The sequence below is a fragment of the Molothrus ater genome, chromosome 10 (genome assembly GCF_012460135.2).
Source record: "Molothrus ater isolate BHLD 08-10-18 breed brown headed cowbird chromosome 10, BPBGC_Mater_1.1, whole genome shotgun sequence".
NCBI classification, from domain to species: Eukaryota; Metazoa; Chordata; class Aves; order Passeriformes; family Icteridae; genus Molothrus; species Molothrus ater.
Genome location: NC_050487.2, coordinates 3079191 through 3150258, shown reverse-complemented (window position 1 = coordinate 3150258; position 71068 = coordinate 3079191). Strand labels below are relative to the sequence as shown.

General features: G+C 42.7%; 3 protein-coding genes across 5 annotated transcripts in view; 2 read left to right on the top strand and 1 right to left on the bottom strand.

Annotated features, from left to right (window-relative positions):
• RBP2 (retinol binding protein 2) overlaps window positions 1-2765 on the top strand; it is an 8340-nt gene extending 5575 nt beyond the window's left edge. The window contains exons 3-4 of the mRNA XM_036389015.1: window positions 893-994; window positions 2712-2765. Coding sequence (XP_036244908.1) covers window positions 893-994; window positions 2712-2765 — 156 coding nt within the window. The remainder of the gene's footprint in view (window positions 1-892; window positions 995-2711) is intronic.
• A 17804-nt stretch (window positions 2766-20569) lies between these two features.
• COPB2 (COPI coat complex subunit beta 2) lies at window positions 20570-34366 on the top strand. Of its 3 annotated transcripts, none has more exons than XM_036388504.2 (22): window positions 20570-20701; window positions 21995-22132; window positions 22342-22428; window positions 23282-23408; window positions 23936-24084; window positions 25187-25333; window positions 26370-26469; window positions 26599-26741; window positions 26952-27151; window positions 27442-27552; window positions 27806-27894; window positions 27971-28077; window positions 28366-28509; window positions 29153-29283; window positions 29574-29781; window positions 30006-30116; window positions 30906-31120; window positions 31398-31490; window positions 31570-31750; window positions 31864-31932; window positions 33551-33640; window positions 34009-34366. In XM_036388504.2, the coding sequence occupies exons 1-22, from the start codon at window positions 20699-20701 to the stop codon at window positions 34102-34104; spliced, it is 2739 nt and encodes a 912-aa protein (XP_036244397.1). In that variant the 5' UTR covers window positions 20570-20698; the 3' UTR covers window positions 34105-34366. The 3 variants fall into 3 exon arrangements, with proteins under 3 accessions (XP_036244397.1, XP_036244396.1, XP_036244398.1); XM_036388503.2 differs by having other exon boundaries at window positions 33548-33640; XM_036388505.2 differs by lacking the exon at window positions 33551-33640.
• A 533-nt stretch (window positions 34367-34899) lies between these two features.
• On the bottom strand, window positions 34900-42524 carry MRPS22 (mitochondrial ribosomal protein S22). The gene is made up of 8 exons (XM_036388506.2): window positions 42425-42524; window positions 42033-42193; window positions 41124-41288; window positions 38419-38562; window positions 37867-37950; window positions 36715-36860; window positions 35304-35412; window positions 34900-35075 (listed from the first exon to the last, which is right to left on the bottom strand). The coding sequence occupies exons 1-8, from the start codon at window positions 42522-42524 to the stop codon at window positions 34983-34985; spliced, it is 1002 nt and encodes a 333-aa protein (XP_036244399.1). The 3' UTR covers window positions 34900-34982.
• Between the last annotated feature and the right edge of the window lie 28544 nt (window positions 42525-71068).

Genomic DNA, 71068 nt, shown 5'->3' with positions numbered 1-71068 from the left:
CAGGTCCAACCTGGAGATAGCTGAGCATGGAAGGAATCTCCTGATGGCACCAGGTCCAACCTGGAGATAGCTGAATATGGAAGGGATCTCCTGATGGCACCAGGTCCAACCTGGAGATAGCTGAATATGGAAGGGATCTCCTGATGGCACCAGGTCCAACCTGGAGATAGCTGAATATGGAAGGGATCTCCTGATGGCACCTGGTCCAGCCTGGAGATAGTTGAGTATGGAAGGGATCTCCTGATGGCACCAGGTCCAACCTGTCTGCTCAGGCAGGGTCAGCTACAGCCCATTGTCTGGCTTATGATCACATGTCTTTAAATTTCTTACTAATTGTTTTAATACTGTAGGAACTGACATGTGAAGACCAGGTGTGCCGTCAGACATTTCAGAAAGTACATTAAAATAAACAAACAAATTTAGTGGATGAGATGATAGTAACATACTGTTCCTCTTGTTACTTTATGCAGAGCTAGAAAATGTGTTAGCACTGCACTTTGCAGTACAAGCCTTCAAGTCTTCTCTCGTGAAACCCAATAACTTTTTTCATTAATGGCTTTAAATAGCTAGAAAAAAATGCATTTTTTATATATTGCACCAGTAGCTGTAAACACACTCAACAATTCACCAGTTAGTGTGAACACTTGTTACTCATGTGTGTGAATAAACACATGGAAATGACAAGAAAGCACTGCAAAAGCTTCCCTCTGTCACACTGCTGTCATCCTGAATGCATCTGGGTTTTGTTTAAATGCTTTGGGGTTTTTTTAATGAGGAAATTGGAGAATGATAGGAAGCAACTGTAATTGCGTATTCACATTGTTTGAACTTATTTTTATATGTTCATAAACTTCTGGTGAATGTAACTGAGTTAATGATCTGATTCATGCAGTCCCTGGTGACCTGGGATGGTGACAAACTGGTCTGTGTTCAGAAAGGTGAAAAGAACAACAGGGGCTGGAAGCACTGGATTGAAGGAGACATATTGCATCTGGTAAGGGCTGCTCCACACACCCACAGCACATCACTGAGGCTGCAGCATAGGCTCCGGTTTTCCATTTCAAAGGATTTGTTGTTTTTTTTTTTCTAGTTAGAAAGGTCTTTAGACAGTTCTGATCTCTGAACTCTAAGGAAATTTCTCCTCTGTTTCAACTCAGGAATGCTCCATTTCTGTCCACCTGCTCCCAATTAAGTCAGTGGTTTTTTGCTCCAGTCCACTTCCCTCCAGCCCTCAACCCTTCCTGTTACATTGCACCTCTAACATAATCTTATTCTTATACAATCACTGGTAAAGGAGAATAAAAAAACAAACCCAATCAGATGGCAAGATAAATGGTTGGGGTTTTTTTTCTGAGCCAAGCAATATGAAATTTTAGCACACTGCACTGTAATATAGATCAGAAACCCCTGAATATTCAAGAGGATCCCACAAAGAACCTATACTGCAATTTTTTTTTCTTAGTTCAATAATAAATTCAAACACCTAAAGTAGCAAGCTGTAGCCCAAAGATAGAGGTGGTGAGTCCAAGAGAAGCCAGAAAAGCCTGTGCAGGAACTCAGCAATCAGTGATGTGCAGAAGGATTTCAAAATGACAGTATTGTAGAATCACAGAATCATTAAAGTTGGAAAAGACCTCCAAGATCACAGAAGTCCCAACTTTGACAGAACACCACCATGTCCATTAACCCCTATCACAAAATGCCACATCTACTTATTTTTTGGAACATTTTTCATAATGATAATGATTACAGAGTTTCCTGGGAAAGCAATCAGGAAATGGGCATGACAATACTGGGTGGCACAGCAGGTGGATGGAGAGAGATTCTTGAGAGGAGCCCATTGTTCTGTCCTAAGCTTTGCTGCAAGCAATCTGCCCCTTCACAGGTTTGCTTTACACATGCTTGGTGTGGGCAGTCACAGTGGCTCCCATCTCTGTGCCTGAAAGGGCAAAGACAGGAATTCAAAACCACAAAGTGCCACCCAACTAAAATCTCCTGTCCAGTGCACTTCTGCAGCTCTGCCTGAGCACACATCCAAAAGCTGAACTGGAAAGTTCTGCATGCTGGCACCAAGGTTTAGGCTGAGGCTGGTGGAAACAAAACCAAGCAGATCCTTACAGCAGTCCCCAGAAATTGTCCTGCAGGTTTGGCCCTGCATTGCTGGCCACCTTTCCAGTCCCTGTTTGGCTCAGGAATGGTGCCTGATGGCACCAGCCAAACTGGCTGCAATGTGCCAGCCTTTAAGGGGTCCCTGCAGCCCTGGGCAGCAATGGTGCACTGCTCTGGCCCCTGAGAAATAGCTGGGCACACCTCTGAAGCAAATCAGCTTTTGAAAGCATTCCTGGTTTTTTATTTATTTCCTTGTTTCAGTGCATCTCATGAATTTTGAGGTAACATGAATTATAAACTATTACGGTATATTGTTTTAATAACAGAACATGAAAAAGCCTTGAATTGAAGCAAAATTTTAATGCATTGTTCGTGTTTATTCTTCTTAGAGTTCAATTCATGTATCAAAAACTAATTACTGCAACATGACGTGCATACCTGCTGTTTGGTTACATATAATGCACTTTTCTTACTGTTCTCTGTTTCATAAGCATAAGTTTTTAATGCAGTGGCTCAGTTGTAGCAATTTCTGGTGGGATCTGATATCTATGCAAAATAAAACTTCTACCATTATATACTTACTAATTGTTTTAATACTGTAGGAACTGACATGTGAAGACCAGGTGTGCCATCAGACATTTAAGAAGAAGAACTAAAATGGAGCAGAAAACCTCCCAGATTTTCATTACAATGTTATGCTGTTATGTTTTGTCTAAAGAGAAGAATGAAGCCAGATTTTCATTCCTTTGACACTTCTATGTGAAGATATTATGTGCCTGTTTATGGAAACAAACACATTTTATAGAAATAACATCAAAGAGTTACATACCTCATAAATTCCTTTACCTTTCAGTCCAAGTTAAATAAAAGTAATTGTCTTTCAAATTATGTTTCCCTGCATCTCTATAATGACTTCCAGAGGAATGTCCATTAGCAACAAGGCTGAAAATTAACAGTCACAATTATTTCAGTCACAGCCTGTGTCTCCATAGTGCTGTATTATCACAATGTCTCTGGGTGACTGATTAACACTGGATATTCACTGGACTGTTTCTATTTAATTTAGTCCTGGATCACTAAGTCCACAGTTTCAGGCAACAGAATGCCTCACTGAGCACAGTACATGTCCTTTCACACCAGGACTGTTCCCTTGGATTTGGCCCAGCCAAAAGCTGCTGCTGATTATCACCTGATCAATATCTCACGGCCTTTGTGAAGTGCTGCAGCTCCTCAGTACCATCCTAACATGGATCAATGACAATGCTGTAACTTCCAGTTAGAACTGGCAGCCTAATAACCATCCCCGTGGGGAAATCTGCTGTTTGAAGCAAACCCTGCATTGAAGAGTTGTTCCATGGTGTGAAAAGTAAGGCACACTTAGGACTGTGAGAGGAAAACTGCAGAGTATACACAGTCTGCATGTACCCTGTGCAGAAAGAGTGCCCAGCATGCTGCAATCTTCACCTTGTACCCCCTTTCAGACACTGTAAAAAGAAAAATCTTTTCCATGCAATTCTTCCCAGTTTTATTCAGGGTTTTTCAAAAGAATTCATGTTCTTTGCTAAAGGCAAGTTTAAGTTAACCATGGATGATGAACACTACTTCAGTAGATAGAAACTTTTATTATTCAACAAAATGTGTGCACACCTTCCCCAGAAGAGCTTGTATGCCCAAAAGCTCATCTGCTTTTTCCAATGGCATGAATTATTCTAATAAAATACACTGTCTTTCCTACAACCTTGCCTTTCAGATATAAAAACTTCCACATCAGCTTTAGCACTGTTAAGTTCCCTCTTGTCCATAGGCTCCCATCTCTGTTTAGTATGGGAGGAGTGAAAATCCACTGAACAGATCAGTGGCTCAGTGGAAGTACAGAAAATATGTGAAAAAGCTTTGGCAGAAATGGAGGAGCATATGCTTTCTCCTCATCTCCACCTGCTCCTCAGCCCACTCACTGTCAATAGCTCAGGGTAGGAAAGGAGGGAGTCTCCCAGCTGAACTAGGTCACATCTGCAAAAATCTGATTAATGTACCACCAATACTTCTATGGCCACGGCCACTATCCTGGTTCCAGTTGGGACTGAGATAAATTTCATTTTAGTAGCTAGTACAGAGCTGTGTTTTGGATTTAGTATGAGAATAATGTTGATATCACACTGATGGTTTAGTTGTTGTTAACCAGTGCTTCCTCTAAGCCAAGGACTCCGCGTTCCCTGTTCTGCCTGTGAGGAGGAGCACAGCAGGCTGGGAGGGAGCAGAACCAGGACAGCTGACCCAAACTGGCCAGAGTGATATTCCACACCACAGAACATCATGCTGAGCACACAAATCTGCAAGAAGGAAGGGGAAAACTGTTGTGTTTGGGATGGCATTCCCCAATAATTCCTTGGTCTTCCCAAGGAGCTGTTACACGAGATGGACCCCACAGTCCTGGACATGGCTGAACACCCACCTGGGAAGTGGAGAATGAACTCCTTGTTCTGCTTTGCTTGTGCAAGCAGCTTTTTCTTCACCCATTAAACTGTCATTAGCTCAGCCCTGGAGTTTTCTCAGGGATTGGCTCTGTGGTGCTGAGTTGCCAGCTGGAATTAAATCACGACAGGCATAGAAGTGCATATGTCAGGATATTTTTATGAATTGGACTTTGCTTCTCCTGATAAAAGTTGACTTGGTATCAAACTTCCTGTGTCCGTTGCCTGGGCAATGCTTTCATGTTAGATTGCACAGAAGAAACTGCACTTGGAGTTAGTAAACTCCTTATTTTGTCTTATTCAGCCCTGACCTGGACTTTTCAGTAGAAATGCTTTCAATTCATAGTTCTCAGTCTCTGCTAGTTACAAGGATAAAAAAGTACCACAGCTCATTAAGCTTTCAAGTTATTATCAGAATGTAGTCACTAGGAAACAAAATGTGCACGTTATAACCAGTGACATTTCTCCTGGCTGGTTCTTGCCAGGAGTAACCCTGTTTGTAAATTCACACCAAATCATAAATCCAAAGAAAACCTTTCATATATCACAAGGAACTATCATCAATGATGAGTCTGAAGAGGGAAAGCAAACATTCTTCAACTAGTTTCTTACTATGCTCACTAGTTCTGTCTAATGGTTATGGTTCAGAAGTAAAGGAAGCAGGCAATTGAGCACAAGTAGACTTTGACTGGGAGGAAACTGGATCTGACCCTATTTTTTTTGCCTAGCTCCAAAATGAAAATTTATGACTTTTTAACAGGAAGTGAGGAAATATGCAAGCTTTTTTACTCTCCAAAACAACATTTTCTTTTTGCACAGACTGATACACAAGAACTTGCAGCCTCCTTCACAACTGCACGCACAGTGCTGGAGACAGAGATATTCTGTTGCATTCTAATTCCTTCCAAAGTTATCCTTGTTTGCATCATATTTGTGATGTTAGGCTGGTCTCTAAGCTGTTCAAAGTCCCTTATCTCCTTGTCAGCAGATTAAATACTTGTGCTGGAGGAACAGACCTTGCTGGTAAATCAAAGAATGTTCATTCACATTCTTTCAGCCCTCTGGCACACAGTGCTGTCTCAGGTGTTTTGAAGGATTACCATTTGCATGGCTTCTTTATTCTTTTCCTCACAGAGAATATTGCTCAAATACAGCCCCAGGAAGGGAATTTATCAGCAACCTTCTGATCCAGTGTAGTGGGATGACCCTGGATGGATTCTTGGAACCCATCAGAGCCTCTCTCTCTGCCTCCTCTCTGCAGCTGCACAGGGGAGACCAAAAACAACAAAGGGTTCATGGGCTGAGATAAGGACTGGGAGAGAGATCCCTCACCAGATACCATCACATGCAAAATGGGCTCTAATTAGAGATATTAATTGACTTTATCACTAACAAAACAGAGCAGGATAACAAGAAGCAAAATAAGATCTTGAAAACACCTTCCCCCCACCCCTCCCTCCTTCCCAGCTCTACCTCCTGCCCCAGTGGTGCAAGGAGACAGGGATGGGGGTTATGGGCAGTTCCTCACCCGTGGCTTCTCCTGCTGCTCAGGGAGGGGAGTCCTTCCCCTGCTGCACGTGGGGTCCCTCCCACAGGACACAGTTCTCCAGGAACTTGAACTTCTCCAGTGTGAGTCCCTCCCACAGGAGACAGTTCTCCAGGAACTTGAACTTCTCCAGTGTGAGTCCATCCCACAGGACACAGTTCCCCAGGAACTTCTCCAGTGTGAGTCCATCCCACAGGACACAGTTCCCCAGGAACTTGAACTTCTCCAGTGTGAGTCCATCCCACAGGAGACAGTTCCCAGGAACTTCTCCAGTGTGAGTCCATCCCACAGGAGACAGTTCTCCAGGAACTTCAGCTTCTCCAGTGTGAGTCCATCACAGCCTCCTCCAGGATTCCCCTGCTCCAGCCTGGGCTCCTACATGGGCTGCAGGTGGATCTCTGCATCCCTGTGGATCCCCATGGGCTGTAGGAGGATCTCTGCATCCCTGTGGATCTTCTTCCATGAGCTGTGGGTGGATCTCTGCCTTCCCCATGTCCTCCATGGGCTGCAGGTGGATCCCCACAGACTGTGGATGGATCTCTGGCTCCTCCATGCCTCCATGAGCTGCAGATGGATCTCCATGGGCTGCAGGTGGATCCCCATAGGCTGTGGGTGCATCTCTGGCTCCTCCATGGGCTGCAGGTGGATCCCCACGGGCTGTGGGTGCATCTCTGGCCCCTCCATGGGCTGCAGGTGGATCTCCACGGGCTGTGGGTGCATCTCTGGCCCCTCCATGGGCTGCAGGGCACAGCTGCCTCGCCTCAGGCTGCAGGGGGATCCCAGCTCTGGTGCCTGGAGCACTCCTGCCCCCTTTCCTCCCTGCCCTTGCTGAGCTGCTCCTCTCCCACGTTCTCACCCCACTCTTCTCTGGCCACAGCTGTGCAGTTCCCTGTTTCTCCCTTCCCAGATCTGTTGTCCCAGAGGTGCTCCCACCATTTCTGAGTGACCAGCCCTGGCCAGCAGCACGTCCTTCTCTGGAGCTGCCCGGGCTGGCTCTGCTGGACACAGAGGAACCTCCCAGCAGCTGCTCACAGGAGCCACCCTGGAGCTCCACCCTGCCAAAGCTTGGCCATGCAAACCCAGTAAATCCTGAACAGAAAAGCCTGAGCAACTCAAGACCAATTCCTCATGAATGTAGTACTGGGGAAACAACCAGTACCATTACCTGTCACTGGGCTTTTCAAATGACAATGACAAAGCTGTGTGGAACAAATTTTTAAGGTGGAATTTCTAAAAACCTCTGCATTGAGCCAGCTGGCTCTGCATTGAGGCAATTTTTCTTCCATAAAGTTAAGCATTTTATTGCCAACTGCTAAAAGAAGAGAGCAACACTGCAGGCAGAGGCTGTAGAATAATGTTGTTAAAGCTGCTACCAGGTGTGTTCTGTGGCAAAGCCCCACAGTGCTGCCTTCCTCTGCAGCTCTGGAGGGTCACAAACATGCACAGAATGCCTTCTGAATTTGCCATGGATATCCTGGATGCTCTGCTTCTTGTCAGAGATACTCCACTGCCATCTGGCAAGAAGTCTGAGGTTTTTAAATCAGCATTTACTTCAAGATCTGATGGAGACAAAATTAAACAAAAAAATGTTGCTTAGTAAGATTTATTTGTATTCTTCTAAGCAAGGGGATATATTTTCCTTTAGTGGGGAGAGATTGATAGAAAGGATTTCTTTAGCAAGTTTTTTTTTCCCACTAGAAGAGATTATTTTCCTTAATTTGTGACTGACTTAAAGGGCAGAGGTTGCAGATACCTTAATTTCAGCTTGCTGATTACTTCTTTCTTATGCAGATTGTGAGGATTAGAAGAAATCATTTTGTGAAAATTAGATTTCAAATAATACTAATGAGACAAGCTTTTTAATAGCTGCAAAAATTTTGTCAGTTATTCTCTAAATAGCACATTTGCTTTAATTATATCTCACACTGCAGTGCTTCAGTCACTATTAAATAGAAATGGGAATGCAATAGATGACAGTAGATATTCCAGAGTTCTTCAAGGTAGAGGAATCCATGGAAAGATGAGGAGCTTTGTCTCACATGAGAGCAAACATGGCTTCACTTGGAGAAAGAAAATAAACATGGAAGGAATAGGGGCACACTCTCCTCCAGGCTCCAGGAGAGGAAAAGATGGACAGGACAAGAAGGAGCAGCCTGGAACTGCAGCATGGGAACTGCAGGTGGCCATCAGACAGTGCCTCTGCTCTGCAAAGAGCTGCAGGGCTGCAGGAGACTGGCAGATGAGACTGGAGAGTCTCTGTGCTCCCACCACAGAATCCACTTTCTTCAAACCTACCAGTGTGCCTGCAGCAACAGCTGGCAAAAAGACTGGCAAGAAGACCCCACAGATATCACAATTCTGACTGCTTTTATGGGGGAAAAGGGTCCAACAGAGTCCCTGCAGTAAGAGAAAAGCTACTGATGTATGGCAAGACCCAGAGACAGGAAGATTGGAAATTCTCCTCACCTGTTCTCATGCTACTGTACTTTGGATTTCTGCAGGGTTTGGTTTGGGTTACAGTCTTTCAAAGAAAGGCTTCCTGAATGTCTGATAAACCCTTCACAAAGGTTTTTCCTGTAAACTTAGTTATGACTTCAGAATTAAATCATGGCATGGAAGTTAAATAGGATGGCTCCCTGTGAAAGCTGCAACAGGCACACTTTTAATGTGCAGTTCCCTTGCAGCCTTTGTCACTGCAAACAATTAATTGTTTTCCTGTAATTTCTGAATTGTCTTCCCCTGTCACCTCTATTTCATTCACTTTTGGGTACACACATGTACCATATCCATGGGTATGTATATATATTTATGCATCTTTACACACATGTATTTACATCCAGGGGTAGCAGGGTTCATAGGTGCCCATGATATTTGTTTGCCTACACCCCCACATCTTTTGAACCAGCTGCCCAGGGCAGACTGGTCAAGCAACCTGACTGTAAAGTATAAAGTCTCTAAATGTAATATTTCTGTAATATTAAGTGAAAATTAATAGCCTGATAGAACACCTCCAGTAAAGGAAAGGCTACAGGGTGAGCTCATGTTTACCAAGTCCCAGAAAATAATTTAGGATAAATGCCTGTAACCATGGAAAACCTTCAGCTGGAAGCCAATGAACTCAACCATGAGATAAAATCCCCTAGAAACCAAGCTTTGGTGGTTCTGCTGCTCACTGTAGCACTTGCTTCATTGTCTACTTTACAATATTTAATATTTTTTCTACTTACTAAATGATATGATTTGTCTTTTTCTGGCTGTCTCTCTAGGACCTGACTTGTTTTTTCAAAATTTGCTCATCTTTCCTACACATGCGTAGGGGAAAAGAACTTTAATAAGGAAAGGATATGTTTTCTCTTGAGTGCCATAAAGCCAAAGATTGCTTAAATTTCCTGATGATCAGACTAAAGCAGTGCTCTTCCAAGAGGGCAGCAGTCCTAAGGGCCAGCTGAAGACTTTAGAGTGCCTTTTCTACACAATGCCTGAACATCCCCCACTCCACAGTCATGCTTTCCAGCTTGAGCAGAGAAAGGTTATTGAGCTTTGGCACAAAAGTGAGTCTTGTAATAAATAAAAGTTTAAATAAATCCATTTGTGTAACAAGTGAGACAACAGTAGGTTCTCAAAATACACAATTTTACCTTTTCTTGATATGGTTTTAGTTAATTTTCAGCTTTTGAAATAATTATAAGGGCGTCAAACTAGATATTGGAGCTTATTTTGCAAGTAGTTCTACTGAAGTCAGGGCACTTGCAGGGAATAATTTATTCAGTTCAGCCAGATCAGATCCTGATCAGGCCTCTACTGAAAACAGACTGTAGACTCTGAAGCTGCTGAATTTCATGCATTCAAAGTATCAGGGTCAGAAAAGTGTGCATTGTTATTCACTGTTGTTGATACAATAAGTGAATGCAGTGAAGTTCATGAAAGTTTAGACAGGGTATTTTAAGTTAAACATTTTTCTTTTTGCTTAGATATTGAAAAGAAGCAGCTAAAAAAAAAGGCATGTGACATATGGCATTTTTTTTCTGTCATTTAAAAAAAAGTGAGAATTTACATTTATTTGCATACATATGTATCATATTGTATTTCTTTAATAATCATATACAACTTAATTTATTTTCTAAACACTTTTGAGAAGCCAAAAGCAGTCAAATAGTCAGGAAAAACACCTGGAGGATGAGCTTTACTAGTTGGAGGATTAAGGCAGAGTTGAATTGCTCCCTTTGTGAAATAACAGCCTTGGTTCTCTGAAAACACAGATTGCTGTTTGCTGCTAATGGGTGCCTTGTGTAGCATTACAGCAAATTGCTTTCCTTGATGGCATAAACTGAATACACAGCAAACATGAGCACTTAGTTAAAATGTTAGCACAGCCAGAGTTGCTAAATGAAAATAACTGTTTCCCACAGCAAGGCCCTGGATGATCAGAAGTGACGGATTTCTGGTTTAGGGGACTTGTGTCATCCAAACCAAGAAAAGCAGCCCCAGGTTTTCTCTGGTCCTGCTGATTGCACAGGGGTTCTGCAGCAGAGCAAAGGACAGAGGCTGGGGCTAAGGGACAGTGGCAGGAGGAGCTGAACCTTTGGCCACATCAGGGTGGTCCCAGTGGAAGCCCAGGCAGCTCCCAGCTTTGCCTGAGCTTGGCTTTCCAGGTTTTTATAACTGGCTTCTTCACAAGGATAAATCTCTAGATGCTGTTAATACAGTTTTTGTCATCTTTTTCAAATGAAAAAGTCCTGAGGTCACCAAAAAAACCCAAAAACCCCTGTTTTGCTCACTGTGTCTCTCAAAATAAACAAATATAAGCAAGGCCTTGCATGAAAACCACATAACAGCTTCTCAGATCTCAGATTTTATTTACAAAGCGTGGGACGGAACTTGGTACCTGTCCTACTGCAAATAATTTAAATAAAAAGAGACTCAGAACATATTTGGAATCTTCCAGTGAAGAATTGAACACATTTTGGCACCTTGGGATGGGTTCAATAAGACCCAAATATCTCACCTCACCCTGCAAATTTGTTTCCTAATGGAATTGACACAGATCACAATTATTTCATAGAATAAATCAGTATCACAACAGGGCAACAATTTATCTAATAATCTGGGCTTGCAATTTATTCCAAATATTTGCAGTCCTCTGCCTTGATGGCCAGCAATAGAACAACCAAGAGTTCTCAGTCCATCCACTCTGGATTGAATTCTACAGCCAAGTGGGTTCACAGCCTCACACCCAGCAGCCAGTTTCCCCTTAAATAAGTCATTTTCTCAAATATTAGGTCAAGGCTAAAGCATTTGAGGGACATGTCTTGTTTACTTTTCTGGATTCCACTTGGACTTGAGGACCAAAATATGAAAATATTTCTTTCAATTGATCTCACTTTGTTAAAAGGTTAGAATTTATCCTTCTTCCCTGACCACTCCATAGGTTTTGGTAATGAAACCATTAAACCATTACTATCCTATCCTTCCCTGCCAGCTACCTCAGCAGTAATTAATCTCCACTGAATGAGGAGCATAAAGGTGATTTTATCACTATTTCCCCACTGCATTATAATGATTATATAGCAAAAAAAAAAAAAAAAAAAAAGTACCAGAGAACATCTTTTGGTAGGAGAAGATTTCATGTGAGAATTTCTATATCCAGTTCAATGTCAGGTCTCCTTATCTGGCAGTATTTAGAGAGCAAAAGAAATTAATCTTGGCTCCTGTAGTTCCCTGTAAAGTGTGAGGTTGTAACTTTTAGAAGTTACTTGGAGCCACAGAAGAATTTGCAGCATCTACTCTGGAGATAAATGCTTTAACTTAGTGATATTTGGTTTTTTAAGAGCACTTATATGTGTAGTGCAATAAGCACATTTTTTCTATACTATGACCTTCAGCATAGAAAAATTTCCTCAAAGTCTTTCAGCATAGAAAACTTTCCTCAAAAGTTCCTCAAACTGCAAAGGCTTATTGCCAAAAAACTCCTTTTGTCACAAATCTATGAACACAAACATGATGACAGCCAGCAAAGCCCCGTTTTTGTCTTGTGCAAATCAAATCTACTTTCCCAAACAGCAGAATGCTCTCAGCCAACACACAATCACTAATGATCCTGCTGGCAGAATGACATTGTCTCCAGTGTTATTTTATAAACCTTTCCAGCTTCTATTTGCAGCCAGAGTCAATCTTCTGAATCCCATCCCAGTGGAGCTTTCAAACAACTCCAGCACTAATTTCTAATACATTGAATGGTACAATATTCACCAGTTGTAATTGAATAGTTCACATCGAAAATCAGACAGCATTTTCATTCAATAACTAATTTTAAAAAGTTTCAAACAGTGGATGGCACCTCCTCCAGTTACAAACCCATTCAGCAAGCCTTCATTTTGTCAGCAAAACAGACAAGTGTGCACAGAACAGAGCAAAATCCTAAAATCTGTTATATTTGGGGTTTTTGTCATGGGTGTAGTGCAGCCCCTGGACACAGTAAAAGGTATCACAAAGGAAAAAAGCCTTGTTGGCCAATTTGATGCCAGGAACTGTTCCCATGCCATTGTCTGCCCACATATATTTACACTGAAGAACTGCTGAACCAAAACTTTTTTCATTGAAAGATTGGAGTTAAAAGGTATCAGTGAAAAATTAAATATTTTTATTTACTTCTGCAGAAGACATTAAAAACTATCTCTTAGAGATATGTGATAAATACTTTTTCCCAGACAGATGTACTACAAAACCAGTTTTGGCATTTTGTGTCCAGACATCAGAGAGGAAAACGAAATGGAGATGCACAGAATCAAGGCGCCATCGAGTGGTGAATCTTGAACTCACACTGCCCTCTTCCCTCTAACCAAAAATAGTCATTTGTCATACCTCTGTGGAAAATTGAATAACATCCTTGTAAATTATTTTCAAGAATAGAACTGTTAAGATAATTGTTTTACTCATAACCCATCACAACTTTCCAAGTACTTTTACTTTGGGGAGATGAAATTCCAACAACACACTGGCTACATGTTGTTAAAACTCCTCAATTTTAATTAGGAAAGCCATATAAGAAATAATCCATCTCCATTTTCGATAGAAGAATTGCTAAAGAATATAAAAGTGTGTGTAGGTGATGGTTATTATCACTGCTTGGAGGGAGGGGGAAGCTGACTGTATTACAGAATGGCAAGAACTGCAGCATAAGAGTTGAACCAGAAACCTCTAGCATTAAAAGTCTAAATTGTTTTAGTCTAAACTGAGATTCTGTACCGATCCTCACTCATCAACAGATTTTATACTTCATCTTTAGGAATGAATTTGTCCAGATCTGAATGCTGCAAATCCTGTGTCAGGTTCTATGAATGTAATATACTGAGCAAGGATTGAAAAAGAGGTATTCAAAGCTAAAAGAATTCATTGCTATAGTCTGAGTTTAGAAAACCAAACAATGGGCAGAGATTGTTGAGATAACTTGCAGTCTTCAGACTGCACAAAGAAGGTACACACCACACACTAATATTGTTGAATTTTTAAAGTATGACTGTATTTGTGAAAAAAATTAATGATTCAGGTTCTACTAGAAATGGAAAAACAAAAAAAAAGCAGTGCTTGTATAAGACTTGTACATATAAATATATTGTTACATTTGCCTCTGGCAGTGTGTTATTTATGTGTGATTATTGTAAAAGAGCAAGGATAAAATTTAATATAGCTTTCATCACAGCCTGCTCTCCTACATAAACAATTTGTTACTGGGTTATTGTGAAGAAAAATCTTCCGATACAAAGACACACATTCAGTGCTGCAGAAATGCCACAGAATCCTGTGTGCTGCTGGTTTTCTGAACACAATGCAAACTCATAAACCATGCAACTATGCAGCTCCAATCATAAATACAGAGGGCTTTGACCTTTCCTAGAAAAACACCTTCCATATTACACTGCTGTAAACTAATTTAAAAATAAGAATAGATTCTAAAAAAAGTTCCAAACCTGCTGACAAAGCCACCTTCCATTTGACAGGCATATCTCGAGAGAATAGTGTTGGATTATGGTCACATTTGGGGTTTCTAGAAGGTTCTTCTGACCCCCTGTGTAAATTCCCAAGGGTTTCGATTTCTGTGCCTAGCACACCACAAGGCTGAGCTGCATTTGAGCCCATGGGGAAACAACTGCTATCAAATGATAAAGAGAAAAGACTTTGTGCCTTGGGATCTTGGTGACAACAGTGACATCTGTGCTCTAAACCCTTTCCTGTGTTTGCTGATGAAATGCACACGTGGAAGGCATTGTCTGATATCACTGCACTGCCACAAAAGCTGTTTTCCCATCATTGCTGTTCCTTTGAGGCAGTCACTGTGTAGGCTGTTGGACAGAATATTGAGATCCTCAGACTCTGGATTGTTCTGGACATCGTACAGATGTTGCAGTAGGAGCTGAAGCTTCACCTCTGCATCTGGAAAATGCAAACCTGCCAGATCAAGAAAGAACAACCTAATTCCTTCCTTCACAAGCTACAGTCAATTATCAAAGTCTGGCCATGAACCTTTCACGCTGACTCAGTGTCCATAGTGCTGCTCTTAAATTTCCTTTTATTACCACTTTGTATCTAGATAAAAAATAACTCTATGTCAATTTTGTGTAACTTTAATAGAAAACAAACACAGTGTTCTCAGTTTTCCAGGGTGCTGGCAACCCATGCAATTCAATAAACAATTTTTGCAAGCTTATGGAAAATCTGATGCTGAATCATTTCCCAAGAATGCTCCAACTCTGTAGTCAGCAGCAATAAGTTAAAAATATATAATAGCAAATAAATATGGAAATCACAGAATCTCTCTGTCCTGAAATCAATGTCATTGCAGAAATTTTTAAGTAGCTACTGGACTGATACTCCTCAGACAAGAAGAAATCATTTTAGGATTTCTAGTTCATGTTATCTCAAGACTATATTCAGGGCAAACTAAACTGCTCACTGAATCAGATCTTAGGAACAGTTTGGCAGGTTTGAAGATGAGCAGAGAAAATGGAATAAGTTTATCTGAATCCTCAAAACTCAGTAAAAGAACATTAGCACCAACATTCGACTATAGTGGAAGGCATTGAAAATCTGATAAAGAAAGAAATTACAAGCTCCAAACTTGGAATACCTGGGAGGATATAAACTGCTGCCTTCCAAAGCACTTCTGTGGTTTAAGGCTTGCCCTATTGCCACCAATCTTAATGGAAATGGAATCATGCCAGGATTGGAACTGTGGCCTCCAGGAAATAAAACAAGAAGCAAGTGTTAATAAATCAGGAGCACTAACAGGTCAATCAGGGTGGTTCTTGCTAAGTGATTACATGAATGACATAAAGATAGCACTTATCTAATGAATCAAATGGGCCCAAAGAAGCTGTAGCACAAGAGGTCAAGAACTGGAGTCTTTATATTATGTACAACACTTTGGTCTCTCTCACTGACAACCTTTTTTTTCTCAGAGTTATCTGTTTAAAGACATCTCTCCTTGTTATTAGCATTATCACATACTCCAGTGCTACCACAATTAATACTTTAGATTTTCTCTTTAAATTAAATCCATATCAGATGTTGCTGAAAGTATGCTGACTATCCTGTCACTGATTTTAAAGAAGGTATTTGTGCTCACTTAAAAACCCTTAAAAATAGTAAACCTTTCTACTGAAATTTGAAAACAGTCTGAAATAGTTCTCTTGTTGAGATGAAGACACCCAGTACAAAAAATCCAAACCCATGTGGGTGAGGTTTGGCAGAATTGTGAGTTGAAAAGGCAGGTCTGTAATGAAAGTGTCAGGCAATACTATTTTAGATGACACAAAATACAAAACTTCCAGTCTCTCCTTTACTGATTGCAGTAGCTCATTCCTCTGCACGTGCCACATACATGATTGCATTGGAAGGAACAACCATTTTTGGAAACAATCATTTTATGCACCATCAGGCTGCTACAGGCAGGCTGCAGGTTTTGGGGGGGATGGGGTTATGCTTTTTCTAATCTGAGCTCTAGCCTTTTGACAGTTTTTATTTCTTTACTGGCATTTAAATTCCTCATTATTCTAGTCAGGTGAATGTTCGGTGTGTGGGTCAGGATTGTATCCAAGGCTGTGATGTTTCCTAGAGAGTTAGAGACAGGCTGGGCAGCTCAGACTAAAGGAGACAAAGTGCATTCCACACCACTGGCTGTCCCTGAGCCACCACAGAGTGAAATGCTGTCCTAACAAGGGAGGCTTTAATTCAGATTTACAGCAGGGTTTGTCTCCCAGCTCTGCCTCCTACACGTTAATAACACCTTTCCTCTAAACCCACCACGTTCCATCAATCTTCACTGGCTGCCAAGTTAAGGCTGCAACGAGTTTGCTTCAGTTCACTGCACTGCAAGTATTAACTCCTGGCAATCAGCAGCACAGCACATTAATTCCACATGAAAGAAACACTTCACAATCCTGGAGAGCTGACCTGAAGAGGTGAGTCCTCTGTTTCTCCTAAAAGCAAGGACCTTATGAGAACAGTAGAGCCCGTCAGGTTCCAGGGTAGCTCACTTAGGGAATTGGTAATCTCCAACAGCAGCTCAGTCAGCCAAGCCCGAGGCCCTGGGGAGCTGAGCTCCAGGGGAAATGCAGAGATCCCAGGAGGTGCCACAGAACCCTGTGAGGACAACCAGCAGTGCCTGCAGAAAGAATTTGTGTCCTGGGTACATCAATCAGGGCAAAGAAACTCGGGACCCCAGCTCTGAGCTGCCTACTGCAGCAAGCAGCAGCACACATATTTATTGCATATAAATATTACATCTAATACATATGCATTACATTCTATTTATTACATCTATTATTATATTAATAATAAATTACATTTATTATTTATTTTTAGGTATGGCTCTACCTGACAGCGCTGCAGAGGTGAATAGGAATTTTCACACATATGGGATGTGCCACATAGATATGACTCTTTTTTTTTTTTGCAGATCTCTAGTCTTTACTTGAGAGAAAAAGAAAGTGGACTGGTCTGGTATTTTATTGTTAAAACAGCAGTTAAAATTCATTTGGTACACTAAAAATAAACAATCAGTGCTTGTGATTGGTATCCCAAACTGTTTTCATCTTTTTCTCTGAAATAATGATACTGTACCTTTTTTATAAACCTTAAAATGCTATATCCTACTTCCAAAAAAACCTTTTTATTGCCAAAAACCCACCAATAATATTATAGCCAAAACAATTAGGCTGAAATCTCAGAGAAGTAAGGTTGAGTGGATTGGCTTTCCTGAGAGACAATTATTTGGGTAATAAAAAATGCTTTTTAATGCTTTGCACTGAGAACTTTCAAGAGATTTAAAAGTAGCTTTGCACCTACAGGAAATGTGTGCTGCAACACCCTATTAGCAGTTCCTCTGTTATACCCTTGTAGACAGACCTATATCCACACTTACACAATGTGTTCCTAACAAAAAGGCAGTTGTGGAATGGCCAGTCCCACTGCTCTGAAAATGTCCTGTACAGCTTTATTCTGGTTTTTGAAGGAAGCCAGGCCTGTGGCTGCATTCTTCTCATCTGCAGCCATCTCATCATTTCCCTGCATTTCCTCTCCTCTCCCCTTTCCCTGTGGCCTGTAAGATATCTGATAGCTACAGGAGATAGGCAAACTCAGGTTTGTGCCCTTCCTCCAGAGTAAAGAAAATATCAGATTTCTTCCAAGCCTGGGAGGAAAGAGCCCAGCCCAGCCCAGGTGTGCTGCTCCAGGTAAGCTGCAGCAGGTGCCACTGCAGAGCCAGGCAGGCAGAGGTGAGGCAGGGGCACTGGGGAACTTCAGGGCCAAGCCCACAAGGAACAGAGCTCTGCAATAAAACACTGTGTTGCGGTTTTTTACCTGAAAATATCTTCCAGTAAACAAGCATAGGAATAGCTGCTGAGTTACACAAAAAACCTGAAGCAGAGATTGTGTTCTCATGTAATCCCTGCACTGAAAGGCTTCTCAGGGACACAGCACAGTTCCAGCTGTTTTGTAGCAGCCCCTGGTGAAACAGTGGTCAGCACAGCATACAGGGGAAAGCACAGGAAAGGCAAACCAATACAAAGTATATTCCCTCTGTAAACCTATTTAATTTCCACAATGGATCATGGTTTGGACTCAGAACTCGTACCCAGCTGGTAAACTTGCCTCTTACAGCTTGTGAGGGATATTTCTTATTTCGAATTTAATTGCTTTTTTTCATTTCTTCTTTCCTCCTGTAAGGTCAGTCTTGGCTTATACCCTATGCTGTTTCTCTCCTCCTTAGCTTTTCTATTACTACAAGTTTCCAGGAGAAGCTAATAGCAAAATAATTTCTTCCTTTCTCTGCTGTTATTTTCTTGACTAACAAGCTCTACTCCTTCATCTTTCACTTACCTTGCTGACCATCTCTAATTGCCCTGTAATAGTCTCATCTCTCTCTGGACAGGACTTCATTGAATTTTTCAAGGAAAAACACACAGTGTGTGCTGTATATCCCCCACCACCTACATTCTCTATTATGGTCACTTTCCTCTACATTCTCTATTATGGTCACTTTCCTCTACATCTCTTCTTTCAGTGCTCCACCTCAGCCTAAAAATCCTGAACTACACTCAAAATGTATACATTTTACTCTAATTGTTCATTTTAGGCAGGGTTATCCAGATTCTGTACTTAAACATTTTATGTCATTCATTACATTGTAGAATCATCACTGTGATGAATTCAAAGGGGAAAGCAAGACTTAAAGGAAGCTGAAAGTCTAAATTCATCCATAGCAGTTGACAATATTGTGCCCCTTTTCTTGATTATTTTCTCACTTTTCATCAGACTTGTGGGGTTTTTTAAAGATTTAATTATCTGTCTTTTCTCCCTCGAAGTGAAAATGACAAGAATTGCAGTAACTGTTCTGTCTCTCTGGCTTTTGTTTGTTTATATCCTTCAGACTGTAAACACTCCAGGCCAGTGTAATCCTTCTTGCAGTGTTGTGGGATGGAGTACACAGGGCTCCTAATCCCCAGCTGAACACTTGTATCAAAAAGAGAATTTTCTTTAACTGGATCCCAAGAAATATAAAGATCCTCTGTGTTATTCCTCTCCTTTATACAACAAAATGTGGGAGATGCAATTTTTAGAGATACAGCTTCAGTCTGGGAGGGGGGGTAGGAGAAATTCCCTCAGGAGTGGTTCCTCATGCTCTGGTGCTTCCCAAACCCTCACATTCCCTATGTTTCTGCGAGATGCTGTTTGGAGTTGCAGCAATTTTAGCTGGCACAATGATTGAGAAAAGTGTCCCATTGCCTGTCTCGGGGTGTGCTTGCCTTTAGGGGCGATGGGCATGCCGGGCTCCCTGGCAGTGGCCCCGGAGCGCTGTCACCAGCTCCTGTCCCCTGGCAGTGCCACCATGGCCGCGCTGAGGGGACAGCGCTGGGAGGACAGCACCGGGCACAGCCAGACCGCGCTGAGGGGACAGCGCCGGGCACAGCCAGACTGCACTGAGGGGACAGCGCCGGGCACAGCCAGACTGCACTGAGGGGACAGCGCTGAGGGGACAGCACCGGGCACAGCCAGACTGCACTGAGGGGACAGCGCTGAGGGGACAGCACCGGGCACAGCCAGACCGCGCTGAGGGGACAGCGCCGGGCACAGCCCGACCGCACTGAGGGGACAGCGCCGGGCACAGCCAGACCGTGCTGAGGGGACAGCACCGGGCACAGCCCGACTGCACTGAGGGGACAGCGCCGGGCACAGCCAGACTGCACTGAGGGGACAGCACCGGGCAGAGCCAGACTGCACTGAGGGGACAGCGCCGGGGGGACAGCACCGGGAACTCCTGGAGATCGTCACCACCCCTCCTCACTGAGGGGTCCAGGGTCACAGCGGGGACACTGAGGGGACACAGTTTGGGGCATCACAGTACAGAAAAAGACATTCAGCTACTTGGGAGTGTCCAAAGGAGGCCACGAGCAGGTGAAGGCGGGGATGCCTATGAGCGGTTTGGGACACTTGGTCTGTTCAGCCTGCAGGAGACTCGGGGAGAGCTCACAGCAATCTCCAGCATCCTCGTGAGGGGAAGCGAGGGGCCGGTAGGGACCTCTGCTCTGTGGTGACAACGACAGGACCTGGGGGAACGGCAGAGACACTGAGCCTGTTCTCAGGGAGGTTGGGCACTGAACAGGCTCCGCAGGGCGGTGAGCACAGCACCGAGCCTGACAGGGTTCAGGGGTTTGGTAAGCGCTCTCAGACACACGGAGCGCCGCTCGGGGTGCGGTACCAGGGCCTGGGGCTGGGTTCCACGGTCCCGGCGGGTCCCATCCCAGCCGGTGCCTCCCCAGCCCCGAGCTGGCCCCGCGCCTGAGGCAGCGCGCGCCGACTACAACTCCCACCCTGCCCCGCGCCGCCGACTACACGTCCCGGCATCCCGCGGGAGCGCCTCGCTCTCGCGAGACTGAGGGGCGCCCCGCGGGGCTGTCGCGAGAGCGGCGGGCCCGGAAGCTCCACGTCGGAGATCGGAGCGAGCCCGGGCGGAGCGGGGCCGGGGACAGCGGGCGGCACCTGGGGACACCGGGCGGCACCTCGGCACAGCGGCGCCATGGTGAGCGACACGCAGGGTCCCAGGGAGCGCCTCGCCCCCGCTGCAGGAGGGTGACCATCGCAGCCGGCCCCGGCGAGGCAGCGCAGCCCCGCAGTCGGGGGACGGGGCGCATGAGGGGCCGGGACCGGGGCCGGGGCCGCAGCGCGGTGCTGCCCGTGCTGTTCTCAGTCCCAGCGAGCGGCTGTCCCGGGGCTCGGGGTGCGTGTCGCACTCAGCCCTCGGAGCGGCCCTTCCCGGCCCTCGGGAGCTGCAGCTCCCGGCGTTTCCCGGGATAAGCGCGGAGCCGAGCGTAGCTGTGCTTGCCTTCCTGGTGTTTGTAGCAGGAGAAGAGAACATAAACTCATCTGCACATCCCATGTCATAGCCATGGTTCAGATACTACCTGATAACCAGGTGGTTTTTGTTCCTTGCAGCGTCTAACATAGGTAACTGCTGGTTTTATTAATGCATGTAGTGTTCTTTGGTCAGCCATTATCCACTGAGTTCTCTGAGATAAAAGCAGCGTTAAATGATCTCCAGTGAGTGTCCAAAGGAATCCACAATGCCTCGAATATATTACAAAATCACTTTGCTAGACTTCATGCCTTTTAAATACCGTGTGAGCGGTTTGGGACACTTGGTCTGTTCAGCCTGCGGGAGATTCGGAGAGAGCTCACAGCAATCTCCAGCATCCTCGTGAGGGGAAGCGAGGGGCCAGGAGCGACCCCTGCTCTGTGGCGACAGCTTTACATTGCCAGTGATTAAAGTGGAAGGTCAGAGCCTTCTTTGTAAGGGAAAGACTTAAACTTTTCCCTGCTCTCAGTTTTTACCAGACAGTGTTCCATTCTAAACCATAATTTTGGAATTGTGAATGGAAGTAGATCTACAATGGGCAAATGTTGTGCTCTGTTGTGGTAACTGACTTTTCTTCCTGGTTTGTCAGGTGAAGTAGCAGGAAGATTTATTTTCTAGATTTGTATTAGGAGCAAATTCTCCTTGCTTTGCTTTCATAGTTCAGGGACACCAGGAGGATGTGCAGTGCATCTTTTTTTGGGGTTTTTTTTTGACTCTACCGGAGTTACAAATCTGAATTTTCCAGAATTAAATTCAGCAGAGCCACTGCCATTGGTGGGGATGTGATGCCTTCCTACAAAAACAGATACACAGACAGATAGAAAAGAGCAGTAACCTTCTGCCTGCAGGGGCAGCAGGGTTGGATCCTTTCATTCTAGGAGTGAAGTGCAGCTTTCCCTGTCCCTTCCTGAGGCAGTTTGCTGCTCAGTCACCTGGTGCTCCCGTTGGTTGTTCCCCCAGCCTCTGCGCCTGGACATCAAGCGGAAGCTGACGGCGCGCTCTGACCGCGTCAAGAGCGTGGACCTGCATCCCACGGAGCCATGGATGCTGGCCAGCCTCTACAACGGCAGTGTCTGTGTCTGGAACCACGAGACACAGGTGAGGGCCTCGCTGGGAAATGTGCACAACTGTGGAGCTGGTGCTGGAAAGGGAATTTGTACAGACTCTTCAGTCGCTGCTGCTAACTGACTGCTCTCAATGTATCAGTAGACAAGGAAGTGACATATTGGACACTGTTAAGAAAATAGAGCTCATTTCAAAGTTGGTATTTTTTCCAGTGCTATAAACTTAACTGGTTTTATTTTCAGACTCTGGTGAAGAATTTTGAAGTGTGTGACCTGCCTGTGAGAGCTGCCAAGTTCGTGGCAAGGAAGAACTGGGTTGTTACTGGAGCTGTAAGCTGTTTCCTCTTGTGATTTCCTGTTCAGCTGCACTTTCTCTGATCAATTTTCATGCCATTACTTTCTGCATCGTGTAATAATCTGATCTGATCTGAATTTGTAGAGGAGAGGGGAACACTTCACTACAGTTTCCCAGAAGTTTTCTCCTTTAAGGAAGCTTAGAAGCTTAAATTTTCATTTCAAAAAAGAGCAACCTCTAAGGTGACTGACTGTGCAGGTAATGCCAGGTAGATGGAGTTCAGCTGGAACATACTCAGCACAGAGTTCTGACTCAGTGCCATAGGTGCTTCTTTTACTAAGATGAAACTATTGACAGTCCTAGGTAAGATGAATTAGAAATCGCTTTCTACTTTTTTCTTGGTTATATTAAAAATAATTTTTAGTTTTGCTCATCACTAGAAAAAAAAAGTGCCTGCTTTTATTCAGTGAATTACCTTGAGAGGAATAATTGTATTCTGATTTTGGTAACACATTTTTCTTTATGGAGTGAATATTTTTTGGCTAAATTAAGGTAATGCCTAAATGGTTTTTTTTCTCAACTTTCATTTCCTAGTCTTCTGCCCTGTACCCAGAGTAAAAATGTGTTTCCATTTCATTACCATATGCTGCCATGACTCAGTTACTTGTAAAAATGAAAATTTGCTTTTTCAATTTCATAAATGACTTGAAACAGCAGTAATTTATAACCTTCTGAATCCAAGTATAATTTGTATCATTAGCAAGCAAAATTCCTTAAACATTTTGTTGTCTTCAGGGGTGGAATGTTTTCTCCTAGCTCCCCTGCATTGCACAGAAGATGCACTGCCCAAGAGACTTCTTTTCACGTGGCTTTTCCCCCCTTTTCCAGGATGACATGCAGATCAGAGTTTTTAATTACAACACCCTGGAAAGAGTTCACATGTTTGAGGCCCATTCCGACTACATCCGGTGCATTGCAGTGCACCCCACGCAGCCCTTCATCCTCACAAGCAGTGGTGAGAGTCCTTTGGCATCTTTTCACTTTCAGCTCTTCTCAGGCTCCTCTTTGCTGTGGGGTGAGGGCCTGCACCCTCTGGGAAGACTCAGGAGTCCTTGAGCAAGGAGCCAATGTGACAGTTGTCATTTTGTTGTTTCTTGGTAGATGTGTTCATGGTTTTTTAATGGAATATCGTTTGCACTTCGAATTTAAAATAGAATGGCTTGTGTTCTTGTCAGAGAAAAGAGCTTTTTCTCTTAATATCTGCCAGAGGAGACACTTGTGTGTGTGCCTATTAGTGTGGCAAACTCTCAAATAACAGCTCAGGTTGTGTTTTTAAAAAGATTTCATTGTGGTTTAGAGTAAGTTTTCAGCTGGGAATCTGACTTGAAAGCAACAGACAGCTTTCATCTCCCTTTGGTCCTTCTGAAGGACTGGTAATGCTATAGATGCAAATAGATGATTAGCAGTGCCTCCTTTCCAGCCTGTAGCATGAACTTGTGGAGGATTATGCACTTGAAGGAGGTTGTTTGTGTTTTTTTCCAGATGACATGCTGATCAAACTCTGGGATTGGGATAAGAAATGGTCCTGTTCTCAGGTGTTTGAAGGACACACCCACTACGTCATGCAGATTGTCATAAACCCAAAAGACAATAACCAGTTTGCCAGTGCCTCTTTGGATAGGACAATTAAGGTAGAGAAGCTGTATTTGGGGTTTTTAGTCATTAAGTGATTATTAGTGCACACAAAGCAATAATCCTGTTATGGATGATGGCTCAGTGTTCTTAAAAGCAGGTGCAGTAATAGAATTTTGACTGAACAAAGACCTGGACATTGCTCCAGGCACCTGCTAAGTAATTCAGTAAATTTACCCCTGTTGTCTCTAACAATTGGAAAGTTGTTCTTTCAACTCTTCTAAGTGCTGTATCTCCATTTGGACTGCACAGAAATATGGGATAGGAGTAATGGGAGAGGAGTGATGGTTTTACTGTCAGTGAGTGATTTGGGAGCATTAAAGCCACAGAGCAGAGAAAGACTTTAACTGTGCACTAAAAAGAAAAAACAACCCTGCTAAAGGTGTCTCTCCCATTACTTGCATGTCCTTGGCTGTCTGTGCATGGAATTGTTTCCAGTGATGCCTTCAGCCTTCTCATGGCTGTTACTAAACAGCACCTGTTACTAAATGTCTGTGACTCCAGATTTTCAGCCACTGAGCAGGGACACTTCCTCACATTTCCTGTACATCATCAGTAAATTGGCTGTAAAAAGCCAGCACTGATTTCATATGGCCACAGATGTTGAGGTCAGGTGCATGGAAATGTTGATTTGATGTGATAAACATGAGAAAACACTACTATATCTACACTTGACTTGCTTCATTGTGTATCCTCATTTAACATGAGATTTGATATTCTTGAGTCTAGTGGGAAAATTAAAATTCAGGACACAGAGGAAACTCATGTATAATAACAATCAGTTACTAGTTCATTTTATAAACATGTGGTACTTCTTAAAAACAGTGCTTTATATGATTTCATGTCCTTAAAAAAAGTTTAAAGCAACCAATTTCAATGTTTAGAGGTATGAGCAGAGAGCATGGGCAATTCAGCACATTATTTGTGTTTATTGGGGGAAGGACTGTAGTTTGCTGAGCAGTTGTTGAGGTTTTTCACCTCAGAAAACAACAGTGTCTTTGGAATTCTGTGTTATTTCTCACTGGACACCTGTTGTGTGTGCCAAGGGTGACCTGGACACAGCAGGTGGCTGGGTACAAGTGTTTGTGTTTTATTGGTCAGGTGTGGCAGCTTGGATCATCCTCTCCCAACTTCACCTTGGAAGGCCATGAGAAAGGAGTGAACTGCATTGACTATTACAGTGGTGGGGACAAGCCATACCTCATTTCTGGGGCAGATGACCGCCTGGTGAAGATCTGGGACTACCAGGTGTGTGCTCAGCTCTTCAGGAGCCTTTGTGCAGGCTGCCATTTATACATTTTTTTTATACATTTGGTATAAACTTTCTGTCGTTAGATTTTTTTCCTGTGACAAATCGATTCCCTGCCTTTTAGACCTCATGTTTGTGGATTAAGCTGTTCCTCTTTTTTTTTTTCTTCAATCTTTACAGCTTCCCCTCCTCCTGTTTCATCCTTTCTAGCTTCCCCCTCTCCTGTTCCATCCTGTGCACATTGTCACAGTCCCATGTGTTGCATGCACACCCATGCAGTGTTTGTACCCCCAAACAGGGCAGGAGTGCTGAGGTGCCCTGCTTGAATGCTCCTCAGGAAAGAGAGATCTAATCCAGGGATTCACTTCTGTTGCTGGAGCCTAGAGCTCCTGAGCTCTCCCTGTCTACAAGTGTCTGAATGGCCAGAAGGGTGAGACAGAAATTGTTAGGTGATACTTTCTGGTCACTAAAACTTATTGCCCTGGAGTAAATCCAAGCCCACAAGCTGAAGCTGGCACTGCTCATTTAAGCATTCAATGCAGTCATGAATATTACACAGCAGTGCTTGGGATTTTGCCCCCATGTGCAGCTGGAGACACTGAACAGGCTCCAGTCTTAGTTACCTCAAGCAGAGCAGCCTGACTTTCACAACTGTGTGAATGAACATTCTTACCAAAGGCCTAAATTAGATCTGTTTTCACCTGGAATGCAAGATTTGGTTATGATTTTTTTTTCACAGTGAACTCAGCTTTCTATCATGCTTTAATGTGCTATGCAGCTCTGAGTAAGCATATTTTCTAGCCATAAACACATCTGAAACTAGAGGAAAACACTTCTGTCAGGGGAAACACTTTCTTCTGGGCAGGAGGTACAGCTCAATACAATCAGCTTTTAATAGCTTAGTGCTGTTGTTTGAACACCTTGCAAATGTAAGAAATCTAGAGAATTTTCAGATCTATTTTGGATTTGGAGGAGATTTTTTTTTTTTAAGAAGTAGGGGTTAAAATGTGGCATTGTGTTCTCTCTTGCTTTTAGAATAAAACTTGTGTCCAGACACTGGAAGGGCACGCTCAGAACGTGTCGTGTGTCAGCTTCCACCCGGAGCTGCCCATCATCATCACCGGCTCTGAAGACGGTAACTTGGGATTTTCTGGTGTAGAAAGGACAGGAAAAGCACTGAGGGCAGAGCTCTTGTGGTGGTGTGGCTGCACCCCTGCTGCCCTCAGACTGAGCTGAAGGGATCCATGGCTGTGTTTTTCCCCAGGCACGGTGCGCATCTGGCACTCCAGCACGTACCGCCTGGAGAGCACCCTGAACTATGGCATGGAGAGGGTGTGGTGTGTGGCCAGCCTCAGGGGCTCCAACAACGTGGCTCTGGGCTATGATGAGGGCAGCATCATTGTTAAGGTACAGTTAATGGTTTGGAGTGAGAAATTGTGATTCATCCTGTCCTGTGTGCACAACAACTGGTTTCTGATTCTGGAATCATACGTAAAATACTGACATTTTGGCATTTAATTTTTTCATAGAGATTGGCTATTTCACTTGATATTTACAACTGAAAAGAAAATCAACAATATATTTTTTCCATAGCCTCACTTATTTCTTACTTTCTAGCTTGGTCGTGAGGAACCTGCCATGTCCATGGATGCAAATGGAAAAATTATTTGGGCTAAACATTCTGAAGTCCAACAGGCTAACTTGAAAGCAATGGGAGATGCTGAAATCAAAGATGGAGAGAGGTTGCCACTGGCTGTGAAGGATATGGGCAGCTGTGAAATCTATCCTCAGACAATCCAGCACAACCCTAATGGACGGTAACACATTCCTTCATCGCTTCTCTTGAACTGGTTGGGGTTTTTTTGTTAACAGGCTCAAATAAAAGGGATCCAGAGTCCAAGAGGTGCTCAGTGGAGACCAGAAGGAGCATGACTCAGGAAGGAAGTGGAGTTCCATGACATTTTAGGCATATATAAAGCTCATGCTCTGTGTTTCAGTGATTACCTTGGGCATGGGAGCCTTTACCTTTACAGATAATCTGCCTTCTTGCTGCTGCCTGTTGACCTGGACACAGATATCTGACAAGTGCCTCTCTCTCCTGCCCCAGGTTTGTGGTGGTGTGTGGTGATGGGGAATACATCATCTACACAGCCATGGCGCTGAGGAACAAGAGTTTTGGTTCTGCACAGGAGTTTGTGTGGGCACACGACTCTTCAGAGTAAGTCTTGCAAGTTTTTTCCTTTGTATTACATTTGCAGCTGCTACTTTACTTTAGTTTTCAGGCCATGAAACATGCATGTAAAATGAACTTTCAGTAGTTTTCCTGCTTGAAAATTTTGGATTTTTAGGACTCTGCTGGTTTTAGAAGATAAGTCAAATGCAGTTGCTTTGTAGCAGCTTATAGTTTAATAATTGACTACTTTGGAAACGAAATAATTGTTTTGTTTATTTACAATTTAATCTCTATTTAGGTATGCAATCAGGGAGAGCAACAGTGTTGTAAAGATATTTAAAAATTTCAAAGAGAAGAAGTCGTTCAAGCCTGATTTTGGAGCAGAAGGTAAATACTTTAAAAATAGATCTGTTGGTATGGTTTTTGTACAATGTGGATTTCTTCCACCTTTATTTTCTTGTAGGCATCTATGGTGGCTTTCTGTTGGGAGTCAGATCTGTTAATGGCCTGGCATTCTATGACTGGGAGAACACAGAGCTGATTCGCAGGATTGAAATCCAGCCCAAACACGTGAGTTTCTGCATGGGACTGAAGATATTTACCTGTCTGATTTACTGATTTATATTATTTTTTTTTTACTAAACTGGTTTTCTTGCATGAAGCAAAGCTGTCATTAATAAAGTAATAATTTAAGTTTATCTCAGTCATGTAGCAGAAAGGGCAGAAAAATCCCTGTATGTGTTGACTTCTCAGTCCTAAAGCTTCTAGACTTGGGGTGTTTAACCCTTAATTCCCCCATCATCCCCCATTCTTAGCCTGGGGTGTGTAACACTGCCACTGTTGATTCTGCTCTCACAGATTTTCTGGTCTGACTCGGGTGAGCTCGTGTGCATTGCTACAGAGGAGTCATTCTTCATTCTCAAGTACCTGTCAGAAAAAGTGGCAGCAGCCCAAGAAACACATGAAGGTGTCACTGAAGATGGCATTGAAGATGCCTTTGAGGTACCTTCTGTTTAAAAAGTGGAATGAGATTAGAGATGGTAGAAGCAAGAGAGTGCAGCAAGCTTAGTCCTTAACATAGTCCAATTTAAATGTTAGTTTCCAGCCCATTTTTAGTATCACACATTGTGCCCCTGCCTGAGGAACACTTAATCATTTTTTTGGGATTCATGAGGAGTGTATCCCTGTCTGAATCCCAGCATAACAGACCTTGGTGCCAACATTTCTCTTCATCTGTTCACTATTGTCTGAGTTATAAAGATACTTTTTTAAACACACTGTTGGGTCATTGATTAATTTTTTTTTCTACAATTTTCAAGTTTTGAAATGTTATTCAAGTTTGAGAAGTGAAAAAACCTCAGTGGTGAATCAAAATTTCAGAAGGAAAGTGACCTTTGATTGTCTTGCTTAATGCTTAGTTTGGTGCTTGTTCCCTAGATTTATAATTGGCTTAGTTAACAATTAGGGTAGCATGCATGTAGAATGAAATTATCATTTCTGTACTTCTAATCTATATCTAAACTTACTTTGCAACTTGCCCAACGATTAAAGTATAGAATATGGAATTATATTTTAAATTGCAGTAGTCTTTCTGCTACCTAGAAATACCATTTATGTATCTAATTCCCCCAAATTTGCTTTGCAGGTTCTTGGTGAGATCCAGGAGATTGTGAAAACAGGTCTGTGGGTCGGTGACTGCTTTATTTACACCAGTTCTGTGAATAGACTCAACTACTACGTTGGAGGAGAGATTGTCACCATTGCCCACCTGGACAGGTGAGTTGCTGCTTCACTGAAAGTGTTCAAGGTTCTCTCAGTGAGGGGGGTTCAAGGTGCACCCTGGCAGCTGCTGCTGTGCCCTGCTGGAGCAGCAGGGGGGGAACAAGTGGGGTATTGTGAGGCAGCAGTGCAGTTGTGAGGGATGAACAGTGCTGGGTGCCAGAGTACATCCAGGAAAAGCAGTGTTTGAGGGGAGTATCCTTGCTACCATAAGAGCTACTGGAATGGTTTTGTACAGACTCTTTGTGTGGATCTCTTGAAGCTGAGTGCTCTCTGTTTTGTTCCAGAACAATGTATCTCCTGGGCTATATCCCCAAGGACAACAGGCTCTATCTGGGTGATAAAGAGCTAAACATTGTTAGTTACTCTCTGCTGGTCTCAGTGCTGGAATATCAAACTGCAGTCATGAGGAGGGATTTCGGCATGGCTGACAAAGTTCTTCCCACAATCCCAAAAGAACAGAGAACCAGGGTCGCACATTTTCTTGAAAAACAGGCAAGAAAACTTCTTCTTAGTTATCCAACTAAATAAATCACTTTATTCACGTTCTTAATGTGCTAAGCAAAACCCAGTGATAGTATCTGTGAGCATTAACTCTTGTTAATTATCCTGTTTGTTTGAGGACACTGCAACCTTCTGTTCAGAGTGCTTTTGTTAAAGTATTTCGGATTATGTTTGACCTGACAGGTCCCAGCTTCACTGTCAGATTTTTATTTTAGGGCTTCAAACAACAAGCTCTTGCAGTATCTACAGATCCAGAGCATCGTTTTGAACTTGCTCTTCAACTTGGAGAATTAAAAATAGCCTATCAGCTTGCAGTGGAAGCAGAGGTAATGATGTAAATTTGGGTGATTTATCCTGGATTCTGAGAGCCCTGTAAGAAAAGGCAGTGGTATGTGGGGGTGCAATACCACTGCCTAAACACAACTGAAATGCCTCCAACTCCTTTGGTGAAGTTCTGCTGCCTGTAATTCAAAGGAATCTAAGCTGTGGGATAGGGACAAAGAATGATGTCTGCTCAGAAAGCCACAGGAACTCCTGGAGAGTACAAAACCTGAGCCCAGAACCAAGCCTTAATCTCCAGTACTTAACAGTGAGAGGAGGAAAGACAGGGCTGAAGCCTTCAGACCTTTGTTCCAGCCTTGGCAAACTTAGACTGCTGCACTAAAAAATCTGATTTGTCCCATCATTATTATGCAGAGAGTTGATCTCCTTGTTCCTGCTGTAAAATAATCCAGTTATATAGAAGGAATGTTAACCTAGTTACAGACACAGATGCTTTCAGCATTCTGAGAGTTAACTTGGGAGCTTTAAGAGATTGTTATAGTTAAATTCCCAGAGTTATGCCTGCTTCTCCCCTCCATGTTTACTGAGAAGCTGTTTATTTTATGTAGTGTTACAGCTAGGTAGGGACCTCTTGGCACTCACTGTGCCATGCTGGGAAGCTGCAGTAATTGCAGTACCTCCACAGGAAGACAAGTGTAGTCATGGGATACAGCACCTTCACAAGTCAACTTGTATTTTCATACTGAGTGCTCTGAAAACCTTGAAATGCTGTTCAGAAATGTGAGTGGTTTGGTTTTTTTCTTTCCCTCCCTCTCCCCTTTTTGTGCAATCAGTCAGAACAGAAGTGGAAGCAGCTTGCAGAGCTTGCCATCAGTAAATGCCAGTTTGGCTTAGCCCAGGAGTGTCTCCACCATGCCCAGGACTATGGAGGGCTGCTGCTCCTGGCCACAGCTTCAGGGAACGCCAGCATGGTGAACAAGTTGGCAGAAGGTGCTGAGAAGGATGGCAAGAATAATGTGGCATTTATGAGCTACTTCCTGCAGGGAAAGTAAGTAGCAAATGAGCTTCTGATTGTTCTGTTCTGCTGTCTCAGGTGCAGAGACCCTCAGGTTCTTCAAGTGGTTCATTTCAGCTAACTGAAAACTCCATGGAGAAAGATGAGCATAGGTCCTTCTCAGAAAAGCTCATTCTGATGGACATGGCTGCTAGATCTGAAGTCTGAAATGAAAGCACCTTAAATGAATGGAATACAATAAACAGCTGTTCTAATACAAACATTTGTCTTTAAGTTTACTGGTTCAAATCATATTTTGAAATCTTTTTAGGCTTGATTCATGTTTGGAACTGCTGATCAGAACTGGGCGTCTCCCTGAAGCTGCTTTCCTTGCACGGACGTATTTGCCAAGCCAAGTCTCAAGGTAATTCCTAAGCATGTGCAGAGCATGAGTTGTGTTTTCTGAATGAGCTATCTCTAACAAATGTGGTTTGCATCCCCAGGGTTGTTAAACTCTGGAGGGAGAACCTCTCTAAAGTCAACCAGAAGGCTGCTGAGTCCCTTGCTGATCCCACAGAATACGAAAATCTTTTCCCTGGATTAAAGGAAGCTTTTGTTGCTGAAGAGTATGTTAAGCAAAGTCTTGCTGACTTGAGGCCAGCCAGGGAATACCCCCTTGTCACTGTAAGTAGAAGGTTTTACTGTCTCTAGAAGAGTAACATTTGGTGCTGGGTAAAATCAGCTCTAAGCAACTGAGTGCAACACTTCAATGTGTCTGGGGTTCTTTTTACTTTTAGCCAAATGAAGAAAGAAACTTACTTGAAGAAGCAAAAGGATTTGAGCCCTCTGGAATAATGCCATCTCAGGTCAGTCAGTGATGAATCTAAGGGAGAATTTTGCTATCTTACAGTAACTTCTACCCTGGAGAATATTTCACCAGTAATGGACAAATGGTTGCTTTTATTACCTTGACTGTAGTGCTGCAGTTGGCTTCATGTTCTTTTGCCTCAGATTCTTTTTCATCTACATCTGTACTTACTAACAGCTTCTTGACTGTGAAATTATTTGTGTGCTTCCTCCTTACCTTGGGTCACCCTGTGTAGTGTGAGTAGTTCTAGAATCTTTCCATTGAATTCATCCCCCAGAAAAGGAACTCCAGTTGCATTTACAAACACTGCAGCTGGAAATGGAAACTTGCCTGTTACAGCAATGCCAAATGCTCTGTTCTTTGTTGTGTGCTCCATGGTTGTGGAATAACACAACTAACTGGCCAGGAATCCTACTTGGGTACTTGAACATAGATCCTAGTCAATGTCTGAAGTAACAAACTAATTTTTTTACCACCTCAGTTATCCAATACTTATGCAGAAAATAGGACAAGTATAAGGTATAAGCATAGAGATTGAAACAAACTTAAAGCTTTTCAGAGCCTTAGCAGAAGATGACAACTTCTAATTTTGCTCAAGTCAAATACACTTTACATTTGTATGTGAAAATCATAATGTGAGGGTTTCTTAAAGGCAGTGATACTGGCACAACTCTTTGAGGCTCTAAACATCTAAAATCAAAACTGCACTGGAAACTGAAGGAGAAACAGAAAAGCTACAGCTCTCCATTGCCTGTATGTTTTCCTCATAGGAGGTTTTTCCTCTGCACTACAGAGCATAGTTTGGGACATCCCTGACAGAGCAGAGAGCTTAGGTTACTCTCAAGCCTCTCTAGTGACTCTTTGCCTCTTGTGCATCAAAGGAAATACTATTAAAGCAAAATCAAACTTGTCTGCTTGTTTGTTAAAGATGATAAACAAACTGTCTGGGCTACCTATGGAAACAAATGGAAAGAACTGAGAACTAGCTTGCCATAGAAGCTGAAAACAAGACCTCAGTGCATCTTTGCATTCAGCTCATGTTCTCATAGAAGCCCTAAACCCCAGTTGTCTCCTACAGCTGAGGCTGAATATGGAACATTTTGTAAGAGATAGATTAATTCTATAATTAAGTACAGTTAATTGAATAGTACCATTGCTTCAATAATAGTACTGACTAATTAATATAAAATTTATGCAGCAGTGAAGCAAGAAGAAAGTGTTAAACCATTATAGGATCTGGGACACTAAGCCCAGTATTTTGGAATCCTAAAATTTGCTGTCAGTCTCAACTAACTTAGTCTCTCCTGCTGAGGATGTTAAAAATCACTAACAGCACTCCAGTGTTTAAGATGAACTGATAATTTCTGAAGGTTCTCATTTTATCAGTTCCATTATCAACTGCTTCAAATATACTGGGAAGGGCAATAGTCTCCAGTGGAGTGAGGAGTAGAATCTTTTCTGACAGTGAAGATCTGGCTCAAGACTAACTGAGGGAAGCTGAAAGAGAGCCACTGGACAAGGGGCATTAGAGGTCTGCTGTTGTTTACCTGCTTTTGTTGAAAGAATTTAAATTGAAAAAAAAAAAAAAACTAAAGGAATTTCTTTGCCATTAGAAGAAGGCTGAAGAACCAGTTCCCTCTCCTAAACAAGAAGTGATGAAGACAGTTGTGCAGAATTCTGATAACCTTCCAGCAAGAGATCAAAAGGTACCCAAACAGTTTTATGAGGTGAAGTATAAGCACCCAATTCATTTTACACTAAGACTTCAGTGAGTGTGATTCAAGCAGCTGCACTCATGACTCTGGCAGTCCCAGAGCAGTGTCCAGTGCCTGCACACTGTAACAGCCCAGTTCAGCAGGCAGGCCTCACAAAGGGACTTCAAACCCAGCTGCTCACATGGTAAAAAGCTGCACTGGTGGAAGAGGCTTCCTCACCAAGCAGGCAGCTGCTCTCCAGCCTCCTTTAGCATTTGTTCCTCATGAGGCCTTGGTTTGCAGAGTGCAGATCCATCCCACAAGCTGCAGCACGTGTAACCATAGTGGTATCCTCCTCATCCAGTCTTTTCTCTCCCTAGACACTGCTGGACTTGGAAGATGACTTAGATAACTTGGATCTGGAGGATATTGATACCACAGATATCAATCTGGATGAAGAGATCTTAGATGAGTGAACATCCTTTTTTAGATGACCAAATCAGGAAATAATTTGGTCAAAACCCAGAGGAATGATGTTCAGTGGACTGTGTGCTCCAAGTTATTTTGATTTTTGTACCACAAGTGGACCATGTACATGTAGAAGGAAGTATACAGCTAGCAACTGTACAAAGAGAATCAGCTTCCAGTATGTTGAAATTCAAGATGTAAGCCTGCTCCAGAACATACTAAAAAATGTTTTCATTTATCAAGCGATTCAATAAATCCTTTTCAACATTCTGCTCCTCAGTTCTCAATTTACTAGTAATATTTACTAAGAATACTAAAATTCTTCAGAATAACCCGGCTTCCATAGTGTATATTCCAAATCTGTGAAACAGGAGCATAATAGCTGAAAACTAGTATTTTAACCTGACTTTCCTCAGCACCTCCAGTGAGGTATGTGGTTATGTTGTCACTGTGCTGCCACCTAGCACTGGTAACCATCAGTATCAGCTCAGTTACTCTTTCAGACACCACTTCTAGCTAAAAGCTCAACAGAGCAGTGATACAGCTTAAGCTTTAGAAGTGGTGTTTGTAACACCCTTTCCTAAATGAAGCTGTCCAGACCCTGCACTTGCCTCAATAACTAAAATGAACTGTGGGCAATTCCTTAGATTCAAGATGCAACAATAAAGAAATTGAACTCAGGGTACAGTGTCAGTGAAAACAAGTCATGAGGACTGCTCCAAGTTCACTTACAGAACTTTGCAAAATAAACTGCTGGAGTGATTCACATGTATTTCAGTAAAGAAAAATACATTCTATAGCAGTCATTTTCAAGTATTTATTGTGGAATCCTGTACAGAAAATGTTTATAAACAGACTTAAAACTTCTGCTGAGCTGAGGTTTACTTCATGAAGCTGAAGAAGTAGCCATTGCTTCTTCATAAGCCTGCAGGGCCAGCTGGATGTAACCTTCTCTCTGGGATTCAGTTTTCACAAATACCTGCAGCCATGGCAGGAGAGAGGTTAATGTAACAGCAGAATCAGCATGCCAGTGGCAGATCAGCCAGACACAACTGCAGGTGTAGAGTTTAACAAAAACCCCAGCGTGGCACGTACAAGTTCTGGTTAAGTATCTGCTTCCTAAGGTAAGGAGAAATGTCACTACTCACTGGGGTTCTGCTGCTTAAAAGCTCTCTTCTGCAGGTTATGTAGAAGCAGCAAAGCTTACCTTGATCAGATCAACTCCTTGAAGTTTCTGTTCTTTAGCTTCCTTTGCTGACTGACATTCAGGGTGAAGCATGTGATACAGGGTAATTAAACTTGTAGCATCGTCCAGCCTGAACAAAAAAAGGCTCATTTTAGCAATTCCTCTCTCAGAGTACTTACACAAGTGTATTTTGTGATGGACTTTGCCAGCACAGGCTGTCAAACTGCTGGTTCCACTCAGTATCCAGTTCATGGAATACACAATACCTACATCTATCCCTCCTGGCCTGCTTAGCAGTAATACAGCTGACATCCCTCTGAAAATACAATTAATTACCAATAATGAGTGTTTGGTGGAACTTCCTAACACAGACTGCAATGACCAGTATGTTTTACAGAAGTAGCATTAGAAATCCTGTGACACAGTAATACAGCTGACATCCCTCTGAAAATACAATTAATTACCAATAATGAGTGTTTGGTGGAACTTCCTAACACAGACTGCAATGACCAGTATGTTTTACAGAAGTAGCATTAGAAATCCTGTGACACAGAGCTCTCAGCTGAGTTTAAAACTACTGAAGTGTGTGGCAGGAAAAGAGATTCCAAACTCTGCCTGTTTAAATGGGCCAGATACATGAATTTGCCTTGTACCAATCTGATTCTAAACCAGGAACCTTCCTGATTTCTCCATATGCTCAGGTTAAAAAGCAAGATCTGACCACCTGTTCCAAGTTTCTAACTGAAACAGCAGAAAATAAATGCCACTATCACTGCAACTTGGACTTCTGATTGTACAAATTTCTCCCAGCTCTAGTGGCATTTTGAACTATTGAATATTGTTCACTTCAGGGAATTCTGAATAAATTTAGCACCATGTTTTATAGAAATTCACCCATTTAAAATGAAATTTTATCTACATGTTCCTAAGCTACTTAGGAATTGCTCTGAAACCCAGAGTGTATCAACCTTATAAGCCAAAACTGAACTCAATATGGAAATGCCAGGCTTTAAGATCAGAAGTGCTCAGAGCTGGAAGTGTTCTGACAATTACATGGGAAACAAAAATAAAAACCCCAAAACCACAAAAATAAAAACCCCAAAACTGAACTCAATATGGAAATGTCAGGCTTTAAGATCAGAAGTGCTCAGAGCTGGAAGTGTTCTGACAATTACATGGGAAACAAAAATAAAAATCCCAAAACCACAGAAGGCTAATTTCTGCAGAAACCTATATATACACCCTACAACTTCATGGACTGTTACTGGTGCTCCTGTACAGCTAACAGTACCTACACAGCTAACTGTTAGAGCTGGCCTAAGACACCAGGTAAATGCAACTTTGCTACATCTGACAGAAAAACTGCTTTTACTGTCAACCAGCAGTACTTTCCTCAGGCAAGGCAGGATTCCCAACGGCAGGCTGTACTCACAGGTCTCTGTTGATCATGTCTATGAGTAAGCCATCTGCCTTCCTCCTGCTGAGCAGGTACCACACCATGCCCCCGAAGTGCCTGGTTGAGCGCAGCAGGTCGTGCTTGCCGCGTTTCTCGATGTCCTCGTAGGTGCGGTGGTGAACCTGCACACACACACACACACACACACACAGGGGCTTGTTCATGGCACAACTGCAGCCTGACAGTGAACTGCTGGCAGCTTTCCCCCTGTCCCTTCAGAGTTTTTCATCCTTTTCATTTCCCTAAGCCCCATGCTGAACCATATGCCTGTTGTAATTCAGGGTAACACCCGGCTAGCCCAGTCCCTGGTACTCAGGCATAGACATCCTTATGGTAAAAGGAGCTAAATCCTGTCTCTCCTGAGCTTTGGGGAGACAGGGACATAAGCTCTGCACCTTCACTGCTCTGCTGTCAAGCTGCATCTATTATTTCAGGAGAAAAATCCTAGAGCAAAGAGCTGGGAAACTTTTCTTAGGAAAAAAAGTTGAAAAATCTAATTTAATTAAGCCTATTATTAAGCTTCATACAAGTTACAATTTCTCAAATTACTGAGAACATGACAGTTTAAAGAGAAGTAAACATTTTAAAAGCAAGTGTAGACTTACATTTACCAGCAGCTATAGCTACTAATTTTATTCTGCTAGAACTACATTTTTGTAGCTGGTCTTTGTCAAAAATAATACTTTGTGCACAGTGCTGAGAATACACACAAAGTATTCTCAAAATGCACTTTGTCAGCTCCCTAGCTGGTCCTGCCATCTCCCAAGCCAGCAGTCAGTGTGACTTCAGCAGCAAAACTCTGCTCAGAGCCCCTGACAAGTCTAACCATCATTTCTGCTTTGACACCAAAAGTACCTGAATAAAGACTATTTTTGTATGTGCAGTGTCCTTCTAGGCTGGTAAAAATTACTTGTGCAAAATCCCATTTTACTGCATGTAAAATGTTTACTGTTCTGCATAAAAATAAACCCCAAAACTCATCACAAGGATAATCTATGTGGGAGAAATTAGAGCACATATGACCAACACCTCTGCTCCCAGATAAATATTTATGTTTACAAAATAAACCCTACAATTCTCCACTAGGATTTTTTTTTTTTTTGCTAGAAAAATGGAAAGTGAACTCACTCTGATATAGTCAGGTGAATCTGGCTCAAACTGAGCAATGCACATGTTCAGGAGATCTTCGTGACGGTCTTGCTGAAATACAGTCTGAAACAAGAGTTTGGATTCAGGGGTAGATCATGTAATCCCACCATCCCAACTCTCCAAAATCAAAACAGCAGCCACAACTCTGTTCTGGACAACACAATGAGAAACCCCTTCATCAAAAAACAACATGGACAGAAGTACAGCAACTGCCTTGATGACATTAATATAATGTTTCTTGATTTTTGATTCTGAAACACCAGTTCACATTTCCAGATGAAATGTACAATTATTTCTAGTATGACACAGTATTTACACCTACCCAGGATTTACCAGGCCCTAACCTGGAACTTTGTGTCGAGTATTTTAACCAAGTTACAAGGAAAGGCAATTGTTCAAAACAGAATTCAAGCAGCTGAACACACCCATGCAGAATGGCTTATTCCGAGTTCCTCTGCCCAGAGGGCAGAGTTTCACTATCAGACTGCAATGAAGTAAAAGTGCTCAGTTTCAAAGCCAAGAAGAGCTTACCCCAAGGTTCTCATCCTTGAATAACGCTGGGGGAATCACCCTGCGCCCTTCCTTTGGGAAGAATATCTGGATCATCCTGTCTCGTTCCTCCCACGTGGCTTTGCGTAACACCCCGTTTGGTTCTCTAACTACAATGAAACGTTCCTGCAAAGGAGGTGAAAACCAAACATTGTCTAAGCCTTCTCTCATCATAGCCAGAACCATCCTAAAAAAGCCCTCATTTGTCAAAGTCCTTCTGCTCCTAAAGTCACCCTTATAACACCAGTTTCTACCTGACTGTGGCCATATGCCAGATTCATCATTTCTGCCTTACTACTTGCTGAATAAGTGCTGCTTTTGCACCTCGGTTTTACTGTCTGACAACTGTGCATGTGCCAGCACTGAAAGCCATGGCTCTGGGAAGTTTAGAGATAACCTGATTCACACCCAGACAGGGAGTTAGCCTGATTTTATCTTTTAATAACACATACAAAATTAGGAAGGCAAGTGTTGTGCACTTTTGTACCTTTTATCAAGAGGCAGGCTAGAATCAAGTAAGAGCAAGTGCAAGGCAAAAAATACAACAAATTGAACAATATACTCAGATCTGTTCACAAGCCTAACTGCTTTAGGGTGGCAAATGGGAAAGTTTGTTGGACAGGAAAGTTTTCAGTATGGTTGTTGGGAGTTGGGTTTTTCTTTCCTTGTTATTTGTGGAATATTTTCCCACTGAGTTGGTAAGAAGCACTGGTGGCTGGGTGCTTGAGACAGCAGGGAGGGGAAACTCCTCTGGTTTTTGGGAGTTTTCTTTCGGGGGGACAGAGATGCCGTGACAATAGAGGCAGGTAATGGACAGGGCTGGGGAGGGCGGCCAGGCTGTCGCTCACTGCGGGGACAATTCAGCGGCACCGCTGGAGCTCAGCCCTGAGGGACCGAGCACCGTCTGCTCCAGGGCCCGGGAATGTGGAACCCCGAGTGCCCCGGGAATGCGGAACCCCGAGTGCCCTCTGGGAACCCTGAACCCCGAGTGTTCTCTGGGAATGCGGAACCCCGAGTGCCCTGGGAATGCAGAACCCCGAGTGCCCTCTGGGAACCCTGAACCTCGAGTGCCCGGGAACCCCGAACCCTGAGTGCTCTCTGGGAATGCTGAACCCCGAGTGCCCTCTGGGAACCCTGAACCCCGAGTGCTCTCTGGGAATCCTGAACCTCAAGTGCCCCAGGAACCCTGAACCCTGAGTGCCCGCTGGGAACCCTGAACCCCGAGTGCTCTCTGGGAATCCTGAACCCCGAGTGCCCTCTGGGAACCCCAAACCCCGAGTGCTCTCTGGGAATCCTGAACCCCGAGTGCCCTGGGAATGCGGAACCCCGAGTGCCCTCTGGGAATCCTGAACCCTGAGTGCCCCAGGAATCCTGAACCCCGAGTGCTCTCTGGGAACCCTGAACCCCGAGTGCCCCAGGAACCCTGAACCATGAGTGCTCTCTGGGAACCCCGAACCCCGAGTGCTCTCTGGGAATCCTGAACCTCGAGTGCCCGGGAACCCCGAACCCCGAGTGTTCTCTGGGATCCCCGAACCCCGAGTGCTCTCTGGGAATCCCGAACCCCGAGTGCCCTCTGGGAATCCCGAACCCCCAGTGCTCTCTGGGAATCCCGAACCTCGAGTGCCCTCTGGGAATCCTGAACCCCAAGTGCCCCGGGAATCCTGAACCCCAAGTGCCCCGGGAATCCTGAACCCCAAGTGCTCTCTGGGAACCCCGTACCCCGAGTGCCCCGGGAACCCCGAACCCCGAGTGCTCTCTGGGAATCCCGAACCCCAAGTGCTCTCTGGGAATGTGGAACCCCGAGTGCTCTCTGGGAATCCCAAACCTCGCTCTCCCTGCTTCTGCTTGTTGTTAATGCCACAGTTACTGGTTTTTGTTTGCCCTGTTTCACATACTGGTAAAGAACTGTTATTTCTATTCCCATATCTTTGCCTGAGAGCCCCTTAATTTCAAAATTATAATAATTCAGAGGTGGGGGGGTGTTTACATTCTCCATTCCAAGGGAGGCTCCTGCCTTCCCTAGCAGACACCTGTCTTTCAAACCAAGAGCATGGTGCAGCAGGAGAATAAACAGCAGTTTCCTGCAGAAAGCTCTCAGATAGAGAAATAGATGGAAGACTGGGCAGTTCATTTCACAGGATCATCACTACATGCACATTTGAACCATGAAGGGTTCTTGGAATCAGAAGGTGGTTAAGAATTTTTCTGGCCTCTTATTACTGATACTTAAAGACAACTGAGATGTTTCATGATACAAAGGAAACTATCCTTATAGTCCTCAGTTCCATTAGACTTTCTTTACAGCTTTCCTGGGAACTCATTCATCATTTCCACAGCTCTTTCCAAACCTCTTCCAGATCTGTGCAAATGTGGAGTACTTCCATCTTGCAAAGGGATCAAATCCTACAAAAACCTTCTAGGAGCGTGGAAGAACTCAGCACTCCTAGCATATCACAAGCACCTGCTTATAAAATAATTAACTACCTACCACACAGCTTTCCCATGCCTCCTTTTGAGTAGCAGAATGTAATTTATGATTATCAGTTAGAAGCAGGTATTTAGAAATACATTTTTCTCTGCTGTCTTGTACCAGACTGACTCCTCAGGCCTTTTGGAAACTGATCCATCTACATTTGCATTAAAGCTTATTTTGAGAACAAATTAACAATGTTGATCACGTTACTTACACGATGTGGAATGGAGTAACTTAAATCTGTAAACACATATTTTGCAGTTTCAGTTCCTTCAAGGACTTTGTCTTCTGCTAAGACATCATCAATTGGCTCTCGTTCATTCAAAACAGGGGGCATGATTAGTTTTGTTTTAGCTTCCTCAATGGCTTTTCTTGTGGCCTTGAAGGGGGAGAAAAAAGTAGTTTAATTTTACAACTAAAAATATCATCCTGTTGGAAAGATAATATACAATTTGGGGACAAATATTTTCATTTAGACAAGCTTGGTTTTCTTCTTCTGCAGTTGAGAAAAAAGGAGACACCAATTCCACCTCTAGGTAGGTGAATTTCATGTAAACAATTTACTACTACTAAAACCTGGACAAAATGCTGGAGGAAGTTACAAAACTACAACGGACAAACTATTGCAAACAACAAGTTTATTTCAGGTGGTTTTCCGTGGTAAATTTCCCACCAGAGCACAAACTGCAACAGTTTGCATATAGCTTTAATTGTGGCTACAGCAGAACTGGCTTAAGTCAAGCCCTTTGTCATCCTAAATGAAGTCAGACCAGAAGAGAAAGGGGAAAAAAGTATTCAAAGGATTCCCAGGGCTATAACTTAAATATCAGATTAAGGTATTTGACAGAGTTAGGAAGCATAACAGGCTAATTAAGAGAAACTGTCACTCAAGAAAAAAAAATCAGATTTCCTTCCATATTCCATCAAAATCGCACAAAACTGGACAAACCAAGCTATTCCAAGTGAAGAAACACTGCTTTACACTGATTTAAGGAATAATCCGAAACAAAGAAGAGAAACCAGAATGTTTTCAAACGCAGCCGTAAGGAAGGCAGAAATATGGGCTATTACAGGTATTTTGCTAAAATCAACACTTACTTCCGAAGGAAGCAGAGCAGCCTACCTCTGCCAGCTGAGCTTCGGTCATCAGCTTGTAGTGGGGCGGCTTGAGGCCCTTCTTCTCAGGCCGGAACACCTTGTGCAGGTCGAGTCCCGTCATTTTGTACAGCAGTGTCTGAACCGCTTCGTCCGTGAAGGCGGGCTTGGGCTGGGCGGCCTTTCCCTCTGCGAGAGAGGGCACACGCTGTTACCCGGGGGCTGAGGGGACGGCCACGGTCACCGAGGGGACACCCCCTGGCCTCACGGCTTCTCCCGCCCCGCCGGACCCTCCGCGGCCCCACACCCGCCCCGACCCGCATCCCTCCCCAGCAGCCGCACACCAACACGCGGGGCGGCCGGACCCCGAGGCCGGGGCAGCCGGGAGCGCTCAGGGCGTGCCCCGGTCCCCTCGCGTACCGCCCGCATCCGCCGCCAGCGCCCGCCGCGCGGGGAGCGCCCAGAGCGGCCGCAGCCGCGCCGGGAGCGCCGCCGTGCCCCGCGCCGCCAGCGCCGCCATCTTCGCTCCCGCCCCTTCCCGCCCCGCGGCGCGCCGGGAAATGGAGTCACGGAGCCGCGGAGCAGCCCGAGCGGGCAGGGACCCAGCGGGACCAGGGAGTCCGGCTCCTCCTGGCCCTGCACAGCAGTCACGCCCTGTGCCAAGAGAGTCACATCGTGTGCCAGGAGTCGCACCCTGTGCCTGAAAGCGTTCTCTAAATGCTTCTTGAACTCAGACGGGCTTGATGCTGTGACCACTGCTGCCCAGTCACTCTGGGTGCAAAAACTTTTCATGACATCCAACCTAAACCTCCCCTGACACAGCTTCAGGCCGTTCTCTCGGGTCCTGTCACTGGTGGCCAGGGAGCAGAAATCAGTGCCTGCCCCTCCGTTTCCCCTCATGAGGAAGCTGTAGATTGTTACATGAAGTCTCCTGAGTCTCCTCCCGGCGTGGGAGAAACACGCGGTCCCTCGGCACTGTCCCCGAGGCAAAGGGCAAGAACGTTGTTGCTCCAAGCGCTCCTAGCGCGTTTGTGCCATTAAAGCGCTGCTGAGGGCCTGGTGAGGGCGGGGAGCTCATTCTGCGGCTATAGCACAAGCCCGGCAGGAGCGCGGGGTGCCCGGCTCCCTCAGCCGGCCCCGGGCACGGAGCAGGGCTGCGGGTTCCCTTCCTCAGCGCGGGGTGCCCGGCTCCCTCAGCCGGCCCCGGGCATGGAGCAGGGCTGCGGGTTCCCTTCCTCAGCGCGGGGTGTCCGGCTCCCTCAGCCGGCCCCGGGCATGTAGCAGGGCTGCGGGGTGCCCGGCTCCCTCAGCAGCCTAGGACACAGAGCAGGGCTGCTGGTTTCCTTCCTTAGCGAGGAGTCCCTGTAGTAGGAAAACCGGTGGAACTGAGGCGACTGTGCGAGATTAAAGCGCTGTTGACCCGCGGGTCCGGAGGGCCGCGGGCGGCAGTGGGTGCGCTGCACCGGCGCTGCCCGCTGTGAGGGGCAGGCCGCTCCCGGCCCCGCGGCCGGACAGGCTGGCCCAGAGGGACGAACACGCTGGGAATTCGCCCATCAAACCCCACCTGGCTCTGGCTGGGCCAGTCCGGCCCTGCGTGGTGCCCCGAGGCGCCTGTACTGTGCGGGGCACCGGCCTCGTCAGCCCGGCCACGGCTTCGCTGCCCCAGGTAGTGAGGAATTGCTGCCCTCATGTTCAGGGAGCTTTAACGCTTTTGTAAAGGAAGGAAAATACATAACTGCTCTTAACCATAAAACCAAAATTAGCTTTGTACTCAATAATTATGATATATTGGCTCTAATGTCTGTGTAAGGGGGGATACTGACTTCTTAAAAACTGGGCCTGTTTAGGGGGTTGCCAGTTTATTATGACTTGAAGATTATTTATTCTAGTTGGTCTGTATATCTTTTATTGTGAATTTCAGTCTTACAGACTGTGCTCAGGGAGGTGTGAAATAGAATTTGATCTTAAAGGTCTCTTCCAGTCTTGACTATTGTATGATTCTCTTATCAGCAGGCCAGTCTCTGTCCAAGAGCCGGGAATGCCTCAAGTTCCAGGAAATCAAAGCCATCTCCATCAATGCAAGCTGGCTCCTGCCTTCCCATTGAGACAGGAGAGAGTTCATCTCCAGGAGGGGCAACACAAGCAAGATACTCATGCTCTGTAGATTTCCAATTGTTTTAAACTTTAGAGGGTTGTTCATTGCTTTGCCAGATCTAAGTTATACCACTTTTGAAAATGATGATTGAAGTTTGGGAGAAAATGAAGACTTTTTAACAGATATTGGTTTTAGTTAAAATAAAGTTTTAAAAGTGTATTGTTTCTTATAATTGATCTTTTTTGTACTGGGGAGTATTCATGTTTTTCTCAGCCTTATATCCAAACACGTGCTCTGGGTTGAATTTATTATTCAGGCTTTTCAATATCCTGGCCTTGTCGGGAAGGTTGCAGGAGGATATGTTCTTCTCATATTTGCCTTGCTACAACTAAGTTGAAATTACTGGGTATTGCAGAGGGCAAATGAAACCCTTAATATTATTTTAATGTAATTTTGTGCAGAATTTATTTAAATAATGCTAAGAAAATGAAAAATAATTTTGATGAAATGGAGAAGGTGTTGTTTCTCAATTCTTGCATGGAAGATCTCTGGAGTGAGAGCTATACCCTATAAGGGAATTGGGAAGTTATTTGGCGACATGCCTAAAAGCCACTTCAGACCTGTTCATGACTTTGGATGGCAAGCCAACGTCCATTTTAATTCACAGAAGTGCTTAGAAAAACAACAGAATTTATTGGGCAATATCCAGGAGAGGTTAAATTCACATTCAGTCTGTACTGGAGTAGTAACAGCTGCTGTGAGGATTAACCTTTTTGGCTGGTGGGATGAAAGGAAATATTAACTAACTATACTGTAGATGGAAGTATAGCAGGTTAACATATTTATAAAGTAGGATCATTTATAATGGGTAGATTGGTTCTATTTTATTGTGGATTAAATTTGTAGTGAAGTAACAGCTTTAAGTAGGATATTTTATTTTGATGTAGTTAAAAATGTAACACCAGCTTGAAGAATCAGTGGTGTAAAAATCAATAATTAAATAAAGAATTTTTCTGAGCTTTAGTTATTATTTTCAATGCATCCTAGGACAGTTGACTGTTGGAAAATTACAACAATCAGATGATGGGTGGATTTCCCAGGTGAAACCCATTGGTGGCCCAAGTCTGGATTCTGCAGGGAAAGTGTCTATACAAAATTACCTGCACAGGTGGCATTAATTTCCTTTTTGTTGGCAGCTTCAGGATAGCAGAAGGATCAGATGGCTGCTGAGAGTGACATCTCAGAGAAAGAGGAGACAAATGAGGAGCTTAGGAGCTCCTTGTGTTGCTGCTTTGCCTATTTAATTGATAAAATAAGGGGCTGCAGTTTACTAGTCTTCCTGAGCCATAAATATGTCAAATTAGTAGGGAAACATTGTTTGGAAGGAAGAATTCTTTCTTGGAAAAAACACAGAGAAAAATACAAAATGTCAGGTTTGGTAACTGTGCATCCAATTGTTGTGTGAAGAACACAGAGTGAACCCAGTCAGGCTGTGCATGTGTTCACAGTTGATGATGTGACCTTTTTAGAGTTAATGGTTGGTTCTCTTCATCTGATAAGAAAAAATCTGGCAATCCTGTGGAATATTTTTCTGAAGGACACAACGGACCAAGCTGGAAGCTCTTTTTACTAAACCTGCGTGGATTAGTCTGAAGATTTTAAAAAATTATTTTTTCCAGAGAAGGCCTAGAGTGCTAACATAAGAGAGATGACACAAACCTTGTTATATCATCAAATTAGTTTTTAAAGGAATTAAATACTACACATGGCTGGTTTTGTTTCACCATGTACATCGAAGGAGTGGGTATTTTTCGCTAAAATTGTTGGAGTTGTCATTTTCAGTAGGATTGCTTGTTTTCAGAGTTGCCCACTGAACCTCAGGTGCTGGAGCTCAGCTGCAGCATCTCCCCCTGTGTGCCCGCTGAGGGAGGGGGCTGAGGAAATGTGATGCCAAAGGCTCCCAAAGCTGCTCCTTTGGTGCTGTCACTTTTAGACCAAATGCCCCTCGAGGTTTTATTTGTGCCGTGACTATTTGACATCTGTATTTCCAATTCGAGGGGGCGATGGCAAAGCAGGAAGGATTATCCGTGCTCTTGATTTTCAGTTTTCAGCCTTGTTTCAGGCACGCTTGTCCGCGCTCTGTGCTGTGTTCCTGCGGGCCACTGCGGGGCAGGAGCGAGGGCTTGGAGCGAGGGAAGTGCCTGAGGAGCTGCAGCGGGTAATGTAAATAAACTGTTTTCATTAATGACCCACATTTGCCTCTGTCTCACATAAAGCTGCCATAATCTCGCTTTAATAATGATGAATTAGATACACACAAAGACCGTCTCCAGTAGTTGAGATTACATACATTATTTATAGTAGGGATATAAATCCCACTTCAGTTTATATTGTTTTCTTTGCTACACTATAAGGGCTTGAGCCAAAGCCCATTAAAGTCCTTTCCTAACTTAAGCGGGCTCTGAATTAGGAGTCCCTATTTTCAAATTAATTTTATTATTCCTTTCTCCTCTTGTAATACTTATCTTTTAAAAATACTTATCAAGGAAAGAAATAATAGTATATATTCATTATTATTCAAAGCAAGGTATGGTTTCAGTAACTGAGGTTTTTTTTCCAATCTTAATAGTTTTTAACCTTCCTCTACATTCCATCACTATTTCAAGTCCTGTCCTTCAGAATCCAAGCACTTGCCAGGGCACAGTGAACTAAATAGGGTGTGCAGCACAAACTGTTTTGTGTGGGCAGGTGGGATGTGTCTGATCCCTTTGTTTTCACAGGAGAGGAAGAGCAATGATCCTGGCAGATTTGTTGGTTTGTTTTGTTCTTTGGGCACAGGAAAATTAGGAGAAGACAGCACCTTTCAATTCAAAGGTTAATTATAATATTTTCCTTCTCTCCTGTTGCTAACACAAGTAGTCAATACCTTGTTCTCATAATTGTACTTTTATCTGTTTTTCACTGAAACCTGACACCTGAGAGAATCTTCTGAAACCAAAACTGTCCAAATTAAACTTAGATGTGTGTTGTGGGTATTGCCTGGTCTGTTGTCAAAGGTTTCATAAAAATCTAAATCCCATGTGTCTGCTAGTTACACTTTGTTATGTTTTGTGATCCTTACAAAGAAGCCTAGAGGTCTGGTTTTCCTGCCTTTTTTAATCCAAATTTCATCTGGGCTATTGTCTCATTTTATGTTTTTTTTATTTAATTATTTTATCAATGAATTTACCTGGCATCCTCCTAGTTATAAATTGCTTTAATACCACTCAGTGGTAACAGCCAAGTTTTGTTTCTTCCAGCCTGTTCTTGATTTTATTAATAGGCAACCACCTCACTCCTAAATTGCCTCAGAAAGTAAATATATTTCTCTTCTTGTGACTTGTAACAGTTAAATACATTAATTTTTTCTCCAAAACCAGTTCAATTTCTATAATTGTGTTTGTTTATTTTTTTCCAGTTTAACATCAACCATCTTGCTGCTCAGTGATGCCAAGAAACTACTCTTATCTGCATGCCATTCCCTTCTCAAGTTCTTTTTCCCTCTGAGACTCATCTGTCTGGGATTCTTTTACAATTTCACTTCTCTTTTTATGCAATTCTTTTTCTCTAAGTCTCTTACTTGTTCTTTATAGTACCCCTAAGCCTTCCTGTCTTCATATTACTTTGAATTCATCTGGGTTTATTAGGATTTGTTTTGTCACCTTGATTCTTCTTTTGTCTTTCCCCAACTGAGTTTTTTGTGGAAATAGCTCCTGTAGTCTATTTAACAGTCTGCACTTTTTCATTTACTTTGTTGTTGTTGATAAGGGCAATGTGTACCTTTGGCTTGCTATCATATATATAAATAGCTTGCATGATAGGGCCAACATTTTTAACTATTTCATACCAATATCACACTATTTAAAATAGAATCACCTCTCTTTTAAAGGTGGCACTGGAGATCTGTTTGTGTGTTTGGTTTTTTTCCTTCTGTTTTTTTCTTATCCTTTCCTTTGGATCCAGACTGTGATACAAATTAAATTTGCTTAGGCAAACCCACTGTGGATTTTAAAAAGTCATTTTAAAGACAGGATCCTGGGGGTCTGACAGAAAAGCTAAACCAGCTGTGCTCTCCAGGACAAACAACACATAAATCTACATTATCTTTTCTTCACGATCAAATAAGTGAAAGAAAAGCCTCAGAAAGTAAAAGATATTTTTATCTCACAGAAGCAGAGCTAAAAGAATTTTGTGTCAGTTAAAATCTTAGCCATTCCTGTTAGACTCGTAAAATCCAGCATTTTTTTCATTTTCATTGAAAGCAGAAGCATTTTCATTTGCTAATCAAACAGCTCTATTTACCTGTCTGATATGAAGGTTGTGTTTAGGCCCAGGAAAAAATGGTTTTTCAGCTCTTTAGGGAAGAGCCAATCTCACAAGAACACTTTCCAGTTGTGTTTGTTCTAACTGATTTGCCTAAGTAGAAAGGAAGCAAGAAAATTCTAGAAACCAAAACAGAAATATCATTAATTTGGTCAAATAGCTACCAGATTGTTTTCTGCATTTATTTCCAAGTAAACCTCTTGACATTTTATTAGCTCACTGGAGAGAATAGGAAGGCTTCCATCCATTTTTGGACAAACTGTCTGATTAGAGAATGAGATGTCACCAGATGATTTCCAGAAGAGCCACAACAAAAAATGATTCAGCTGGTGCTATCCCTGCTGTATTTGGATCAAAATATATATTTATGCTCTTCATAAATTGTTTTCAGCCTGTACACTTAGGAAACAATTGCATTTATGCTTCTGGGGGTTTTCAGAGTGTGTTTCTGGGTAGAGCCCTGCATTTCCCCAGGGCTTCCTCCTGCATGCCCTGCCTGCTGCCCACAGCATTCTGCAGCAATGGAGTGGGCACTGACACATGGCAGGGTTTGTACACTGGGGTAGAACAAGTGCTGGCATTTTGTGGAGACACATATTTCATATCTTAATAAACAATGGAGCTGGGCAGCTGGAGGCATCTAGTAGTGGTTTTATTAAATGCTTTAAGAGAAATAAAAGCCAGTAGACAGCCAAGCATGGCAGGGGAAATATTAGTGACAGAAACATAAAACACAGGCCTGACTGCCCTGTGCACAGTGCAGGGTGTCCCCATTGTCAGAGGGATGAGTGTGGGACACACAGAGCAGGGAATTCTTTCATTGTTGGGAAAGGGATAAAAAACAACCCTTCAGCAAGCAAGTAGACTGGAAATTAAAGTAAAAAGTGAAAAGTGCTAGAAGTCCAAGTGTTTGTGTCTGGTTAGATCTTTTTATTATTTAATTTTTTTACAACTGCACAGGAAAAGGGAATGTCTTGCTCTTCCCTTTTATTTACCCGTTTCTGGGCAGGCTGTGTCTGATTCCTCCCTTTATATCCACTCCAAATACACACATTGTATCTTTTCATAAACACCTTCAGTATATTATCCAAGTGGAAACAACGAATCAATTTTCTTTTTGGTTATTGAGCTGAGTCGAGTTACAGAGGGACCCACTGAGTTCCAGATCCTCTCAAGGAAAAAATGGAAGAAGAATCTTCCCACTTTGTTAGCAGCAAACCTCCAGATTGTTACAGCTTTTCAGGTCATTGCAGCCTCAAGATGCAGTTTTATATCTGCCCAAAACTGATATCAGACTTTCCTGTTCCCTCTGTTCAAAGCTCTCCCTAAAAACATTTTGTTCTTCATAACAGTCACTAAACAGAGTCAATAATTGTCTTGTGAATTTTGATTAAAAACACAGTAGATTGTGACACGGAAATTCAGGATCTGACTCTGAAAGGGAGCTTAAATGGAAAAGCAAACTGGATTCCATCCCTTTTGAGTCTCTGCAACAGCACAGACCTCTCCTAAACCTTACAAGGTATTTTACTGAGATGCAGCCGAGCCAAGGGTATTTCACAGGAGAGTTTGGCAGCACTGAGACAATTTCACTTTTGTAGGGAGGCAGGGGAGTTTTCGATTGATACGTGCAAATTAAGCAGAGTATTGCTTGGAGGGTTTTTTGTACCAGTCCAAAATTAACTGTGCCATTTTTATGCACATTTCTGCCTGAAGGACTGAATATTTACCCTTAAAGCAGAGACCATAATTTGAATTAGTTGTTCACTCTTTTCCCCGCTCCTTTCTTCTCTCTTTTTTTCATTGTAGACCCAATAAAACTTCTTCTAAATGCTGATACAATATGTGCAATTTACTATATTCTCTAAATATTATTATATTTCCTACTAACGATACTTCAACATTGCTTATAGTCAGACATTCTTTTGCTTTCTCCTCATAGTTTCCTCAAAAAAAAATTAGCAAAAAAATCTTCCTTGACATCTGTTAGATGCGATTGTTTTATCATACAGTACTGCACTTGTGAAAAACAAAACCGATCGGTGTTTGTTATTGTGAACTAATCTGGAATATCCTTTCCAAGCTGTCGCTGTCGCTGCGGGTGTGGCCTCGGGCGCTAGATGGCAATGTGGCCGTGCGACATCCAGGCAACGGCAGCAGCAAATTCTCAACACGTGAGAGAATCCTCGTGTTTCAAAAATATTTGTAATATTGCCTTCTTATTATGAAAACAATTATAATGTGTAAATGCTCCTTTTTTTTGCAGTCTAAAAGCTTTGCAAACTTCCTTTTTCCTGCGTTATGACTACACGGGGAACGTTTCTTAATGAGTTAGACTGGTGAGTACAACATTTGCCCGTTTTTTGGTCTACTGTAAAGCTCTTTGATTGATTAATCTATCAAAAGGCAGAATTTTCAGTTCCTGGCATCATCAGCATGTTCCTTACCATGAAAGAAGAAGGAGGAATGACAGGATGTTGCCCTGCCCTCTCTCCTCAAATAACCTTTTGCTTGGTGTCAGGGCAATGATGAGAATGGACATTTAAAAACTCAGGTAAAAGCAAAAGGTGTTAGGTGGCAATAGGAAACTTGTACCACTGTTTTGAGCTACAGAGCCATCCTGAGGACAACCAGTGCAGCAGCTGTTACTCTGTCAGTGTTTGAATGTTTTTGGATGACTTCAAAAAAGTGGCTTCAAAACCACAGACCTTACACAAGTGACAATTGTTGAAGGGCCCAATCCTGCACAGGGTGTCTAGAAAATATTATGTGTGTTTTGGGAATGAAGCTGAACCCCTTGAGGTGTGTTTCTACTTTTCCATGTCATAACCTACCTCTGCTTTAGGTCTCCCTCCTGACCAGCCTGTGAGGGTCACTTTTTATCAAGATAAGCTGGTGCCCTATGTTTGTCAGGCTCAATGATCTCACTTTGCAGACAGGCAGGCAGAAATAATTGCTTGAGGAATTTTGCATGGAGAGTATTATTGCTGTTCAGACAAGGGGGAAATCTAGAATGGTGAGGGCTCACCATGGCTGTCAGGGGTGGGCATTCTGCCTAAGGCATCCCAGAATGGTGGATTGCCCTGCACTGGAGTGCTTTCTGTGGGGCAGGAAGGGTTTGTGTCTGCAGGTGTGTCTGCCTCTGCGACAGGAGGGTGGAAAGGCTCTTTCAGCTGTGCTCTGACGGAATTGAAGGGCCATCCATGGCCTGTGGTTCCTGCTGGAATGTAGGATGAATTCTGTCTCATTCTTTCTCTTCTCAGAGGCAATGCTGCTTTCCATACCCAAAAGGAGAGGCAGAGCCCAGAGCAGACATTTGATTTCCAGGGTCTCCTTGTTGCTTTCTCCATCCTAGTGCAGCATCCAGGGCTGTCTTGTGATAAACACCAGCACTGGGAAAGGGAGCTTGGATGGGAAAACGAAGATATTTGTGGCCTTTATTAATGACCCTTCTCTGCCCCCAGTCTCTTCTTTGCTGTTGGTCTCTCTGCTCCATGTTCCCCACTGGTGCTTTATTTTGACATTTTTGACCCCTTGTGCACTTCCTTTTTTTCCACCCATTGTCTCTTTCTGTCCTCCTCTTCTTTTCCTGGCAATAGGGCGTATCCCTGTGGCATTTGGTTTTGTTTGGCTGGGACTGACACCAGTCCCCACCAAAAACATTTTGGTTTGGGTCCTCATAACAACTGTATGTAAGTGTAAACCTCTCATGGCTACAATCTTTTATTTCTCAATGAGGAACACAAACAAGGAAAGCCCTTGTTTAGTGGAAATAAGATTTGGGAATTCCTGCAGACTGATCAACTGTAAAATCAAAGCTGAACATTTTGGAGAGCAGTGCTAAAGTAAAACAAAGTACACCCAATGAATCATGAAAGAATTTTCCCGAGGTTTGAAATTTTGAGGTTTTCTTTCAATGATTCAAAATAAAGTCAGAATCCAAACTGGCCACAGAGCTGTCCCCATCCTCTTGCAAAGCAATCAGTCTCAGAGCAAGCAGATGTACACCATGAGCACAGGCTAACTCCAAACTGTGTCCCCAGTGCCCCAAAAGCCAAGGGTCTCTGTGCCTTCCCTCTGCCAGGGAGGCCCCCTGTGCTGAGGGGCTGGAGCAGGGCAGGAGCTGCAGCCCAGAGCACTCAGGAGCCCCCAGAGCCTGGCTGGGCCCTGCTGTGCTCAAGACAAGCAGGGCACAGATATTGCTTGGGAACAAAGCTGCTCTTTGAGGTTATCTCAATGACCAGATGATATGCCCTCCCTACAGAAGGAATTTTTCCTCCCACCCTTCCCACTGATGGCACCAGTGCAGAGGACACAAAACTGAGTGTGCTGTGTCTGGGGAGGTGTCCCTGCCTCAGGGCTCTCAGCTGGTGGGGGAAAACTCTTCACAACACCCATTCCAAATCAGTTTGTTTTAATAGCAGATTAAATGCTCTCAAGTCTCCTACTTATGTTTTCAGTGAGAAAATGGCCAAGCAATAGCTGAAGCCCCTCAGAGAAACAGGACATCCTGAGCTGTGGCAGATGGACTTCCTTTACACAGTTGTAATGAAAATCTTCAACAATAGCTCTGTGCATGTTCTTAGGGGGGTTAGCAAGTGCACATATTTATGTATACACACACACTGTGCAATGCTCCATAAGCTTTTTAAAATAACATACAAAATACGCAGTATATTTTGCTGGAACAAATTTGTGTTGTAAATACAATATTATATATATATATATATATATATATATATATATATATATATAGACTGTGTAAATAAATAAACAAATACTGTGTTATGACATAAGGCAGGATTAGGTAGAGAGAAAATTTCAGGATATGGGTGGCCACAGTTGAAGGTCTTACAGGGAGTGTTCAGTAAAATATCCTTGGAACAGCAAATTCAAATAAATGAAGAATAAACTTAAGCAAAGTATCAGTGAACATAAACAAATCTTCATAAAAGATCTTATAAAGCAATAATCCAAGGAAGCCAAAGTGCAATAATTAGAAAGGGATAATTTTGCTTCCTTTGCTTCCTAGAAGATCTCTGTAAGATTTTCAGTAATTTCTTAAATGCATAGTGTAAGATACTGGCAAAAATTACAAACTGTTGAAGTTTATTATATACAAGAATCTACTCTGACTGAGGGTCTGTGTCATGGCAATAAAGACATAGTAAATGAAAAAAAAATTAAAATATTCCAAAGGTGCTGTCTGCTATAACACAAAATTATCTAGAACTGTAACATAAGAGAATAAAACAGTTACAATACTGTAATTTAGACAGGACTATGGTCCTGTCTAAATTATCCACATATTATCCAGTCATTGGCTGTGTTGTCTTTAGCTCACACATTTTCCTTTTTTGAAGGAGGTTTTTTCTTTTTTTAATCTTTGTGACTGCTAATTTCAGTTCATTTCTGAAGTACCACTTTGCTAGGAAGAAAAACAGATGGGCATGTTCTGATGTCAATTATCTGGAACTGTTCTGTGGAACTCATTTTAGATTTTGAAGGAATGCTCTGAGGTAATAAACTATTCTTATGATATTTTAACAAAATTAGATTGTTGTCAAAATGCAGTTACGGCATGAAAAACTATTTATTAAAAACTCTCTGCATTTTTTCTCATGTAGTAAACAATCTGGTCTGCCCATCCCTTCTGGATGAGCTGAACCTCACTCCCATGCTCAGAATGACCCAACCATAATGCAGCATCACCATCAGCCTCTCTTTTGTGTTTTTGTTGTCCTGTGTTCTCAGAACGGTGTCAGCATTAGAGGCCCACAAACACAGTGAAAAAGACATGCCCCAAATTTGATCCAGTCATAACTGGGAGGCTTTTCTGTTGTTCCTGTTAGCACAGAGTGGAGAAGCCTTCCCAAGGTGCTTTAGACAGACCAAGGCTATAAAAGAGCAACGCTCAATGTTTTGTTTCAAAAGTTTGAGTCATTCTTCGAACTACAAGAAATAAAGACTTTTTGTTTTTCTAATCTCAAATGAAGATGTGAAAAGTCTTTCTCATTTTGTGTTTCCAAATTGGAGCCTGGTTTTTGTGCTCCTGGGAAGTAATGGACTGTAGGCAGGGAGTGTTTGCTCCAAAGGAGGAGCACCATGGTGCCCCTGTCAGCTGGAATAGCTGAGCCCTGACAGTGTGGGGCTGTGGAAACTCCCCTTGGAGGCCAACAAGAGCAGCCCCAGGTAATTTATAACTGCATTTAACATGCACTCAAGAATAGGGACAAGTAGCAAAACTCATGCTAGAAAACGTGGATGCAGGTGAGCAGGGTTTGTTTAGATAGATGGATGTGAATTCTGGAAAAGAGAATATAAAAACACACAAAATGCATCTCATGCCAAATAAATATTTCATCATCTTTAATTTTTCTACAGATTTGACTGTCTTGCATCTTAAACTCCATCATAGAAGAGATTTTTACCCTAAACTTAAATTTTCGACTTTCTGAGGAGATTCTTAAAGATTCTGATCCAGCATCAGAGGAAAAAAATAATTGGAACAATAAGTGGCAATCAGATGCATTTCACTAGGACAGACATTTGCAAATGTCAAGAGCCATAGAACTTAAACCTGTAGATTTTAGGAATATGTTGGTTTTATACCTCAGGTCAGAAATCTTTTCACTGTCAATGTCTCTAGAGTCACTGCAGATTTAAACAGAAAAACGATGTCCAGAGTATTTTTGTTCTAGGGTCCTTGGAGCCCTTAGGATGGGGAAAGCCCATTGCCAGTTGTTTTGGTGTGGTCTAACACTGCATCTCTTTAGGATCTGTGGAATGCTCACTGCCTGGGGTGGGTGATTAGACCTGTCACTGGGAATATTCCTCTAGGCCTCTGGAGGAGCTAGTGAAGAAGAAGAGGGCTGACAAGTGGCCCTAGATCAGGAGGAGGTTCGTGTGTTTGGCAGGATGTTGGAATTGGCTCAGGGACTGCTTCCTGCACGCTGCTTGGAAGGTGAAGCTGCACATGTGACTGAGGAGGAAGAGGATGAGTGTGAGCAGACAGACACAGCCATTTCAATGCAGGGCAAGGGTTTGTAGGGATGGGATTTGCCTCCACACCAGGAGAAGACTTACAGTGGAGAAAAGCAACCTGTGGCCCTGTATGCTGAATTTTTTTTTCTGTTATAAAGCTTTGATTTTAAGGTTTACGTTCCATCTCTAATCAAATCTGAATTCAAAGCTGAGCCTGAAGCTCAGGACACAAGCTGTTATCCTGCTTCCTGTTTTATTTCTAGACTTGTGCTGCTTCTGGGTCTGAATAGGATCACTAGTCACTTGTTTCCAGTTAGGATTTCAGTGGTGGGTTCCTCACAATTGCCTAGCAGGTCCAGTTAAGCTGGATGTCTTTGAGAAACCAGATGCCTCATTTTCAGAGGTTAAATGTGGTTTCAGGTCTCCTAGAAATTTAATCCCACCACTGTCTATAAAGACAATTTGTACCAAAAGCTGTGATTTAGGGTTATGTGGATGCAGCTCTATGTTGCCACATCTTTCTTCTTGAGGATGATTTAATATATTGGGATGCAATATTATTTTATGACCCAAGTGTCCAATTCCAGTCTTGTCTTTCTCTGAAAAATGAAACTTCAAGCAAGTCATTCTTCAGCTTAAGATTTGAGATGCACATGCTAAAATAAATCACTACAGAAGTTTGATAAATTCTTCACACAGATCAAAGTCAAAATAAGGCTTTTCTAGACTGCATTTTCCATAAATAACCAAAAGCTGCAAATGCATTACAAACTCAGTTAGCATCCAAGCATCTATTAACATCGTGAAACAAGCAGAAACACCTGCTGTGATTCAATAACCCCATTGCCTAGAGAGTAGGAAATTCAACTGGGTAATGCCTGGTTCCAGATCCTCATTTACTGAACACCAGAGCATCATTGAGCTGTCTTCTAGAGGTTTTACTTCCCTTGCAGGTAGCAACACTGAGTAGAAACAAAATAGCTCAGAACACAAGGGGTAAAAAGGGATCATCTGAGAGCACCAGGCAAGTGACCTAAACCATGGAGTGGTTTATTGTGGATTAGTTGTCTTAATTTGGGTAGTCCTCAGAGAAGGAGTGGAGCCACCTCTCCAGCTAGAACCCAAAAGGGTATCTGCTCCCAACAGGAGCACGTGGGATTTATTCTGTTTTGCTCAAATCTCACACATGAAACCACACAGGCCTGAGAAATAAAGCTGACCTGCTGAAATTATCACCCTGCTTTCTGTAACTGAAAACCCTGGGCTGGCTTAGCTGAGCATGTGAAGGTATCTTTTAGGGGAAGGAGTGTCTTGGTGTCCCACAGCTGGATTGCACCAGGAGAATGTACTCTGTGTGACAACTGGAAAGGAGGTGTCATTCAAGAAATGAGAAGCCCTCTATGTTCCCCTTTAGTTCTTAGGCTTGGAAGAAAGTAGGGAAATGAAGTCTTGGCTTCCAGTGGAGATAAATTTCTGTTTCCTGATTCCAGTAGTGTCACAGCTGCTCTCTCCCTGGCTGGAGTGCACATCCTTTTTGCTCCCTCCCTGCCAGCTCCTGGGCAGGGGGGTGTTGCCTGCCTTGCTGTTTGGACTATTATTGCCCAGGCTGCTTTGATCATACAGTTTCACCTGCATTAGAGCCGGCTCTGCTGTTTCTTCTGTACAAAACTGCACCAATATCACCTGCCTTAGTGTTAATTAGCTGACACTGTAAAGGAGGGTTGAGATAGGGGTGTGAGCTGCTCTCACAGGAACAAGAGCCCATGGCTGAAGTTAACCCCACAGGACTTTCTTAAAGCCATGCAGGAAATCTGTGACAGATCTCAGAATAAATCCCAGATTTCCTGTCTCCTTCACTTGTGCTGGAACTCCAAGGCCCAGAATTTCTTAGCTGAGGAAAGTGCTGTCCAGTAATATCTTTCTTTTTCTGGTTTGCTGTCGCTCCAGTTCACTGCATAAGTTGCTGCCATGTGTTGGGCTGCGACTGTTCACCCCATGACTCTTTTTTTGCTGTATTTTAGGGAACATGTATCACTGTTGTATAGTGAGTAGTGGTAATGCTGAGTACCACTACTCCAGCATTTAAACAAGCAAAACTCAATAAAAGTGAGTATTTGCAGGTGAAGGTAATTTACTGTCTGAGACCCTCTTCAAACTAAACTGCTCATACCTCTAATCTAAATAGCATTCAGAGAAGCAGGTTTGGTACATATCACATAATAACTGCCTGTGCTAAGATAATACATACTGATAGAGTTAAATTATTTGAATAAGTAGTTTTCCTTTGTGCATGGGCCACTTTGTAAAATTGGCATGTTCTGTTGTTCTCAAGCCTTGGTCCTTTTCAATGAATTATAAATCAACAGGTGCAGCATTAGCAAGGGAAAGTAACTAGTGGATCTATAATTGAATGAGATGCTCTGAACATACTTTGACTTTTACTAGGGCTTGATAAAGAGAAGTTGGAGGAATTTGCTTTGCTCTTTGGGTATCTTAGATGTTCACATGGATTGCTGAATGTCTCTTTTTTTTTTTTTAATTACTTTGCCGCTGGGTTAAACTTTAATAGTTTTCATTCTGTGCTTCTCGATTTGCTGTCATATGGTTCTTCTTTAGATAACATTACTTGTACAAATTCCAACTGAAGCAGAATCTGTAATCTTCAGCCAGTCTTGACAGCATTTCTAATGCAGTACAGCTATGGCATTTCATTCCATCTTCTTGTTGCTAAATAACTGAACAGAAACACGGGAACAAATGAGTTTTATGTGTGAACAACACCCTCTTCTTAATTTATAAGACGACATTTAGATCACTTATTAAAGGTGTAATTGTTTTGAATACAAAACCTTTTAGACTTCAGTGGGCAATCTCATAAGCAGGATGCTGAAGGTTTGTGCCCTACAGATGTTTAAAACCAAAGCCTAATTTCCAGCACAGAAACTGATGCACAAGTCTGCAGGGAGCTGCTCTGAGTGGAACCCAACCAGTGCTGACACGAGGGACACCCAAGGAGACCTGCCTGGTGCACTCTCCCCAGCATTCTTGGGCCCAAGAAGCTTTTTCCATGGAGCAGATGTGGGTCCACAAGAGAGCAGGTGCTTTTCCACATCCCCTGGTTCCTCCTACAGCCAAGAGCAGCGAGCACCAATGTGCAGAAATCCTTTCCTCTGCAGGATGAGTTCCCTCCCACTCACCACTGTCCTGGTGGGCCTTGCCTGGCCCCACAGAGCTCTCTGTGCCCCATGCAGGCTGGTCACCATTTCAGCCATGCCTTTCCCTTTACTGTCCTCCTTCCCAATTCACTGGATTCATGGACAGCCAGCTGGATTACAATAGTTTTCATGTAAAATTCATTACTTTTTGTTGTGGGAAGAGTTACTCTTTGGGGTGAGTGCTACCACTGTAACATCTGTACTGATTCTGAATCAGTACATATTATCACATACTGCCCTGCAAAATAAAACAGAAAACATCAAATTGAGGAATGGCACCGTTCACTTGAGCCTATTACAAGGCAGAAGGATAATGAAGATGAAGATTTGGAGGATGGTGGTGAGGGGAATGACATCTCCCTCACAGAGCTTTAATGAACACGAGAGCAGCATGGCACAGATGCAGATACTGAGCTCCAGCTTAAATCAGTGTAAAGGGGAAGGGTCTTAACCCAGGTGGTTATCAAATTCTTAGACTGTTACAAAGCATTAAGAGAGTTAGCACTCAAAAGGTAAAACTTCAGTCTGAGTATGCTTTTAAGAAAGAGTATGCTGTGGTTCTTAATTAGCACAGAGCTGAACTGCTCCATGTTCATTTGATAGTTCTCTCTAGCCTCCCTTTATCTTTGAAGTTTAGAAATACTTACATGTCTCTGTAGCTGCAGTGTTGTTCTTACTTCTGTCATGCCTTATGAATCCAAGGTGATGTGATTAGCAATTCATGTCACTCTTTTGATTGCAATTAAGACAAGTTAAAGAGAATATAAACCAGCTTCAATCAGAATATTCTATCTTTTTCATAATTTACCCTCTATTTAATCTAGTTGCTCACCATGGTTTTGCCTGGTTAATGAGGCTACATGCAGTAGTGGTGTGAGCAGAAACCATCTTCATGCTGCTGTTTTTAGTAAGTCTCATTTTTTTTTTTGGTGAAAAACAGCTGTTTTGTACTTGGACTATCTGAGTTCAAAGACATAATCAACAAACCTCATAGTTCTGAAGTCAGAAAGCTGTTTAGTTCTATGAGACTAAGGATTGATGGCAAGATTAGAATATCCCTAATAACAGCTGGCTGCATCTGGAGAGTTCTGTAGCCATAGTTTCTTTCTTTGTCTCATTACATTCATTGGTTTCTATTGTTCCTTTCTACATTGATCTGAGATGCCAATAAATGTTTTAAATTCAGTTAAATTTCCCAAATGGAACTTAACTGATGCTTTTCAGGATTGAAGATAAAATTATAACCATCATGTAGCTATGCCCACTTTGCAAATATGAGAAAAACTCAAATCTTATCTGCTTTGTATGGAGCATTTACATAAATAATTAATAATGCATATCATAAAATAGTAGCAATTAAGACAATAAAAATGTAATCAGTGATGTTTAGCACAGGATTTCAATTTTATATGAGTAGTGAAGAACATCCACCTTCAATTCTTATTGTAGTTGTCTGTGGAAGCACCTGGTCACCAGGAACCACAACAGCCACTCTCCATTTACTGCCTAAAATGGCTCTTTTTGCCTCCTGATTCCTGTTTGTCCTTTGTGTGCATTCAGTGCCTATTTCAGGGATAAGCACAGACCTATCTTAATACCTTCCTGATTTACAGATCCAATTCTGCCAGGCAAGAAGGAGCTGGTTTATACCAGGTTTCCACAGTAAACACGAACCCATTGCTCACCCCAGGAGCTGTGTACCCAAACCTACCCCAGCTTCACAAACCAAGCAAGGGCTGCAGAGCCACCCCCAGCAAGGGCACCCCCACTTTGCCAGAGCAGCTTTCCCTGCTGCAGAGCTCCTGGGGAAGAGCAGCAGGTCCCAGGTGAGGCTCTGCTGCCTGCAGGTGTGTGCAGTCTCTGAGCTGGTGGAGAAGGTGTGCAGCAAGGGAGGCAGTGCAGCTCCAGCGTTTATCAGAAGGCTTGATATTCCACCTCTTGTCGAGTTTCTTGTTTGCCAAGTTGCTCATATGTCAGCACTTGCAGTTGAAGATTCCTCACATTCTTAATGGCATGGACAGGATGGCCTTGCAGTGATATTTCCCCCCAGATAATCCAGGTTGTTCTGCACCTCTGCAAAGCAATCATCCAAAGCTGGTGGTAGGATTGCTTTGCCTCAAATGGGTGTGTTTCACTCAATATGTACTAACATCCCTCAGGTGCTGATCATTTTTATTCCAATTCGTCTTTTTTCTAATAATTATTTTTAAAGTTGAATTTTTAACCATTGCACTTACATGATTTTATAAGGATTTATTATCATACCACCCGTGTTCAGTGCTTTAATGCAGCTGAAAATCAATTGTGCAGTATTGTCTGGAAAGGAAATCACTCTCCTTCTAGAAACATCTGTTGTTGTGCCACTTTGAAAACAGAGTTTCATTATTTTCTCAGAAAGTGAGCAAAGATAAATGTAGAACTTGACAGTAAAAAATGGAGTAGAACTGCTTAGATTGCCAGGTGTATCCCAAAATGCTTTAAACAGACAACAAAAGATGAAGCTCTCTCTAATCTTCACACACGTGGAAGCAGCAGCCCTTACACATAATTGAACTGGGAAGAAAAAAATTTGTGTGTTTTTTTTAATTTTTAATTTACAGTTTTAAAAGAAATGCTGTTGTGCTTTCCTTGATGCTTTGGAATCATAAAAAGCATTTTTAGTTTCATTCCAGTGGATATTTTCTCATTTGTTATTTCTAGCAGAGTCACCCCATCTTAAAAACCTTCCTGAAACCTTCTTGGTCTAGAACCAAGCTCAGAATTTGTGTAGGCTTAAAAATCAGCATTCTCAGGGAATATCCTTGGGAATGGGAGCAGTAAATAACAGAGGGGGTCACCCCTTAATCCTCCTTCTGCCCTCAGTGCTGTCATTGCTGCCTCCTCAGTGTGAAGGAGAAACCAGATCAGAAGCAATGCAAGTCAAAGCTACTAAAAAGTGATTTTTTAATATGTTCTTCCTCCAAAACCATCATTCCCCTTTACTGGAAAAGCTGCTTTCTACAGCATCCCTGTCCTCGAAGCTTCCTGAAATGATAATGAAAAGAGCAGGGCATACCTGCTGAGTCAGCTGCTGCTTTATTAGAAAACCAACTGGGGGGGCTGGAGAGGGGGAAGCAAAAATACCCTGGTGTAGAGAGTTCACTGCAGAGTCAGTTCAATAAAACTTGTGCTTCCCAGTGCTGGCAATGCCTTTGGACATTTCAAAGGGCCTGATAAACAGCAATAGCCTTGTCTCCCACACATGAAAGCTTCATCACGACATTGCATGAAAAGAAGCAAAACCTGGCAGCACAGTAAAGCAAAGGGTAAGGTGTTCCTTGGATGGGTCAAGGTGCTCTGAGCTGCTCTTGCTGCTCTGAAATAACAGCGTTGCTTTTCTGGCAGCAGAACATCTGTAACCTCTGTCTGCCTCAAAGCAGCACATCTGTTCACAGTTATGGGTCAGTACCCTACAGGAAGCTCACTCGTACTGTGCTCAGAGATGCTGGATCAGAGCTCCCAAAAAGCATTCCTAAAACCTTAATTAGTGAAGGAACACAGGAGAAAATGAATGCAAATCAAAGCCACGAGAGTTAAAACCCCAAAAAGCTGTTTTTAACCTGATGAACATCTAGACCGAGCTGTAGGCAAGCAATCATCGTCTTTTATTCAATGCTGTATTTCTTTATTGATTTCAGCTAAAATTCCCCATTCTAAAAGAAACCAAGGAATAAAATTTATCTTGGTAGTGCTGCAAGGCTCCTGAAGAGCCTGGTGGGCTGTCTGATCACAAGGAATTCACAGCACAGCATGTTTGCTGCAGTCATTCCTGTCCTGCTGCAGTGTTTTCCCTCTGTCCAGAAGCTTCTTGGAAGTTCTTCCAGCTTTAGGGGAATGCTCAAACATACAGCACACACAGTTTGCAGTGACATTCACATCAGTTAACTGCTGCTACAGTTGCCCTGTAAAGAGAACATTTATTTCTTTTGGTTCTCTTACCTCTGAAAATGGATTTTGAGTGGATTGAGATGTATATTTTCAGTCCAAAAATATGTAGGCCTATACACATGCAGTTTTCTAATTATAATATCTGCCTTGAGTCCAGTTATTCCAAGTCTACTTTAACTGGAATACAGAAATATTTCTGAGAATGGTAGCACCAGAACTTTTTGCCCTGTGGCAGGAAAGACAGATCAGAAAACAATTTAGAAAACTAAAATTTAAAATACCTTTATATTTCATAACATCATCCAATTACTTTGTCAAAAGAATTAACAAACTTGTTTGAAACATACCAATAATAGTACAAAATAGACTGAGCTGATATTTTGCCTGTGATTGGTTCTGATTCTTGATAATCTTAACTATGCTCTCCACCTTACACCCATTTAATGTAGACCAGTTTTATTGCTGTGTCTTGGAATGAGCTGATAATACCAAAATTTGCCTATAGCATGCCTGGCTTTTGAGCTGCTGGAAATATGGTGTTAATCTTCCACTAAAAAAAGGAAATTACACTTCCATTTTCTTATTTCCTCAAAGCACAAGCACTTCAGCATTTCCGTGCTCTAGCCCAGTGTCTATTCTGTGAACTCTAAATTCCATCATGAGGACCCCAAAGGAGGTCACTGCTGGAGACAATGACTTCTAACACACCAGAAGTTTTAATTGCTAAAACAAGTTAATCTGATGACTGATCTTTTGTTCTTAATTGACAGTCATGACTTACAGCAAGCATACTCACTATGGCATCGTATGCATTCATTTGTGTGGCAGGAAGTACTTTGTAACCTCCAGAAATAATGTATAAAATATGCCTGGGACATAAAAATGTCCAAGTTATTTACAGAAAGACACTTGGGAGGTTTATAATGTGCTCATCTCTGGCTTAACTCTCTTCTAATTGCACTTAATAAAATGCCTCCCCTTCCCACAGCTCAAAGGGCAGTGATGTTCCTGCTGAGGAAGTTGTGGCTGAACCTGGAGCTCCTGACACTTAGGGGATACTCAGGGAAAATTCTGTCTTTGTTGCAGGAATTTCACTTGCCAACCACATACTGGACTCCAAAAATTCACTACATCATGTTGGACAAACTCCTGCTCTGCCGCAAAAGCTTGAACCCTTGACTAATATTTATGCAGTGTGACATGGAGAAATTATTGACATATTATTGAATGGCACAATTCAGCCCTTTAAATCCTTGAATAGCAGCATTTTTCTTGTGCAAAGTCCTGGATACCTTCAAAGTGCATAAATAGAAAACATTAGTAATCCCACTGAGTCATCAGATAAAATTAGACAAAAATATTTGCTATTATGCATTTGCTCTTTTACTTATAAATCTAACAGTAGAATACTTATAGGTATCTTAATAATACCAGTTTAAGGTTTAAATCGATAGTAAAGCTGTAAATGTGCGACTGTGAGATGTGAGGGAAGAGCTTTTGGCATGGATTCTGTGCTGCAAGTGTTCTGTCAGCTTTGTGAGCTTGGGAAATAGTTTCAGCAACCTGGCTCCAGACATCACTTTGCAAAGGTCTTGGGGCACAGCTCAGCTGATCCTCTGTCTTCAAGTACTTCAGAAATAGAGCCTGTAAATCCTTACCTGCTGGGCATAGCCCAGAGGATAGCAGCCAACACAGGCATGGGTTTTAGAAAATGTGCAGAAACACAATTGTGATAAATGTTCTTGCAATTGCTCCTATGGCACCAGGGTCAGAAAGGTACATGAGAGGCAATGAGGACTTGGTTTTCTGTAGAAAAGAGATTGACTTGTTTTTTCTGTGCACAGGTTGAGGGGGAAGAAGAGCCTGTCAGTGATCATAATTCAGCATCAAGAAGCTTAGTTCAGAATTAACAAATATAAACAAGGCAAAACTGATGAACATCTATTTGAAGGCTGGGATTTGAACTAAAGGGGTACCCATAGCCAATGTAGTTAGATCCAAGGCTTCCTATAGCAGAAAAAGCTTGAGTTTCCTCTTAAAAAATAACTTTGGCCTCAATGACTGCATGTGCTGTCTGGCAGGTGATAGAAAATCTCAAAGTACACCGTGGGCTGCAATGGCTGAAACAATAAGTGTAGTAAGCTGTTTCATGTAACTTTTTCTTCCAAAATATTCAGAGCAGGTAATTTTTTATGCTTGCTTTCTTTGGAGCCTGAACTTTGTTAGTAGTTAGTGTAAAATGCAGCAAGGTCCTTGTTATCTTCAGGTTTGCCTAATTTCCAAAGAGAACACCCTAACGTTCTATTGAGTAAGTCATTCAGAAATGGAATCAGAAAGTCTCTCTGGATGCCTTGCACATGATTGGTGCTGCATGTTAAAATCCATTAGAGAAACCTGAAAGGATTTCTTCTGCAAACACAGTAGCACACAGACAAGAAAGCTGGCAAAAGTGTTGTGAAAGTTCAAGTGCAGAGGGCAATGATTTATTTTGATGTTTAAGGCTGGAGAGCAGCATAGCATTGTTTTATCAAACATGAGGAGTTTTCCCAGAGAAACTTTGCTGCTTTTGTTGATAAGTGCACAGCTGACCAGTTGCTTTCCAGTCTAGCAAATTATTCTGCTGATTGATAGCTCAGTTAATTTCAGAAGGAGCCTTCTTGCTGTAGGTGCAGCTGTGAGTTCTAATCAAGGGAAGCAATTAATTGCTATCTCTGTGGCTGCAGAGGAGCCAACTGGAGAACCAAATGTACTGAGAACAGTCCTCAGCAGATAACTGAGAAGGGTGAATTCCTGCCTAATATTTACTCCCTGTGACATTCCCTTCAGTACTGAAGTATTTAGTAACTGGATTTGTCAGTACTACTCAGTCAATATTTCTATTTTCATTATTTCTAATTTTTCTCAGCTTGGCAGTTGGTAAGAGGGATTAAACAAGGAAGATCTTATACTGTGATTAAGTGGAATACCTGGCTCCCACATTTTCAGTCTGGATACAATATAAGTATCCTGTGTCCCAGGCAGACTTTTAAACATTATCTGCCACAGCTTTCAGCAAGAGCAAGTTTGTGCCAGGTTATATAAACTCGATGTCAGCATATCAAACAATACTACTAGAGTAAAAACTTTTCATGTTATGTCTTTCTGGTGTTCAGATACAACAGGTAAAATTCTAAAACTTCTCTAACTGCTAATATTGACAGTCACACAAGTAAGAGAAGAAGAAAGCAGTTATAGTTTTTTTAGAAGTGATTAACTACAATATAAAAATAGGATCACTGAATAGAGTTGCTAATCTGGTCTATAACATGCTTTAACACACAATTTTTCACTTTAATATCAGTTGAATTCTATTCTCACTGAGTGGAAAAACAGCAGTTAAATGAAAAAAAGTGACGATCAATTATTTAAGCAAATGAAGATATAAAAAGTTCATCTCATACGAGGCTAATACAGTAATACTCCTTGTACTGATATTCTGCGTAAAGAAAAAGAATTTTTTATAAAAAAACAGTATATAAAAAGTCAGGGTTCATCAAAAAGTGACGATCAATTATTTAGGCAAATGAAGATATAAAAATCATGTAAAAAATGTATTCACTTCATCTCAGATGAGGCTAATACACTAATACTCCTTGTATTAATATTCTGTGTAAAAAAAAAAAAGAATTTTCTATAAAAATCCAGCATAATAAAAAGTCAGGGTTCATCAACAGGTATTGAGCATACTTCTTACAACTGCCACCCTTAAGTAAAATGAAGACCCAAAATAACCTTCCCAACACTAGCTCACCCTATATTTTGATTTTCATTATCTCATTTGCATGATGCATTTGCAAACTGATAAGAGAATGGAATTGTGCCCATGTTTCAAGAACTGGGGTCTGCCTGGCCTCCAGCTGTTCCTGATCTTGCGAATTGCAAGGCTCCAAGTTGGCAAGTTCAGATTCACCAGAACAGCTGAATTGTACTGGCTTAGAATTGAGCTAAAAGGAATTAAGGCTTGCTGAATGTTTTAATCCAACAGCAGAAGGAAGTGGTTACTGAGTCTCCTTTTTTCAGTCATCAGATGAAAGTTTAGGAAGTGTTCAGGTATGCCTGGGGCAATTTAAGAATGCCCACAAATATTGACATGCCTGTGGGCAGTGCTGCTTGGTGATCCCCTAAAATTGCTTATCAAATGTTTTCAAAGAATTTTTCCCTTTTTCCAGAACAGGGTGAAGCTAAGGTTAGTAGAGTCATTTCACTTATTCTAGAAGAAAGTGCCTTGATCTGTAAAGCTAATCTTGCTTTTGGAGCAGAGGTGAAGGAAACTGCTGCATTTAAAGATGACTTTGTCCTGTGTAAAGGGAAGCCTGTGCTTAGGCAGCCAGAACAAACCTGCTTGTTGAAATGGAGTTGGGATTGCTGATTTCTGGGGATGTTGTGAGCTGCTGCTGGCACTGCCAACCTGGCTGGGCACTGCATTATTGCTGCTCCCTGCAGCTCCTTTTGCATGCAGAACTCACACCTGGCTCCTTGGCAATTGAAAAGGAACTTTCTCATGGTGTAGGGAGGAAGTCTGAGGTTTAAAAATCCATTCACCACGGGCAAGCAGTTTGGGCACTGAAATGAACTGGGGACTTCTTGAGTCACAGAATTCAGAATCCAGCAGTTGAGAGCAGCCATATTTCATTCACAGGAGCACAGAGAAGAGCTGTTCTCTTTTCTCTCATAGATAGCAAACTGTAAAACTTCCCCCAATGTGCCATAATAACCACATAGGCTTTTGTGTGAGACAAACTGTGTGGTGTCAGTTACAGAGAGGAAAGCAGGCAGGATGGGGAAAAGCAAGCTTTTAAAGTCTGGCAAATTTCATTCTTATTCATCCAGAGTTAAAATTAATTGCCTTTGGATCAGTATTCCATTAATTGTGAAGGCTGCTTCTCTGGTTTCAGCTTTTAATAATCAAGACAGCTTTCCAAGAGTTCACTCTGCATCCAGCTCTTTCATTTAGTTCTGTTTGGAAAACTGATTCTGGAAAAAACTCAGATTCTAAAGCCAAATTTGTACTGGAGCAAGCTCTGCTGATGGCAAGAAATTTCCACTGGTGCAAATTTGAGCTAACTTTTGCGTTATCCCTTTCTAAATTACTTTGTGTGTGCCAACCCACCAGTAGGTGGGTCAGAACTGGTCTGTTCAAATGGTTGCTTGAAAGTATAAAAGCACCTATTATTTCAGACACCCAGACACTGGTGATGTTTATGATAAATTTTACTTCCTATTTGCTGTGATTCATGTTTAGCTCATTGCTTTAGAATAAAAAAATAAACAAAATACATCTCCCCCTCTGTGCCCAAAAACCATTATGTTTTATTTCCTATCCTGGCATAGAAGAACTTTTGAGATGGTAGAAATAATTTTGGGATAGCGAAATGTCACAGTGGGGTTTTTTTAATTCCAAATACTTGGTCAAGATGTACTTCTGTACCCAAGTAAATTCCCTGTATTTGCCAAGAAAAAAAACAACCCTGGAGAACAAAAGAAAATTTGGAATGAATAAAAAGTTCAATAGGAGTAGATGCTATCAGAGCTGCTCTTTTCCTTGAAAGGAACATGAAAAACCTTTTGTGGCGTTCCTATAAACCCTTAGAGGACACTAACTTCTCAGAAAATCCTCCTGTCTGTAAGGTGGTAGGCATGCTCAGCTACTCCCAAGCTGAAAGAGACTGAGCTCCTCACTTTAACCTCCCATCTCTTTGCTTTTCAGCACCAGTGGGGATCCCAGGGTCTGCAGCAGCGATCCAGGCACGCTCAGCAGTGGCAGTGGCAGAGGTGAAATGTGTCCCCTCCAGCTCCAGCAGTTTGCTCTGCAGCAATCCCTGCTCCCTCACTTGTGTCAAAGGGACAGCCAGGCCTTGAGTGGTGCCACAGAGCTCTGGTTAGGAATAAACACGCATTATTCAGATTTTTTTAATTGCTGCTCATCCACAGCTGACTTTAACCTCTTCCTTCTAAGCAGCTGGGTCTGAGCAATAACTTTATTTCTTGCAGTTGACGAACTGACAGACAAGAGGTGTGTAAAATCTGTAACTTCTGCTGTTCTGGTGTTGTTCCTCTTTAATAATGAAAAGCTCCTACATATTTTGAATGGAATATTGACATCTGTTTTGACAGTGTTGGTTAAGTGTTTGCATTGTAATTATTCTTGAAAAAGGAAAAGCAGTTTGAAATGCAGCTCTAGGCCGGGTTCCAACTGGGATAATTACATGCTACCTCCCTTTAATCCCCCTCCAACATTGTTTCCTCTGATGTTCCTTAGCTGCTGGCTTTAAACCATCGTTCACTGCTGCTTAGCAGAGCCCTGCTCCTTTCAGAGATGGGTGCTCATCTTTGCATCCCATGATGTCAATCAAGGAGTCCTGCAGTTCCAAAATTGCCCAGTTTTGGGCCCAGACCTCAGGGCAGAGCACAGCTGATCCAAGGAAATCTTCCTGCACTCTTCACACACGGAATCCCAGCACAAGGGCCCCCCAAGGATCAGCACACAGCTGCTCTACTTCCCCTTTCTCTGAGGTGACAGGAAACTGAAGTAAACTCTTCAACAGCTATTGAAGCAATCCAGATATTTGATTCATTAGCTGTGGTGATTTGGAGCCTGTCTGTGCTGTCTAAGGAGCAGGACAAACTGCTGATGGCTCCCAGTGTCACTGGCAGGACAGGGAATGCAGGGTGACCAGAGACCTGATTGATTTTGCCTTCTCAAAAATACCAGGATCTCCCTCACACTTGCTTCGTCTGGCCAACACACTGAATGAAATTTACTTTGAATTTTTTATCCACAAGGAGTGGTTGGAAAAGGAAGCATCTCTCTTTCTCTGTGCTTTAGCCTATCAGCACCTGATCCTCCAGAAACACAACATCCTTGGTTCTGTGGCACCTCCCCTCCATTTCACTGCTGAGATCAGTCTTGCAGCTATCTTAGGCTGGGAAAGGCTGTTTTGTTCCCTTCAGCCAAATCAGTAGCCTTGTTTTCAGAACAAAAAGTCACTGCTGGGAGTAACAGTTCTTCTTGGTGAGAACTGAACTTGGTTCCAGTGCAAGGCTTGTGATAAACGTCGCCTCCATGGTTCCACTGAACCAAAACAACTTGGCACTGCCAGGCAATTAAAATACAAACAGTGAAGATTAAACTGTATTGGGAAAAAAAAAAAAAACTGAATAGAGATAACTAAATTGCAGTTGGGGCAGGTCAGATTCACAGCACAAAACCTGGACCTAAGTCCTGTGTGAATCCAAAAGGGATGAGTTAGCAACTGATAATGTGGGGAAAAGGGACATGACTTTCTTCTTTGGAATTCTGATCCCACTGATGTGGCATGGACTCACCTCTTTGTCTCTTCCAGAAAGCTGAACTGCTCTGCTGTCTTTTTTTTCCCTTTCTATTTACAAGAAATTTCTATTTACAAGGCAAGGGAGAACCAAACAGACTCGAGAATTGTATTGCAGATGCTGTGGTGGAATGTGGAGGATGAGCTGGCTGAGTTAGTGCTGTGTGCAGTGTTTACTTCTTTTGGAAATAAGCAGGGAGTTCAAAAGGAAAAAAAACCAGCTTCCTCAATATTGGGCCTTTTTACTGTCTTTTAAACCCTGCACTGAACCTGCTGACGTTTTTGCAAGTTTGTGAAGTCACTGCACAAGCTGTGGCAGATCACTGATTGTCGTGGCTGAGTCACAGTCATCAATACTACAAGGTTCTGCTTCATCTCTCTTTCTTTTCACTGGAGTTCTGCTGGGATGAATTGCCTTGTACATTAAACTGTAAATCTGGGAACACTGGTAAAATCACTCCTTGTACACTGAACTGTAAATCTAGGAGCACTGGATCTAAATCACAATTTTAGATCTAAATCACAATTTTAGATCTAAATCTAAAATCACTCTCGCTCCAGTGACCTCCATGGAGCTCCACTGGCTCATGTGTATTTAAATATGTGGTCAATAGCCTGGTCACTAAGGTGGTGGGCACTGAAGGGTGCAGGAGAATAATCCAAGATTCACAGGGACTAAGGAGTGTAAAATGGGAGAGGACACTCAAGAGGTGCATTCTGAGTTTCAGGAGAGTCACATCTGATCCCATTGAAAAGGGAATTCAACATGCACAAAAAGTTGTTACTTGAAGACTGGGGGAAAAGATTTAAGCACATTAGTGGTCAGATTGGCAGGCTGTGTAAGAAAATGGGAATTTTCCAGAGAATGTGTTGTCAATAGAGAGGAGAAAGTAGTGTGGCTTGGAAGACAAATCCAGTTCCTAATATAAATGCCAAAAACATGAAAAAAGGGAAAAATCTAGTATGTGTAGCACAGCAAACCATCAGAGTGATAAGAGTGTCATTCAAATGGGTGTGTGATTGCTGATTCCCTGGCTGTGGAGTTCCTGACATGATGTAGGAGTAATAAAGCCTTTGGAAGGCATTGGAGAATTAAGTTTGCTGCATTTTAAAG

What these genes read in the sequence shown, in the direction of transcription:
- MRPS22 (XM_036388506.2), bottom strand. Translation starts at nt 42,524, where the DNA reads ATGGCGGCGCTGGCGGCGCGGGGCACGGCGGCGCTCCCGGCGCGGCTG. An exon ending in CCGAAGCTCAGCTGGCAGAG is followed by an intron (nt 41,289 to 42,032) that starts GTAGGCTGCTCT and finishes TCCCCCTTCAAG; the next exon opens with GCCACAAGAAAAGCCATTGA. An exon ending in AAGGAGTTGATCTGATCAAG is followed by an intron (nt 35,076 to 35,303) that starts GTAAGCTTTGCT and finishes CCATGGCTGCAG; the next exon opens with GTATTTGTGAAAACTGAATC.
- COPB2 (XM_036388503.2), top strand. An exon ending in TGAAGATCTGGGACTACCAG is followed by an intron (nt 25,334 to 26,369) that starts GTGTGTGCTCAG and finishes TCTTGCTTTTAG; the next exon opens with AATAAAACTTGTGTCCAGAC. An exon ending in CATCACCGGCTCTGAAGACG is followed by an intron (nt 26,470 to 26,598) that starts GTAACTTGGGAT and finishes GTTTTTCCCCAG; the next exon opens with GCACGGTGCGCATCTGGCAC.